Raw genomic sequence first — 64059 nt, forward strand, 5'->3', positions numbered from 1 at the left:
GTTGACCCAGAGACCTTCTCCATCTCGTTTCCATAGCAACTGCCGTCTTTGTCCGCATGTCACGTCAAACCTTCAGAGATATCAGAGATATCTTCAAGAAATATTGGACAGTCGTATTCTTCCCACGATAACGTGGTCAATAGAATGAAAGTCTGGTTAACGCTGGACAGAGGTGCAATAAAACGAGATGGCGTCCTTTCCGGCTGATCATGTCACCGTATAGAGGTCAACATTCAAATGGCCGACAATGATTTCCTTTGCTATTCACCCTGTCCATCTCGTATTAGGTCATATTGCTTGGGTTGTACTGCATATTCTATACGATCATTGTATAATTTTACCGAAATTGCATAATAAAAATTTATCACAGTCCTGCTGGGTTCGTTTTGTTGTTTGGGGGTTTTTTTCGGGGGGGGGGGGGGTTATCAGAGGGAAAGAACACTCGACAGTATTAACAGTTTTTGACCAGCGTACAGAACTTCAACGTATAACGTCTGATTATTTTATTGCTCTACGTAGCGTAGCGGTATGTCACGTTCCATAAAATCCTGGACCATGGAAAAACTCTAAGACTTGTAAAAACAAAGAAAAGGACTAGCAAAATAAGCTCATTTCAATGCAAGACAGTAAGGATAAGGCCGTTGAATATATCCCTGTGGTTAGAAAGGGCGATTCGCAGTGAAGTCGATGTTATCTAGGCCGTGCCCTGAATACGGGGACATTGACTGAATTATATCAACGCCTGCGCACTTGGATTTCCAAAGACTAAAACCCTTTTGTACTACAGCTGTCCTCTGACAACTCCCCCCATGTGTTTCTTGGTACATAAACATATGAAAGCTAACTATACCCCAAAAAATAAATACAAAAACAAAACAAAACTTATCACTTTGAAAAGTCATGATATACGATTAAAGCCATCCCTGTTGAAAAATACCGTAATCATTCGCCCATACTGTTATACGTAATTTACTGATATCAGTAAATTGGCGCATGCGTTGCCTTTCATGGCTGTACGAACTATCATCCGCAAAGATGACCTACATGTGGTTGCATGCAACTTCTTTACACCATACCAAGGCCATGTGCCTAGATACAGGGCAACGAGATATTGGGATAGCGCGACATAAAGTCAAATATGTTTTACGGCATGTTTTCCGCATGCTACGTCTTTTTTACGAGGTATTTGTCTTACAGTAACGTGAGTCATAAATCTCCCATTAACTTCTTCCGTTGTTTGTTTCGTCTGATGAGTACCCTCGAAAGAGGTCAAAGGTCACTTTACCACAAAGTGAAATATCTACACATGTTATTTATGGTCAGTATCGACGTTGGATACCGTCAGCGACTGAAATTATTGGTTGATTACGAACAGAAGACAGCCGATCAGCAGGAGGACACGCCCTGTAAAGAAGCAGAGGAAACACAGTAATTCCCCCGGTATAGCGCCCTCTATAATTTGAACAGTTGTAAGGTGCCCATTCTATGGTCAGCAAGTTGGTTCAAAGCATCGTCCCATACAATCCATAAATGAAGCTCCGACTATGACACTTTTTATGGTCACTCAGTCAATCTTTTATCATCCAAATTTCGGCAATGAGCATTGCGGCAGTGACAAACATGTCACACATCGATTGCAAAATATGACTCGGACAATTTAAAAGCCCACGGACTTAAATGCTGGCAGCACACAGTAAAACTTAATAGCAAAAGTTCGTAGGGATAAAATCACAGAAATGCAAAATAATAGACGCTAGTTAATTCTGTTCGATTGTCCGATAGATCTGTTGATAAACCAGCCTTAAAATCGGTGCTCTCAAACGGTAACCAGATGGCAGCAAGTCAAATTCATGATGTAATAATGAATGCTAAAACTGAATTCAAAGACGTCTGCCAGTTACTACACTACACCAATACTGAGGCTAATTTGAGGCCGAATTCTCGGCATCCTTTGAATCTTTGAATTGGAGGATGATGTTGCAGAATGGTATGTTTTAAATTTTGCTTGTATTTTTGGAGGGGAGTCAGACTAATACTGAGATAGTTGGGTCAAATGAGATTGCCGGGTGGAGCAAATCTTATGTTTTTACATTAATTGCTTGCCATGTCGACTTTACCATTCATGTATCTTCATCAAGTGTCCAGCAGGTACATCTATCACATACCTGTCATCGTATTTCTTGACGGGGTTCCGTTCCGCAAATAGGAATGTTGAGCATCGTGGGCGATTTCAGCCGGGATGAATTCGTGTTGGGTTTGAGAGAGCAGAACTTTGATCGAAGAAACGACGGGCATACCTATGTGGGGCTTCATTTTACCTTCAATGGGAAAAAATATGTATAACAATATAAACAAAAGCAAATTCATTTTCAAACTTCTAACGTCTCGTCGCTGTGATGACTCTTGTTGCTAAGGGAGCGTTCAGTTATTATGGCCGGGGTGGGCCGGCAAAATCCGGGGGGGGGGGTCACCTCAAATTTGAAAACTGCAAAAGGGGGGGGGGGTCATGTATTTTTCAAACAACTCAGAAGGGGGGGGGGTCATTTAATTTTCATAAGTATCCGTCCCGTCAAAAAGCAGTTTCAGTGTTCAGAAATATTCTGGGAGATAAAAATGATTTAGTGCATGATTTCATTCTCTGAAGTTATTCACCTGTAAATCTGAACAAAAGTATAATTATCTGTCACATGAACATCTTGACTTGACAACTCTGAGGCTTGTCTTATTGTAAATCAAGCTCACTGCACTGAGGGCGATGAACAATTCCTATTACTTACATATTAGAGATATAGCAAGTTTTGTCAGGGAAATTATTTAACAGTTACCTGTACTGAGGACCAATGAAAAGTTAAATAATACTTTTAGGTGAAATCCCAATATCATAATTGTTGTCCACATCTGAACTTTTAAATACCCTATTTGAATCAAGTACATTTGTATCAATTATCAAACACCTATAAAAGCACAAATTAATTTAGTTTCAGCATTGTAAAAAAATTATTCATAGTTTTCTCATAGACTCCAATGTATAGTGAATCAACATTTCGGTGAAATTCCAAAATCCAATTTCTTGCACACATATCAACCTTTAACCATCCTAGGCTAACTAAGTACTTTAAAATGAATTATCAAATGTCTATAAATACACAGATTTTGATAGTTTTGTACTGGAAAAAAATTATTCATTTTCCTCATAGACTCCCATGTACAGTGAATCTACTGCATTTTGGTATAATTCCAAAATCCAATTTCTGGCGAACACATCCATTTGTTACCACCCTAATCTAATCAAGTACATTGATATCAATAATCGAGAGTACATAAATACATGGGTTTACCTATTTTTGTATTGGAAAAAAATTATTCATACTTTCCTCAAAAACTCCCATGTATAGTGGATGAACATTTTCAGTGAAGTTCCATAATCAGATTTCTTTTACACATAATATGCACCTTTAACCATCATTTTCTAATCAAGTAAAATTATGTTAATTATTGAACATCTGTATATGCACAAGTATACCAAGTTTTTCATTGAAAAAAATTAATCACAATTTTATCATTGACTCCCATGTATAGTGGATGAACATTTTTGGTGAAATTCTAAGGTCAAACTCTTTGTCCACATGCCAGTTGTAACAACCCAATTTCATTTAAGTACATTTATGTAAATTATCAAATATCTATACATGCACAGATATAGTTTTGCATTGAAAAAGTATTACATACATTTCTCATACATGTATGAGAAAATATTGTATACCATGTATAGTGAATCAACATTATCAACAGCTGATTTTTAATTAAATCCAAATATCAAAATTTGTACACACACGCTTGCGCAAAAATATTGCGATCCACCAGTAATTTCTGTCCAACCCCTTTGAGGGGTAATTTCAAATTATAGCAAGTCAGAAGGGAAATCTGAGCATTAACACCTTTTGAGTTTGTAAGGAAGGTCATTTGAAAAAATCTAAGCTCTTTTTTGGGGAGATTTTATTGCTCCATACCCCCAGGTGTTTGTGTGTGCAGCTTTACTCAAGCAATGTGGGGGGTCATGAAATTTTTGTCATCTTGAAAGGGGGGGTCATCAATTTTTTGGTACAATGGGTAGGGGGGTTCACTTATTTTGACTGATGCGCAGGAAGAATTCGCCGGCCCACCCCGACCATAATAACTGAACGCTCCCTAAGAGCATAAGAGTGTTTTGCATCCCAGAGCGAGCTCAGCTGGCTTGTAGTCCCCGTTGCCAACCATGAAAATACCAACGAATGCAATTTTCAGATTTCAGCTTTGTTCTGTTGATATCATATAGGGTGACACGATGCTATGTTGTTATTATTCAATAGCTGTCATCACAGTCTATTCATGAGGCCATGTAAATCTGTATAGGCACCACGAGTACTGGTTAGTCTCCATCTGGTCTTACGCTAGTCATCAGCCTATAGTCATTAGTATATATGGTGGGAATGATTTCACACAATACCTCAAATGGACTGAGGTATCAGTTATCGTACTGTAGACCTTCAGAAATGTAGTCCAATTAAGGCAGGATAGACGCATCTTTTTTGTAATATTTCTATCACATTGAAACAAACACGATAAAACAAATACATTTTTGCTGTTTCCAATCTTTAAGTACATTAGAATACGAAGAATTCCCCTCCTCAATACAGTGAATATGCCATGTGCAATGTTATTCTTGACAAATGAATTGTTTCAAACAAATTGTTTCTCAGCAATGGCTTTGGACATTACATACTCACAGGCTGTATTCATGAGTTGAACATCAACAATTAACTTCGACATGACATTTGTAGATGAATAAGGTATCGTGTTTCACAAACGGAACACAAATGTACTGGAAAATACAGTTCATCAAAAGATACGGCTGATTTAATTATAAGATGAAAGTAAAGACATTTTAATTACTGCACACGATGTTGGGAGGCGCTACTTTGAGTAGGAAGAAAAAGGTGTACATTCAATATTAAGCTAGAGTCACGTACGTGTTTGTTTCTCTCTCTGTCTCTCTCTCTGTCTCTCTCTCTGTCTGTCTGTCTGTCTCTGTCTCTCTGTCTCTCTCTCTCTCTCTCTCTCTCTCTCTCTCTCTCTCTCTCTCTCTCTCTCGCTCTCTCTCTCTCTCTCTCTCTCTTCTCTCTCTCTCTCTCTCTCTCTCTCTCTCTCTCTCTCTCTCTCTCTCTCTCTCTCTCTCTCTGAAACGCAGGGACAACGAGAAAGCATAAGCGGCCTTCCTCACAACGAGTTTTGCAACACACTCTGACCTGTTTGGATGTCGACGGGCCCGGAAGGCAACAGGAGATACCAGGCTTGAAAGAAGCCAAACATATTTACATCGAGTTGTTGCACGTCTTTGGTCCTTGTGAATCGACATGAAATGAAACCGTCAGCATAGAAGCCCTCTTCATGAGAGACACCATACTGAGAACGAAGAAAAGAAAATTAAGAAAATAAATAAGGTGTCTAAAAAGTACCCACAGCTTTGATTCGATTACCAGTCATAATCAAGCATTCGTCATCATGCTGTTTAGTGTGACTCCGTCAGTTCAATGGTACTGACCAAAAGATGCATCATGTGTGTAGCTGAAAATTTTACTGCACTACATCCACACAGGCGCCACCAACGACATCTTGTAGTGTCCTTTTGGCATTTCAGCTAAAGCGTGACAGGACAATTGACCCGCTTAGTTTAGTTCTGACGGATTACAATGAACAGTGCTTGGGGAAAATTCATGTGACCATAAAATGTTGAAATATCTTTGTAGTCTGGCATGATTAGAGGAAATATACTATACAGAATGACCGAAAACTAAATACTGCAGGGCTTCTTCTAGAAAAGCCAAAAAAAAAAAAAAAACACTGAAAAACTGAATAAGACCATCAGGTCGAGATATTGCAATCACAAAAACTGAACCGTGAGTAACCTCATTCTGTCTTTGCAAAGTTAAAAAGCGACATCATTTGGACCACATTCACAAGAACACGTTAGGGACTACTTTTTAATAATTGCATGAGGACGAAAAAGCGAAAGAAATCCTCTCCTTCCTGGTTTTGTGGCACAAACTTGATAATTTGGTGTCAAATAACAATGTTCGCTCGACGCATGATTATTCCGAAACGGTTTTAATTGTGTACGCTACTCATGAGAGAGTTCCTTCGGAGAGGGCCCAATCTTACCAGGTCTTGGTTGTAATTCCGGTGTTGTTGATTGTAGGATCTGCGGAGGTGAACTGTTCCGTTCACGTTAACACAAGAATACACGTCATCATGGCCCTGCAAAGAATTGTTTACAGAAAACAAGAGTTGGTCAGTCTCAACTATCCTTGATAAATTATCGATTTGTATTAATGGCGCTCATTTATAGCGTATGATAAAACAAGCAGTCGACGTAGAGTGCTCTTCGTTTATTCCGCACAGCTTTGCTTGGTCAGCATGAGGCAGTCTCCCCAACCAACAATTATGAATGGGTCCCTGCTCGCATAGGAGCATAGCTTGGCTATAGCAACGTTAGCCATGATGTTAGGATTATATGACGAGGCAAAATAAAACATCGATTGATTCCCATGAGGGCTGATCTTCATTTCTTTACAAAGTTACTGATCTAATTTAATTTAATTTACAGTAACTATATTACAATACAAGTGGCCAAAATCACGTTAAAGGTTACGGGCTACCGGCCGTGAGCGGTGCGTTGCAGTCACATTTCACTGACTTGAATTGAATTAAACGCAATAAAATAAACTGTGAATTTTAAATAAACTCAAGACTGGCGCCACGCCATTAATCGAAACGAGGCTGTATTTCTACTTCTGAAAAAAATGAATCGATAGTGTTTCTCTGTCATGTTAATGACCCCATCATTCTTCTTTTAAATATTTACCTTCTTGTCTTTTGATGTGTTTGAAATAAGTTCACGAACGGTCACGGTTGGGGTTAAAATTTAATTTTGGTTAGAGTGGTGTCGTTGCATTTTAAACGGATACCAGTATACCGTAACGAGCGTGACATTTTGTTCCGTAGAGGGCGGTCATACCGCACTGTTTACAAGGGCGCTTACGTCAGAAAGACTATCGGCGTGCAATGTTCAGATGTTGGGTATTCAATATATGACCTTTAAGTCAATACTTGCGCTTTTATTTAGGTCTAATGAAACTGCCTCGTTGATTTATTAAGTCGGTTTAATCGAGAGAGACATTTATGATCAAATATTTGCATGCGTGCTAGCGAGCGAGCGAGGGAGATATACAGTGAGAGAGATGTAAATACGAGTGATCCTCCGCGCCATGTGACAACATTTGCTTAGCGCCGGAAAATATCTCACGATAGGGCGTTTTCGTGCAGAAAGTAACGTTAAAATGGAGAACACTATCATGTAAATTTGAAAGCAAAACAACTGACTCTATCGTTAAACCTATAAGCATTTTAAGATTGAGTTAAAGCATACAGTGGTCATACGATTCTGATCTCCTTAAGTTTGTCAGGATAAAACTTTGAGGACAAAAGTAAAAACACAACTCAGAAGCGACACAATTTACTGGTTCTGTCTCGAGATAGGTAGCACGCACTAGGCCCACTCAAAGTCGCCTACTGAGTGATCATTTAGTGATATATTGCGATCATGATTTATGCAGAATGGAAGAACAGGCGATGTGTGTCATGAATTGAGTCGTGGCGGAGCACGCTTTTACGTTAGATTGTAATTTTTGTTCCTCCGGTTTACTCGCAATCTGTTTAATCGGCAATCGATATGTACAATCAACCTCGGTGAGGTTGTTCGCAGTTTATTTTGAATTCATGTCGATGAAGACGTCATTAGTCGTCTTGGGTCCGTTCCCCTCTCTGAGTAATTTAGACTTCGGCAGACAGTCTCGGTATTGGCAAGTGCACGATAGCTCACCAGTACAATGGTCTTGACAAATTCATATCAGTTGTTTTTAAGAACGTGCAGTTTTCAAACTCCCGGACAATCGTCTTCGTTCTGCACTGCAAAACTTGTTATGAAAATAATGCTTAAGAACAATTAGTTTCAAAAACACTTGTTCAACTGCATAGCTACGATGGAACTAATAAAAATCGCCGTATAGCGAATAATGGTCTTCCATTTTTTCCATAAAAAATGTTCCACTGTCGGATTGGAAATCACCCGAACTAAGGGATATTATAGGCGTAAGCTTACAGCTCAGATTTTCACCGCTCTGCATCTCGCTTGGGCTCACCTGATGTTCATTTGTTTTATAAAATTCTGTCTGTTGAGTTGAATCGACCCTGCCCCAATTCATCAGTACCACTTTAAACGTCATTTTACGGCGTGAGTATCGTGCTAAGCTGAACGCTCACGATTTGATTAATCATTTCTCTGCCATGCAGATACGGCAGTAAATTTAAGGTGAGTTTTTTATTGGGAAATACGACCAAAGATCGACAACGTTTGTGGCTTGAATTTGCGACTATGTACCCGAGGGCAGGTGACCATTTACCCGACATAAGGAGAGCAAATTGCCTCCTGCCTTGAGTGTATAGTCCCTTGTTAGGGCTATAACGTTTTTCATTACATGTCTCTCTTACATAGTTTTCACTCCAAATTTTTGGGTTTACAAACAAATGACAATCATACTTTCATCATCAAACGGCGCATCGGTATATTTAAATCACTGTCGTATTATCAAATATTTCGTGCATAATTTTGTTTTTAAAAAAAGCAAAACAGTATTTGCTATGAAAAACATGTAATTTGCTTATTTTTGAATCTTGAGGTTGGTTGTCAAGTTTGAAAATAAGCTCCGGTTGACTTTCAGTCAAATGATGAGTATGCGGCCCGCTATGCTATCAACGAGTTACCATTGAATCCTATGGAGCGCGCGACGTTTGATATATAACTGTATGCGCACTTTGCTGGAAAGTGAAATCTCTAGCTGCCGTACGCGTTTTGACATGAACAGAAAAAAAAGGAAACAGAATGTTGCGGATAGAACTGTACTAGAAAGAAAATTTATCACAAGTTGCGGCTAAGCGACATTGAATGAGAGACATGACAGAATTATATGCAACATTGCGGCGTTACCTCTGGAGTTTCAAGGAGCGATGGTTTAAAGGTTCCAGACAAAAATGTCAGTTATTTCAAACCATAATTGAATAACTGAATTCCGAAAGGCCAGTTGCTTTAAGGGTCAATAGCTGTAAGTTTTTGATAATATTTCAATTGTTTGTGCGCCATAAAATGCACACATTTATCTTATTCTTCTTCCTAAGGTATGCTTCTACACACAAAGTAATAGCCGTGTCAACACGATGCATTGCATAGGAAACATTGGTTACAATGACTTTTTTGCCCCTCCGGTCTAGCAATTATGTTAGTAGTCAACAATAACATTTGACATTACATATACACGGGTCATACAGACAAGATGTGACTATATGATTTCAGGAGCAGAACAAAAAAGTGTTTTCCTGACAGAATTAAAACACATGAAAATATACTGAAAGTAAGACGTGCTAAAAGTTACAGCTAATGGAGCGAAGAGAATTCGAATTCACCGCTCCAGATAACATGAGAAAGCGACTGCCTTCATAACCTACGTATCATGAATTAAAGACAGGTGTTGTCAGCGATACTCTGTTGATTGAAAGACGCAAATATATGAGACGGAGGTCGTTGCAGTGGTGTGGCCATATCTACAATCCTTGAAAACAACCGCGGCCGTTAAGCCCGACAATTTAGGGCTTCAAGTTGCCAGGCGTTCCAATAATTTTCGAAAGAGTTACGTTGTGAAATTTCCAAACGCTTGCAAGTATGATTTGCAACTGAGAGCATAGCGGAGCTTCAGATGTCACAATATGTCACCAAGAGTGACAGAAGTAGCCGATGTTGACAGAAGCATGCGACTGAAAAAAAATAAATCTTCGAGACAGATTGGACAAATAGTCACATATGTTATAGTGTGTAAATTTACTTTCGACAAGCCGTCTGGCTTCATTTCAGCGTAGCCGGAGCCGAACCAGTTTCAAAGACTCGCCTTTCCTAATAACATTCATGGAACTTACCATGTGCATGTCGTAGGAAAACCCCACCGCCACCCATCCGGTCGACTTAGCTTGCAATTCAAAATGGACAACGTCCTTGGTAATGGCCTCTTCAAATGTAAATAGGATCTCGCAGCCCAGCTCCCGGCAGTTGGCAGGCCACAGCACACAGCCTTTCTTCACACCGCATCCCTGGGCCGAAATCCAGATCCCTCCTGAACTGACCCACTCCGGGAGAAGTGTCAGCGCAAATATGAGCAGTCCCCTAGGAAGCGACATTTTTTTACGATAGATATTCGTCGGCGTCCTTCCCCAGAGAAATTAGCCTTTTTCAACTTGGAATGAGATTATAAAGGCTCTGACGAAATTATCGCCGTCGAACACAAAACAGGTGATCACATCGGAAAGGAGCGAATATCGACGCCGCCCATTGACTGCCTCGCGAAACGTGTGCTTACTCGGCGGTTCGATAGTGGCTGATAACTCCGACGAAGACGTCCAGGTCAACAGCGCTTAAAACCGAAGGCAGTTCTCAAATATGAATACGACACAAGCTCCCTCAAACCAACATATCATCCGAAACCACGTTGAAGTATTTCTCCCCCACCTTTCCGCCTTCCTTACCATGAATCGTCATCCCCGGTCCCGAGAGCGTAATCAAGGCTTGCCTTCAGCCCAGCGTAGAATTGCACGCACTGTGAGTCCAGCTTTTTACTGCCGAAGAGGGAGACAGTAGTCTCACTGGATATAATCAGCATGCACGATGCAAATAGAGAGTAAACGGCTGCAACGCCAGAATGGTAAAGTAAATTAAATTTCTACAAATGGTGGCTGCCAGTTGTGTATTATCTGGCATCGCCGATGGAGACGTTCAATTATACAGAGAGCAAAAAAAATACGAGCTGTTTGCAGGAATATCAGCCAACGCTTGACGGGAACCGTCAAGAGCATACCGACGGGTCAAAGGTCGTGCCATGGTAATATTCGATGCAGGTACACATGATTCGTCATTGCTGACGGTTTGTTTTCCATTTAGTTAATTTCTTTGTGGTATTGTGGAGTGTTTTAAGCCTGCTAATCCAATCATAAGTGCTACTGAAGATTATTAATCTCGATTGAAAATGAATAACCCGAAACTTTGTTCAAGACATCAAGACTGTGAATGGTTAACTTCGGACTGGCACTGAAGAATAACCATCGGTAATTTCTACCGATCGAAATCAATTTATTTGAGATCAGGGCGTCATTTTTGTTTATTTCCCAACGTCCCTAACGAACACTTTGAATCACGCATTTTATCACCTCTGTTTGACTGTCCTTCTGAACATCATTAGCGCAGCTCGCAGCTCACAAACGTGGCAAGCAGTAATTCTACGAGATGCAATTCAATACCAAATGCGCTGTGGTTTTGAGACAATAAAAGTAATCACTCCGATGGGCACGATACCGTCACATCAGAACAGACGTAATTAAATCAAATCGAAACGGCAGCTCCTAAGCCATCGTATAATTGTCAGTAAAGTAAAATCGTCGATGAGCGTTGACAACATCCCCGTGAAGTAATGAACGACACCACCGATAGAGGCATAACGAAGCAGGCACCAAGTTTGTTGAACAACATGTACGTACACAGGCGTGTGCATATATATATATATATATATATATATATATATATATATATATATATATATAATATATCAAAGTGGGGTATTACATTGCTTGATATATTCAAATATATATATGTATGTATGTAAATTATATTACCTACATATGTATACACACACACACACAATATATATATATATATATATATATATATATATATATATATATATATATATATATATATATTATGTCCTTAAAGTTACGAAATTGTAATGTTGTACTGTTGATTTTGACGGTTCTTTTATCGAATAGAGGTAAGAATTATTTCGGTCGGGGAGATCTGCTGCAATTTTTCATTTTCATTTCAAGTTTAAAATTGCGACGTTTTTCCAGCATGTCAAACGAAAATAATTAAAAGACAGAGACGCCGGCTGTAACCGTCCCTCAATCAATTCCCCAATTCCTGTATAATGATGTAACACATGCAGATTCATGATCCTAGGAATTTGCGCTGATTGCATTTCCACGAGTCGATCAGTTGATGAAATTAAAAAAAGTGCGAGAAAGAGCCTAAGGAGCCTTCACTTCATTTATTTAATGAGATTTGATTTATTGTGGTGAAGCAATCGATTCAGGGGTTGGGGCGTTGCATCCGTTGGGCATTTGTGTGAAGTTAAGGGTCGGCGAAGTATTTTCTTCCTTTGCTATGGTCGCCATCGATTTGAAACCTACGGACGCTTACCTGTGGTAAGATGTACGAGGTGAAATTCAATGTAACCCTGTATTGGGGAGTGGGGGGGCATATCGTCAACAAAGTGCACTTTGAGACTGGCTCGCCGAGGCAGCAATGGTAACGAGAAGTTTGACTTTCAAATTTTCATGGGATTAAATGGTTACGAAGATTTGGTGCATGTTTGGCAAAATGCTTTTCCATACGTGCCTCCTTGACTTGCACTTGATATGTAGGTGAGCCAACTTATCATGATAATGTTTGACGACCACAATTTTTCCTTTCTCTATCATTGGATGGGCGTGATCGACGATTGATCGTGCATTCGAAGTCTCTAAGTCGTATCTCTACGCTAGAAACATTGATTTCGCACACGCGCAAGTCGCCCTTCGAATTTCCAGACGGTGCTGAGTGCACAGAAACTGTTTGCTTTGAATATGGTTCGAAATATAGGGACCCTTATAACGGATACCCAACTTGAAAACCCAGATCTTTGAACTTTCGTTGGTAGGAATCCACCTCTTTGATAGCACATTCTGAAAAACGACAATCATTATCACTGAATTCACAACTGAATCGTCAAAGTACAGCAACCAATTGTAAAACTCTACATATATTTTCTCAAAGCAAAACATTCGATTTTGAATATCCAAAAAAGCTGAGTGTAAAGTCAATAAAGGTGATAATAAAAATTGCCTATATTTCACTGATCGACAGCTGATCTATGTGGAGTAGTTTACACCCCACAAATGGGGGAAATGTCAGTCTGATCCGGACGGATCGTTGACGCGACGTTAGGTCGAAACGTAAACGGAAACATCCCTTGAAGGATATTTATTTTCAAGAAAAAGACAATTATGGAGGCACTAGAAATGATGTGTTCCATAGCACGATAAGAATAGTCAAGGCGGTCCCTAGATGTCTGACAGAACAAAATCCTTTAAAATGGAATTATTGTTAATTTATTAAAAAAGCCTCAATTGATAATGTTAAATTATTACGGTAACCTCAGTTAGTCGGTACTGCTTTCTCCCTGCGTTCTCTCAATGTGACACAAAGCCTGGAAATTTACAGAGCGGCCTTTTCTTTCTGACTTTCCCATTTCATTTTGATATATATTTAAAGTCTGATCGCGGATCTCTTTAACGTAAATCTCACAAAACCGTCTGTTGTTTTCTTTGATTGCCCTTCGTGATAAGCTTACATACATCCCTGAAGCCTGACAAGACCTGCCGTATCGGGGTTACAAATTTTAATAGTCTTAAGTGTATTTTTACTAAATTGAAAATCTTATTAGCACGCGGAACGCAGAACTTGTGTTACGAGGTGATGGAATTGAAATAGATCTCTCCACTAAACGGCCTGTAGGCTTTCAGGTAACAAGTAGAATGAATGAGGGCCTATGCATTTTCATGAACACTCCGCTTGAACTCTTCACTCAGGTTATCTTGCCATGATTGGCAATTTGCTGTGATTGTTCAAACTCTCGTCTGTTTGACGGCAACGACAGAAGACTCAATTACAACTTGCATGGCTCGCCTACTGACTGGCTAATCAGTGCTCGCCGGGGAGAGACTAAATTTAGCATCGACTGGGCCCCCTCGTCTCTGAAACATCAAAGTTAATGACGGATATCTTATCTTTTAAAAGAGGTCAACCAATTCAAGACGAGACTCGACATTCAGATTATCTCATTGGCAAAAGGAAAGCTGTGTTGAGTGAACGGCGTTACCGTTGCCGGAGATGATACAACAGACATTTTGAAAGAATCGTTGTTGTGACACGCTCCTGACAAGGTCTATCTACCAAGAGTGGTATGAATCAACACCAAGTTTTTGTAATGATCGATGGTGAAAAAATAAAATTTAATCGTGCATTCATCAATTTATTAATTGATTAAAACCTTCATTTATTAATTTGCTGATTTAATTGCTCGTTTGTCATTGATTGATTGATTTTTAGCAATGGAATGAAAGCAAATTTATTTATGCATTCCTTCATACTGCCCTTCATTTATTCAACATTCATTATTTCACTTATTTATTTATTTATTTGTTACGTGTCATTCATATATTCTATTTGCTACTCCTAAATTCCTCGTTTGTTGATACCAAATGTGACTCGCCCGATCAATGATGACGGGCCACGGCTTCCCCGTTTTGAACACATTAGATGTACAAGGTTGCATATATCCATCGAAAGTCAAACTTTCTTGCTAATGTCGAAATCTTATACGTTGACAATATCGCCAACACGCCATTCTCAAGCGTTCTGTGTAGTAATTCGTTCGGAGTTGAAACTGCGATTAGAAGCTGTGTACTTGGAGAACAACTACGCATGCGCATGACAGTCGTACATGAAATAGACAGACGACGTTGCCGTTTATATTAGTCCGTGGGCTGGAGGGGCCCACCGTGCACCCCCCCCCCCATAAACCTACTACATGGGTATTTTTTTGTTCTTTGGGATCTGCTGAACTAGAAAAAAGATGTTAACATTGGATATTTTGGGATGCACTACCTGTCTGCACTGGTTTTTGATTTGTATGTACCGCAAAAAATGGCGAAAAATGGGTAGGGGTAAGGGGTACTATATCCTCCCCTAAATTGAGTAAACAAGCATGAAATAGCACAAACCTTACATTTTTGGAAAGCTCAGATACTGCTCTTTCTAAGGAATACCAACTTTAGCAAAATTAATTTGTGTACATAGAATAGGACGACTTTAAAATGAATTTTTTTGACAATTTTGAAATTTTTTACCCAAAATACCATGTAACAATTGTGATCTACTTTTTATTAAGCAAAATTTTCACAACTTTTTGTGTTTAAATTATTCATTCCGACATATTAAACAAGAAAAAAAGTGTTAACATCAGATATTTAACTATACACTACTTCTCTGGCGTCAATTTTGAATTGCGTGTATCTGTATGGGGTGTGCAAAAGCTAGGGGTAGGGGTACAACATTCTTTCCTTGATGAAGTAAACTGGCATGAAATGGCATATACCTTATAGTTTTAGAAAGCTTAGATACTGGCCTTTCTAAAATGCATAAGTTTTTAGTAAAAAATATGACGTCATAGAATTGGATAACTTTAAATCGATTTTTTCTGGTAATTCAGCAATTTTAACCGGAAGAAAATACGATAACTATTGTTTCCTCCCAATGAAGCAAATCAAACAGATTTATGGATGTTATTTACTAATTGCAATGTGCTGAAGAAGAAAATAAATGTCAAAATTGGGTATTTACAATCCATTATTGTCCCTGCTCACTCAAATTGCAAGTTTTGCTACATTGGTATATCGTGAATGGGCATTTTATTGTTATGCAATGAACTAATGCACAGCCTTAAAAAGATTTTAAAACGCACACACATAGTCATATTGCCATTTTCTCCTTAAAGTAAATAGATTGTTGATGACTGTCTATTTTTATAATTTACTTTTTAAATATTTTCTATGAAATAATTTTGATAAGACGTATTTGGAAAATTGTGTATGCCTCCTTGTCTTACTTATACAGCAAGCATTACTAACAATCTATTAGGCCGTGGGCTAGAGGGGGCGTCTACGTGCACCTCCCCCCCCCAACCGCACAGGATAACAAACCTGTATTTTTCAGAAGCCTTGGGATCCCTAGAATAAGAAATAGGATTTTAACAGACAAAATATAGGGACTCAATAGCTGTTACGGTCATGTTTTGAAGGGTGCCGCAAAATCACGATTTTGTGACCCACATGGATTTTTGTCAAACCTGTCTTCATGTACGTCATCTGCTGAGCTTACTGTTTAACATGACCTGGCTTATGGGGTATCATTAGAAAGGTGATGTATTCTTCTTGATAATGTTATATAGCAATATGCAATATCTTCTATAGTTTTTATGAAATAGGGCCATGATTTACCCCATACCCCAAAGTTTATGTCGCAAATTACTGTCAAAACTAATCTAAATTCTACCAATTATTTACCTAGACATAATACAAAGGGTAATGCTGTGTATTAACTTTGTGTTATTTGCTACAGGTACATGTTAGAAACCTGAAATAAACTTTTGACAGAAAAATATTGGGATCCTGTAGCTGTAACAGTCATATTTTGAAGGGTTCCGCAAAATCACAGTATTACTGAATCACATTCGTTTTTGTTAAACCTGTCTTCTTGTAAGTCTTCTGCTGAGCTTATTTTGAACATAAAGAGGCATATGCGATATCATTTGAAAGTTAATTTACTTTTCTTCAAAATGATATATTGCAATATGCAATATCTTCTATAGTTTTCATGAAATGAGACCAAAACTTACCCCATACCCCAAAGTTTATGTCACAAGTTACAGTCAAAACTAATGTCAAATTCTACCAATTATTTTCCTAGACACTTTACAAAAGGCAATGCTTTGTGTAAAATATATTTTATTTGGTACAAGGACATGTCAAAAATATGAGTTAGACTTTTAACAGACAAAATATTGGGGTTGAATGACTGTTACTTGCATGTTTTGAAGGGTACCGTGAAGGCAGAGTATTACCGATTCGCATATGTTTTTGTTAAATGTGTCGTCTTGTAAGTCATCTGCCGAGCTTACTTCTTACCGTAACCTAACTTATGGGCTGCAATTAGAAAGACAATTTATTTGGCTTTAAAATGACATATTGCAATATACGATATCTTCTATAGTTTTCATGAAATGAGACCAAAACTTACCCCATACTTCAAAGTTTTATGTCGTAAATTACTGTCAAAACTAATCTTAAATTCTACCAATTATTTACCTAGACATTATACAAAAGGCAATGCTTTGTATCAAATTGTTTTATTTGATACAGGTACATGTTAGAAACTTGAAATAAACTTTTAACACAAAAATATCCGGATGCTGTAGCTGTAACAGTTATATTTTGAATGGTACTGCAAAATCACAGTATTGCCAACTCGCATACATTTTCGTTAAACCTGTCTTCTTTAAGTCGTCTACTGAGCTTATTTTTATTATAACGTGGCAAGTTGGGCATCATTAGAAAGTTAATTTACTCTTCTTTAAAATGATATATTGCAATATGCAATATCTTTTACAGTTTTCATGAAATAGGACCACAACTTACCCCACACCCCAAAGTTTTATGTTCCAAATTACAGTCAAAACTCATCTCAAATTCTGCCAACTTTTTACCGGGACATAATACAAAGGGCAATAATTTGTATTAAATTTAGTTTATTTGGTACAGGTTCATGTTAGAAACTTGAAACGAACTTTTAACAGAAAAAATATTGTGATGCTGTAGCTGTAACAGTAATATTTTGAAGGGTACCACAAAATCATGGTATTGCCAACTCGCATACATTTTTGTTTAACCTGTCTTATTGTAAGTCATCTGCTGAGCTTTTTTTTAAACATAAGTTGGCTTTTGGGGTATCATTAAAAAGGTTTTTTTCCTTTGATATAACATATTGTTATATACAATATCTTCTTTAGTGTTCAGGAAATAAGACCAAAACTTACCTCATACCCCTAAGTTTATATTGCAAATTACTGTCACTACTGATTTCAAATTCTACCAAGCTTTTACCTAGACATATTACAAAAGACAGTGATTTGTATGAAATTTGTTTTATTTGCTACATAGACATGTCACAAATATGAGATAGACTTTAACAGACAAAATACTGGGATTGAATGGTTGCTGCTGTCATGTTTTGAAGGGTACCGTAAAGTCACAGTCTTGCCCACTCGTATGTGTTTTTGTTAAATGTGTTATCTTGTAAGTCATCTGATGAGCTTACTTTTTACTCTAACCTATCTTATGGGCTATCATTGGAAAGACAATTTTTGCCAGAAAGCAACCGACATATTGTAATATGCAATATCTTCAATAGTTTTCATGAAATAGGACCAACACTTACCCCATATCCAAGATTGGCAAACTGCAAAGTTTTAGAACAGATGTAGTTTGCAAATCAAACTAAGGGCTGGGGTGATGAGATGTTTGCTATTTCATTACAACTTAAGATGATATTACAATATTACAATGCATATTACAATATGTCAGTCGCTTTCTGGCAAAAAATTATATCAAAGGAAAAAAAACTTTTTAATGATACCCGAATAGCCAACTTATGTTAAAAAATAAGCTCAGCAGATGACTTACAATAAGACAGGCTAAACAAAAATGTATGCGAGTTGGCAATACCATGATTTGTGGTACCCTTCAAAATTTACTGTTACAGCTACAGTATCACAATATTTTTTCTGTTAAAAGTTCGTTTCAAGTTTCTAACATGAACCTGTACCAAATAAACTAAATTTAATACAAATTATTGCCCTTTGTATTATGTCCCGGTAAATAGTTGGCAGAATTTGAGATGAGTTTTGACTGTAATTTGGAACATAAAACTTTGGGGTGTGGGGTAAGTTGTGGTCCTATTTCATGAAAACTGTAAAAGATATTGCATATTGCAATATATCATTTTAAAGAAGAGTAAATTAACTTTCTAATGATGCCCAACTTGCCACGTTATAATAAAAAATAAGCTCAGTAGACGACTTAAAGAAGACAGGTTTAACGAAAATGTATGCGAGTTGACAATACTGTGATTATGCAGTACCATTCAAAATATGACTGTTACAGCTACAGCATCCCGATATTTTTTGTGTTAAAAGTTTATTTCAAGTTTCTAACATGTACCTGTATCAAATAACAACAATTTGATACAAAGCATTGCCTTTTGTATAATGTCTAGGTAAATAATTGGTAGAATTTAAGATTAGTTTCGACAGTAATTTACGACATAAACTTTGGGGTATGGGGTAAGTTTTGGTCTCATTTCATGAAAACTATAGAAGATATTGCATATTGCAATATATCATTTTGAAGAAAAGTAAATTAACTTTCAAATGATATCGCATATGCCTCTTTATGTTCAAAATAAGCTCAGCAGAAGACTTACAAGAAGACAGGTTTAACAAAAACGAATGTGATTCAGTAATACTGTAATTTTGCGGAACCCTTCAAAATATGACTGTTACAGCTACAGGATCCCAATATTTTTTCTGTCAAAAGTTTATTTCAGGTTTCTAACATTACTTGTAGCAAATAACACAAAGTTAATACACAGCATTACCCTTTGTATTATGTCTAGGTAAATAATTGGTAGAATTTAGATTAGTTTTGACAGTAATTTGCGACATAAACTTTGGGGTATAGGGTAAATTATGGCCCTATTTCATAAAAACTATAGAAGATATTGCATATTGCTATATAACATTATCAAGAAGAATACATCACCTTTCTAATGATACCCCATAAGCCAGGTCATGTTAAACAGTAAGCTCAGCAGATGACGTACATGAAGACAGGTTTGACAAAAATCCATGTGGGTCACAAAATCGTGATTTTGCGGCACCCTTCAAAACATGACCGTAACAGCTATTGAGTCCCTATATTTTGTCTGTTAAAATCCTAGGGATCCAAAGGTTTCTGAAAAATACAGGTTTGTTATCCTGTGCGGTTGGGGGGGGGGGAGGTGCACGTAGACGCCCCCTCTAGCCCACGGCCTAATAGATTGTTAGTAATGATTACTGGATAAGTAAGACAAGGAGGCATACACAATTTTCCAAATACGTCTTATCAAAATTATTTCATAGAAAATATTTAAAAAGTAAATTATAAAAATAGACAGTCATCAACAATCTATTTACTTTAAGGAGAAAATGGCAATATGACTATGTGTGTGCGTTTTAAAATCTTCTTTTTAAGGCTGTGCATTAGTTCATTGCATAACAATAAAATGCCCATTCACGATATACCAATGTAGCAAAACTTGCAATTTGAGTGAGCAGGGACAATAATGGATTGTAAATACCCAATTTTGACATTTATTTTCTTCTTCAGCACATTGCAATTAGTAAATAACATCCATAAATCTGTTTGATTTGCTTCATTGGGAGGAAACAATAGTTATCGTATTTTCTTCCGGTTAAAATTGCTGAATTACCAGAAAAAATCGATTTAAAGTTATCCAATTCTATGACGTCATATTTTTTTTACTAAAAACTTATGCATTTTAGAAAGGCCAGTATCTAAGCTTTCTAAAACTATAAGGTATATGCCATTTCATGCCAGTTTACTTCATCAAGGAAAGAATGTTGTACCCCTACCCCTAGCTTTTGCACACCCCATACAGATACACGCAATTCAAAATTGACGCCAGAGAAGTAGTGTATAGTTAAATATCTGATGTTAACACTTTTTTTCTTGTTTAATATGTCGGAATGAATAATTTAAACACAAAAAGTTGTGAAAATTTTGCTTAATAAAAAGTAGATCACAATTGTTACATGGTATTTTGGGTAAAAAATTTCAAAATTGTCAAAAAAATTCATTTTAAAGTCGCCTATTCTATGTACACAAATTAATTTTGCTAAAGTTGGTATTCCTTAGAAAGAGCAGTATCTGAGCTTTCCAAAAATGTAGGTTTGTGCTATTTCATGCTTGTTTACTCAATTTAGGGGAGGATATAGTACCCCCTACCCCTACCCATTTTTCGCCATTTTTTGCGGTACATACAAATCAAAAACCAGTGCAGACAGGTAGTGCATCCCAAAATATCCAATGTTAACATCTTTTTTCTAGTTCAGCAGATCCCAAAGAACAAAAAAATACCCATGTAGTAGGTTTATGGGGGGGTGCACGGTGGGCCCCTCCAGCCCACGGACTATATGCTCCGGGACTTGAATACGCATCATCGAACATATTTGAGTCTGTACAGCAGAGCAGCTACCGAGCACGTTCAAGGTCACACATGATATTGCAGAGTGCCTACTTCTTTCTCAGCCGAAAATGTCAACATGAATTATTTGCTGTTGAACACCAATTGCTCAAGGACTTTAAGCATAATGGCCAACTAGAATAATAAAAGAAAAATTATCAGAGGTTTGTCGTCCCAATCTCAACGTTTATGTGACCAACTTGACCAACCTGGCCTAGCTGTTCGTTTCGATGACGTCATAGTAATGTACTGTTTTATGTAAAGGTGGCAATTAAAAAATTACGGGATACAACAAGCTATGCGAAACTAAATTAGGGCGTTTGAAATCGTTTTGAAGAATTCTAACCGACTTATTAATTTGTATTCGGGAGAGACGTCGGGTATAGGTCCACCCTTGGTAATTGAGACAAATTGATGGAATCAAAGATTAAATCGATTTGGGCTATTACGCCGCCATGTGTAAATGAAGAAGAAATACAGAGTGGCAAATTCTTGAGACCTTCCTGGGAAGCTTAGCAACCGGGGGCTTTTTAATTTGTCGGGCGGTATGTCGACGTTACAAGTGGGCATCAACAGCCGACAAGTATGGTACTGACTAGCGATAAAAAAACTAGTATATCGCTCATACTTCGGTCCACATATGCAAAAATAGACGGCTGTAAGTGCAGAATCCGATATGCTGAAACACGCCAACCGCCATATACTATGTGATATACACGTCAAATCTCCAGGTGCGGGACCGACAGTTGATGTTGCCATGGGGAATTGCCGCGTAGATGACCGCCGGCAACTTGAAACCCAGTACGGATCAATGTTTCGGCGTTCGCCATGTCCCGTGTCGGTCGTATATATACAGCTGCGCGTTCTCAGTGTTTAACCCTGCCGAATGTTGATGCTCGGAATAATTGAAAATCGCTCAAACGAAATGACGTTTTGACAGACTCGCTTTACGCCCGGCCCACGCGCGTTTACACGAAGCGAAAATTTCATCCACACATAATCACATATAGAAAACATGCACATCGCCTATAGAATAGATTCCTATAGCCTCTGCCGATTAGAAGATGTGGTGTTTAGGCACGCTAGTGTACATTTATTCGGCTCGTGGCTTTCCAGATGCACACGGAGCCTCGTCGACCGCGCAAGCTCCGGAAAGTTTGGTCAAAATTTGTGTTTCACCTATTATGAATTGTCATCTGCCGCCATAACATCATGGCATTTTAAGTTAAACATGCTGGCGATTCTGTCTTACAAAAAGATCAGCAGAGGCCATAACAAAACCCTTGGTAAACAGTTAATGCAAAAAATGTCTGCATTTTAAAATCAAGACTTGCGGATATGTGTAGACATTAATTTTTTGAGGTCAACAACCACGTTGCTGTATAATGTGCAGCACCAAATCTGCACCCAAATGTATCTGAAATACGTATATGATCTGTTTACATTAAGCTTCAAGTTCAATTTTGCAGCATTAACTGCTGATTGTATTTCCCAGTCTTATCACAGAACACCTATCGCACCATAGAGCCCTGGCGCTCCCAACAGACCATAGCATATGACATACAGAATGCAGAACACGTACCACATCGACTTAACTCAAAACGCTGCAACTTAATTACTAAATTGACTTCTTATCTATTTCTCCTGTAATATGTCTACTCTGCATGCGGATTACATGCCGCCAAGGCAGGACACCGTCTACCATCAGCTGGATTTAGCTGCCCCATTCGTCACATGGAGATGGACGGTTCTTTTTGCAGCAAAGAAACCAGGTACAAGAGCAGGGCAAAAATGAAGAGAGTGTTTCAACAGAGAGAGAGAGAGAGAGAGAGAGAGAGAGAGAGAGAGAGAGAGAGAGAGAGAGAGAGAGAGAGAGAGAGAGAGAGAGAGAGAGAGAGAGAGAGAGAGAGACAGACAGACAGACAGACAGACAGACAGACAGACAGACAGACAGACAGGCGCACACACACAAAGGCACACAGAGCTGAGAGACACATAGACAGACAGACGTGCATACCTCATATATTATAGGCTAATGCGTTATTTTACACATGTGATATAGCGGTGTATATATATATATATATATATATATATATATATATATATTATATATATACATGTGTTTGTAATATATAAAATATAGGCCTACATATACATATATAAACTTTGTATGTATTCTTGATGTATGTATGTATGTATGTATGTATGTATGTATGTATGTATGTATGTATGTATGTATGTATGTATGTATGTATGTATGTATCATGTATGTATGTGTCACAACCGTCATATGTACACTGCAAAGCATCTTGGTTACTGATCGTTGCATAGGTTCAAGTTCATTTCTTGCTCTATCAGATAGTCTTACTTTTAAGTCCTTAGGAAAAATAATTTGATTATGTTTCATTGAAACATTTAACGCGCCCCTAAATTGCTTGCATCACTCTCGGCAGCAGTCTATCACTGCCATACAAGCATTTGAGATTCACTGATGAATATTTCAAAGTCATTCCGTTAATAGAAAACACTTTGACTCAATTTCAAATGTATCGCTATGAATTATGCATGGCGAATAATAAATAATGCAAATGCCAAGGCGGCTCGCGAAAAAGTTGAATGTTTGATAGACCTTGTAAATTGCACGGTTCTTTCTGTACAACTCACATATAGAGGCCATATTTATTTTGTATAATGAGCTTGTCTTCTTCTTCGTCTCACTGTGAAATACATGCCATTAAACCTGTCAGCTTCAGCAGATGAAGTATATGCTGCGATGCCCTTTGTCGCGTTCCCTTGATTGCTCTTTCGCGCCTTTGCACTCTTGAACCAACTGACGATGCATACAGCTGCTCGTCTGACACGCGATTCGGATTGCCAGCCAGAGCGCACGTTCACGTTGACAGCAAGCTCGCATTGATTCTGTCAACTCTCGTGCGCTCTTCACGTAATCTGGGAATGTCATCCAAATGACGCGAGAGTCATCTTTGAGCGTAGAAATTGAACCGACATTCGATGGCGAACGGTTCTCAGTGATCACCCAGTATCAGAAAAGTCTACATATGGTTTCTCATCAGAGCTTACGAAGATCATTTACGCATCCCGGTGAGCTTCAGTGACAGTATAGTAGGTTTTAGTACAAAGAATGGACGTATATCCTTGAATGTAGGATGTAAATTTTTCGGTCACTATCTCTCTATATGTGTGTGTGTGTGTGTGTGTGTGTGTGTGTGTGTGAGTGTGTGTGTGTATAGTTTGTGAGATATATATAAGATATATACATTATATATATATGTATATATATAAATAACACAAATGAGATATAATTATATATAAATAATAACAAATTACTTCAATTACAAAGTAATAATATCTGTTAATTAAGTTTCATGCATCTCGCAATCTTCAGACCAATTTTTCCTTGAGTTTTCACTCTCATTTATATGATTGGGACTTACCATTATACTGACAGTGGAATTTGTATTACTTTTAATAAAAAGTAACCTTGAGAAATACAGGGAATACTCGTTGCACATAAAGAATATTTGTCTTTTATATTTGCCTTGTATACGATCAATTGGATGTTACCGGGAAACAAGAAAACCGGTATTAGATCAAAGAATAAATATTGGTATTTCATTATCGTGGTAGCTAACATTTCTTTGTACATCTGTCAGTACTTTCACACGCTAGTGCTCCCAAGGGAGTTATATTAAACTTTATCGTGAATGCGAATTATAGATGTCGGCTGCAAATTATTAAATACGATTTTCACGCATGCACTGGCACAATTCATACGTGTACTGCGGGGGCACATTTAGTCAAGTCATTCAAATGTCAGAAAACGTCCTAGACTGAAAGATCCGTCGCTCGAGGGCGCTCTGGGGAGGGGGCGTAGAGACCGCCCTCGAGCGACGGCTCTTTCAGTCTAAAAACCTTGTGGGAAAAAGAACGGTAAGGAGGGATTCAGTTGACGCAGGTAGAAAAGGGCACGCCCTTTTAAAGATAAAGCCAACCCTTTTGTTATGTTCACTCCACAGGGACCTATACGAAAATCAAGAAAATGCAAATAACTGTTTGATGATATCTGGGATACTTCCAATAAAGATCTCTAACACGCGCCTCCAGTTAGAAAGTTTTTAACTTTTGCTCAAACTTTCTCATAGGAATTTTTAAATCATTCTCCTTTGAAATCAAGAATTAAAAAAATAAGGGGTCACCATGCAAATTTTGGAATAAGGAAAACATTTCCTAAAAATTTACCGATATTTTACTCTTGTTGGCCTTAGGTCTGCGTTAACTCTTATGGGAAAATAAAATCGTATATTTTCAGAAAACAAGCGGGCGAAAATTCTATCCACTCCAGTGCATAAAATGAGTCAACATAAGCAAAATACCAGTAAAGCGTTGTTTAAAAAAAATTGGTGTCTTTAAAAATGTTCCGAGGCGCATTCTTAAAGGTATTCAGTCACCCGTATTCTAAATATGCCATATGTGGTAAAAGGGGCGTTCCTTGGTATTCAAAATGCCCGTGTGAGGGCGCTGTTTTTAAAAAGCGGCCACCCACTTAAAATCTGTGATTGGTTAATTTTCTCTTTCCATGGTAACTGTGGCAAAAATTGGAACAGTTGACAGTATAAGGCAGAATGTGCCTCGACATTAGCGTCTAAAACTCTTGCCGTTCGTTGTTTTGATATATAGGGGCCTATCTTGCGACTGCAGTGAAAAATCTAAGAGACAATTAAGTAGCTCTCATCTCGTCTTAACCATTACTATCGTGTTATTAAGAAATTCTGGTAATCAAAAATATGCTATTGACTTATCACAGAGAGATCTGACCATTTTCAAATACAGGTAAGTTTGGAGTATTGATTTTGAAAGGGATTGTTGGGACGTCTTCTTGGGCGAAGCATGAGCAAGCGTTTAAAACTTTCGTTTTCGAATTGTGTATCTATGTGGCGTTAAACGTGACAGTTGTTACTTGAACGGTTTTGTAAAAATACACATTGGTTTTCTATGTAGCAAATTAACAACGGGGACTTGAAAATGCTTGTTGCGGAACCTTCCTCGTTGACTCTAGGTGGCGTACTTTGGGATAGCCGGACCCATTGTGAAGCTTGTGGATGGACCCCAACAAAATTTGGTGATGTCTGCATCGTCCGGTTTCTCTGGAGGGGGACTTTGCCATCTACTTTTGAACAAAAGACTCCCTCTTTGTTCTCTTCATTTCCATATCTGATCAAGAGTTGGATATTGACTCAAGAATCATCTGTTTTTTAAGAATTCAGATAAGGTTTTGTTTCGCATACACCCCGAAATCGTAGTATTGACAACGTGGATCAATGTAGACTCGAACAATGACCACATTCTATGCTCTTCTGTCAGTGCAAACATTTCTTCCTTTCCATCAACAGAATTGCAAATATAACTGATTTAATATAACACCCTGTACATCACGTGTTTTTCTACTTCTCTTTAATGACGGGCCTACAAAAACAAATTGAGTTGATTCGAAAGATAGGTCACTTTGTGTCGTTCGAGGATAGAGGATACCAGCTTGCCTACACAGCACAGCACTGCATCGAGACATGACATGGTGACGCGTTGAACTATGCATGACCCTGTACTGCAGGTAAATCAGACCTTTGCGCCCAGATGTGTTGTTGATTCCCGACGTTACTCAGTGGTGTTACAAACGTGGCGTGGCAGCAAAAACAGGTAGAGTCTGTGCACGGCTGAAAAAAGGTAAAAATTTGCTCCAATTACGTGTAGTACTTCATTGATGTCGCCCTAAAAAGGGGAACTGTCGGTAACATGGCAAACAAACGGCGGCTGTGACGCATCTTCCATGGAGAAAACTACAAAATAGTGAACGTGTAAGCGGGAGTTTATGTTGTTCATGATGTGACATGAAACCCCTTGTGTTTTCAGTGCTTCTCATAAACTGAGCCGGCAATGTTCCTGACCTATACAGGGATGTATAAAATTGACCGCAATTTATTCACCTTTTGTTAGGGCGACCTTCCATCGACCTCCGTTAAAGTGGCACCGGGTATCGATCCCACCCAGCGACAATCAATAACCCCAGGGAAACGTGGTCCATGCCAGGAAGTAAAAGTATAAATAAGCTGTATTGAAGTGTGTCATTCAGAAACTACTTCCGCACTTGGTCTCCATTGCCATGCACATTATTTCGTATATTGCATGTTAGAATGACGTCACACACCGACAAAAAATCCAGCCATAACTGTCAAAAGCGGTATCAGTTAAATGACACTAGAGAGAGTGACGAATGGGCGTCGGGTCAAATTGCGGTGACATTCTTGTTTACATAGATTTAATCGGCAGGTGCTAAAATCGTAAACATGTGTATGGCTGCTGTGCAAATGTATTTGCATTTTAACAGACACCTTTTATGTACCAAGTCTCTTGTCTGTCTCATGTATCATTGGTTACTTCAACAAGAAAGGTAATTTCACCACTTCAGAAATGGCACAGTGGTGGATATCGAATAAAACAATACCGCATAATTCAAACGAATGATGATATTCTTTATTTTACATGTTTCAGTGGAGGACAACAGGAGACACCAGTTGTGGGGACAAAAGGGGTCAATAACCATCTGCTGAAGTACTAGAGACATATTGTCATCGAGGGAGTCAAAAATTGAACAAAATGGCACACTTTGTAAAAGGCTTTGAACCGTGTGTTCCTGATGTCAGGTACTATTCCAAAGTGGTCATTAACTTCGGAGCAGATGGCAGAGAAGAAATTCAGGATTTACGGCACGCTGAAAGAGTCACGAAGAGTCTGCGAGTTTTGAGATGTAAGGAAATATTAACTGATACTTTGCTGCGCGTCAACGGCAAAGAATACCCGTGCCACAGATCGCTGTTATTCGAAGGGAAGAGTTTACCCGCGCAAAATTCATCAAATGGCAGGTGTCGCCGCGATACTACGTGGTGCATCGATATGAACAGCGCCATCAAAGCGGAAGAAGGAAATTCCAGCCGACTGTTCGAAATCGCCGGTCTGTTCGAAAGTGTTTACGGTGAGAGCTTTAGCGATGAGCAGGGTCCGTCAAAACAGGTAGATTTTGACAATGGCGGATTCACGGGTTCGAGTGACTCAGAGGACGGTGGTGGAGACTGTGTCGTGTCACAAGCGCACACAACAGCTACTCCCTGTGTTCAAAACTTCCGGAAACTGAAGGACAACAGGGTGGCATCCACCGATGTCTGCCTTGTTTGTAAAGATGAGGAGATACGCTGCCACCGCGTAGTGCTGGCGACGTGCAGTGAATTTTTCCGAGAAATGTTTACACAATCCAATATGCGGGAAATGACTCTTGGAAAAGTCGTGCTGGAAGACGCCGACCCTGATTGCATACGCCTCCTTGTACACTACTGCTACACAGGAGTTCTGAGACTTAACATGCAAATCATATTCAGATTGCTGGCAGTTGCGGTGCGGTACCAATTTGGTGACATAGAGGAGCACTGTTGCGCTTTCCTCCAGCGTTACCTTGGTGATTTCGGGGACTACGTGGACGTATATCAATATTCGATGCAAATAGGCTGCTCTCAGCTGGCGGCGATTGCCAAAACAGTCATCTGTAATAATTTTGCGTATGTTACTAGAAGTAAAAGATTTCTTGAGCTCCACGTAGAAACGTTGTCTGACCTTATAGCGCTCGATTCCTTAACAATAAATAGCGAAGAAACAATTTACACAGCAGTGATGCAGTGGACCCGTCATGACGTGCAAAAACGCAGGGAGTCCTTACCACGTTTACTCAACCTCGTTCGTTCTCCGTATGTCTCAGCGAAAGTACAGAAACCTCTTGTAGGAAATGACGTTTTCGAATTTCCGGAGTGCAGCGCCCTCCTCGACAGATCGCATCGATACTTTTTCAGTAGCTACTCAGAAAAGTTTGAAGCGCGAGAAATGACACCACCTCGCCGTTACCATGACGTCATCTGCTTCTTGAATACAAGCTCTTTTACGTTAGGACACGTAGTTGAAAACAACGTTACTCACAGTAAAAGTCTGCCGCGCCCGGATTTAGCGACCGGTGAGTATGTTAAGAGCATCTTGCCGATGGCAACTTCGTGCCTGTTCTTCACATCACGTGGCAATGTATGGCTTTACGACTTCGAAGAGCAGCGGTTGATGGAGAAGGCGCCATTCGTTAAATTCGGCACGCCAGTAAACGACATCGACTGTGCCGGTGTGTGCCTTGGCCCCGATGTTTACCTCATCTGCTCGGCAGATAACCATCATTACGACCAAAAATGTACACTTTTCCGAAAATATAATATCGACTCAGATGAATATGAGGAACTTTCGCCTCCGACCATTGATATAAAGGGAGTTGACGTCAGCATGACGTCACCGTCAGATGATTATATATGCGCTATATCATCTAGGGCAGAACAACAAGAACTTGAACAAGATGACCTTATTGCTTTCTCCGTCCACAAATATAACATCGTCGCTGAAGAGTGGCGAGTTGATTCCACTGTACATCTACCACAGGCAGAGAAACGCTGTCTTTGGCTATTCTCGAAGGAGAAAACGTTATATTTGGCCACGTGGTCGTCTTCGGTTTCGTCCGGCTGCGCAGACGACGGCAGTTTCTGCGTTGAAGTCTACCAGTTTCATGAAGATTCGACAGCGGGCTGGAAACTGGCCGGCCGTGCGAACCCGCCGAGCTGGATCCTACCGCGGGATAATGAAGCGCCCTCTGTGGTTATTCGCCATAACGAGTTACACTTTCTCCTTTGCGATTATGCATACCCTGATAGCGGTGAACCAGAAGCGAATAACACCGCTCCAAACGTTACTGAAATCGTTGTCGATCTCGATACCGGCAGAAACCACATAAGGCAGGGCTACCTAGCGCTCGAGTGTTTGCGTGGAAACAAGCCTCACTTATTCGTTCAACACAAATACCTTGTTTGTGAATAGCAGATCCTCTGTCTACCGTTTGCAGTAATCAGGTTTTTTTTGAAGAGGTTCACCTGAGTCAAGGTAGGATGGCACGGAGGAACCAAACCATAAGTCCTGTTGTAAGAACAAAATTAAAAGAACAAAATTAAATGCGGTCAATAAAATCAGATATAAAAGTTGAAAAGTTCAGCGTATTCGTATGATTTATAGTTTGTACGTGAGTAGTATGATAGGAACGAAATCCCCTGCACGTTTTCCTTTCATGGGTGTATTTCATGGCTTCTCTCAAATATGACAATAGTTCTCTACGGATAGGTTTTTTGTTTGTTTGAAATCAAATCCTTAAATTTATTTCATATATTCACTTCTTAAATTCACTTCTTGCGGCAAGCATCTTCGATATGTTCATTTTTATTGCTGACGCCCTCTATAGGAGATAGAATGGATAAGCATGGCTATTCCTACTTCTGTATCTCAGCTAGGAAGTGTCAGACTTGTGTGGGTGCTCCGCGCGCTCGACGTTGGTTAGGGTCAGAGGTCAAGGACCCCGGAGCACCAGGTCTACTGTAAAACTGAGAAAAGGGATTGCGTCCCCTTAAAGCCCCAATAGCTGCGAATTTTATGCATTATTTTCATGATTTTATTTTTAAACCAAAGTTGGTTCATGAAAATGTGCTGAATGGAGGACGTGTATAGAAGTACATGTATCACTGCTCGCGCATTTGGACCACGCCTACACGTTGTAACAGGCTGTATAATTAACGGGTGCCGCACTCATTAAATGGCGCCCTCCTGAATAAGTTCAAAAACAGTACAACCATTTTCAGTATTAGATAGCGAAGCCACTGCAGTGAACTGCAATAAAACTGCTCACATTAATTAGTTTCAGCTGCAGCCAGCTGGCAAAGTCGACAACATTGTGTGTCCCATGCAGACAGTTTGTCTGGGGAAGTTGAAATAAACAAGATTTGTACACGGACCAGTGCATTGTAATGTTACATTGTATCTTAATCTTGAACACAGGGTGCCAATCATAAACTCTCATTTACAACCCGAGCCTTAGACAGAGCTAGTTTTGCCTTTGTACAAACAGACTTTTTGTCTGTATCAAGTAGCCTTGTTCAACACCAAAGTAGCCACTGCTACAGCTGAAACTAATTAGTGTGAGCAGTTTTATTGCAGTTCACTGCGGTAGCTTCGCTATCTAATACTGAAAATGGTTGTATTTCCTGCACATACACATCGTGATCATACCACAAACAAGCTTGATGTGCCAGTTACTTGAATACACAACACACGATGGCCAATATTTTGTTGTAATTTTTATTTTCTCTGTCATATTAGTTTTTGAAAATGGCGGGAAATTTAAAATAATGTTTAAACGTCTTTAAATGCCACTTTCGACACTTATGACAGTGTTACACACTTTTAAAGTCTCTAATGGGTCTTATTCAGAGACAACTCGTGGAAAACAGGATATTTTGAGATCTGTGTATTAAACATTCGCAGCTATTGGGGATTTAAAACCGTTAAAGGAAACCCCTTCCCTCTGCATAAAGCAAAACGTGTCTAAACCAAGGGCAGCAACAATGCCAGCATTCATGCGTAAGTTTGGCCATATCAGAATGTTATTAGTATGATCTGCCTACTTTAGCATGTAACAACTGTCGGCCATCTAAAGGTTTGCACGCATGAATATCTTTCAAATTGATAATACACTTTTTCTATTCGATTTTTGTAGCGAAAATTCAATAAAGTTACCTAAGTAAAGTGTGTTTTTCTGCTCCTCGCGACATTTTGTCCAACATGCATAAATATGACAAATGTCGATCAATACACATACCAGGTGCCGTTAGCATGACAGCTGAGTTGCTCACAGATTGGTATCGCTCATTGTCGTTCGGGTCGTGGTCATCCGGGTCATGGCTCTTCACTGCCTCAATCAGCTCGTTTTCAAACCGAAGGTATGCCTTGAACTTTGAAACCAGCGGCAGCGGAGCGTGTTTCAGTAAGGTGCCTTTCATTTTAACCAACCGACAAGCAAACAAAAAAAATTTCAGAGTATTGCTATTAGATTGTCAGACATCTACATGCGGACATCTACATCTACGCTGCTTCTTGGTCTGAAAGAAGTTAGATATGTTCGCTGACGACCAGACTTTGTGTGTTTCAGGTAATAGCGTCGATGAAATTACTTCTCGTATGAACGATAATGTTGTCCCAATCTCATCGTGGGTTTCTAATAATGCTATGGTTGTCAACACGGAGAAAACTAAAAGTATGGTTATTGCTTCTTGCCCTAAGGCCTCTATTTGTGTCACAATACAAGAAACAATTATCTCCAATGTCTCTTCTCACATCCTTTTAGGCGTTTCAATTGATTCAACTTTAAGTTGGGATGTTCATGATCACGTTAAAACCTGTGTAAGAAACTTTCTACCAGAATTGGTATCCTTCGCAAACTACGTCCATTTGCCACTACGAGTACTCTTTTGGTTGTGTACAATGCACTTTTCCTTTCTTTAATTGATTATTGTTGCACTGTTTGGGGCAATACTTCGAAGTCAAATCTTCACCGTATTTACAAACTCCAGAAGAGGGCTGGAAGAGTAATTTTAGGGGTTGACATTAGTGTTCCCTCACGAACTATCTTTTTAACTTTGCACTGGTTGCCGATTGACCTTCGTATTATCTATTTCACCGCATTATTGACATTCAAATCATTGAATGGCCTTGCACCCTCTTATTTGAGTGACTTTTTCATCGAATTTCATCAAACATCGGTAATGCCAGTCATGGAAATTTGTGTGTTCCAAAATTTAAGACTACCACAGGTCAAAAGTCTTTCTCTTTTCGTGCTGCAAGTACTTGGAATACAATTCCCCCTGCGATTAGAAATACCTCAACTTTAGCCACTTTCAAAGTAAAGTTGCGAGATTATCTTATGACGAAGTTTACAAATGAGGGTTCAGATTTAGATTAATTTATTTCTTTTTGTTGCAATGAAGATGTTATTCATCCTTTTTTGAACACTTGCTGTATTTACATGTACATTGTATTTGCTATTTATACGCATGTACTTTTTTTTCGAGCTCACAGAGGGCTCTGATGTAAATTACAATTTGGTTTGTAACTCAGATTACCCTCTTTAAATAAAGTCTAGTAATAATAATAATAATAATAATAATAATAATAGTAATAATAATAATAATAATAATAATAATAATAATAATAATAAAGATATCGTTAGGTGCTTTGGAGAGAAAGTAAAACGTCCCGCTAAAATTCCAAAGACACAAAATTCTTCTGTACTGTTGATCAATAATATGTAGCTGCATGTGATTACGTGAGCAAGTTGAATGACTAAGAATTAATCTAAAAGTGGAATAACCTCGATCTGAAAAACTAGTGTACGCTTTTTTGTACCCCTGTACTGTGAGAAATTCGACCTACTAGAACACCTGCAATACCCGAACATGATATTCTTGATGTGATATTTGCTTTTTTAAGAGGATCACTGATAAGTCGCGTGGACGACGTCGCGTCCTCAACAACACCCGCCCCACCTCCCACCTTTCGACAAAGTGTCGACCATTCAATGCCAAGAACGGATCTTTTAAGTTTTGAAATCAAAGAAGCAAGGGCGGTGTCCTTACCGTTTGGCGCCACTTCTCCAGTAGGGAGAAGAAAATAATATTCGCGGGAAAGGTCGTGCACCTTTTTCGACCTTCTGTCTGGCACAGTCTTGAGCCGGGTAAAGCGACAGGATAAATAGCCATCCGAATAGCCCCCTTCAATGTGAGTCACTCCATGCTAAACGAGAAAAATGAAAAGAAGGGACACTGGAGCTTGATATATCACCACATTTCACAAATGCACTCCGCTCAATGTTATTCTAGTAGCTTTTCAATTTATCGGAAAGGGTGCATATTGCGTTAGTTTGGCGAGTATCGATTAAACTGGGCGCTGGGAGCTTATAAATTATTCATTAACATCGCACAGTTGACTTTCCACGATATAAAGACCTTCTTTTGTTTTGTTTTCACATATTGTTTGATATAAGGTGCCTATACTACACTTAGTCAGCCGGGGAATTAGCTCAGATGGTAGAGCGCTCGCTTAGCATGCGAGAGGTACCGGGATCGATGCCCGGATTCTCCAGGAAGGGGTTTCATTTTTGCCCTTTTTGGTGAAAAACAGATATTGCCTTTCAAAACAAGGAAACTGGCATAAATTAGGTCAATATTTTCACTTTTTTGGCAAATTTCTTTTTCTTATATTTGCCCATAACTGCAGGTTTTATGTGATTGTCGATCCTGAAATGATTGTAATAGCGTAAGACTTTCAATTCATCTTGATTATACAACCATTTTCAGTAATAGAGCGCGAAGCCACTACAGTGAACTGCAATAAAACTGCTTACACTAATTAGTTTCAGCTGTAGCCGTGGCCACTTTGGTGTTGAACAAGGCCACTTGATACAGACAAAAAGTCTGCTTGTACAAAGGCAAAACTAGCTCTGTCTGAGGCTCGGGTTGTAAATGAGAGTTCGATTGGCACCCTGTGTTCAAGATTAAGATACAATGTAACATTACCATGTACTGGTCCAGGTACAAATCTTTTTTATTTCAACTTCCCCAGACAAACTGTCTCCATGGGACATACAATGTTGTCGACTTTGCCAGCTGGCTACAGCTGAAACTATTTAGTGTGAGCAGTTTTATTGCAGTTCACTGCAGTGGCTTCGCGCTCTATTACTGAAAATGGTTGTAAATTCCCTCGCAGGGCTTTGATAGTAATCTACTACGTCCATATCTAGGTCTTAACAAATATACAGGCATATCATCGCTTTTACTAATATCGGTCTCGAAAACTACCATCGTGACCACAGATGGTCAAATTAGCGTCACTTCATGACACCCCAAGTGACAAGTCATTACAAACCATGCAAACTTACCATTGGGAACTGAAAACTGCGGCGTCCAAAGTTATAGTAGTGGCGAAGTTCAATCTGCCCAGATGGACTGAGTACACATGTATATACGTCATCTTGACTCTGAGAGAGAGAGAGAGAGAGAGAGAGAGAGAGAGAGAGAGAGAGAGAGAGAGAGAGAGAGAGAGAGAGAGAGAGAGAGAGAGAGCATGAATAATGGGGTTCTAAAAATCTTTAGGATAGAATGCGCCCCGGGGACACATATTCTGACTCTCAACCGTGTATAATACTTTATTTGGTCTACTACTCATTTTGAACCACGTGGAGTAATAAATAAAGTTTCACGATTTGACGTGAAAATCGAAGATTGCATTATTCCCTGGGGAATTAATACAGGGGTGGCGGCCATTTTGGTGTTCAAGTGTTGGTAAACATTGGATAACTTTTTCCCTAGTACCTGATTTTTTCCTCGATGACCCCCACATGTATTCTTTATTTCTAAAGGAATCATGGTGTAAAGTCTTTAAATTTCAAGATACGAACTATCTTACGCTGCTGATAACTAGACAGTTTCCAGCAGTATTTGTCGCTTAGTATCAGGTACATGTTCCTCTGGATAGCAAAGGAATTACTGGAACAAGGGTTCTCTGAAGATTTGCTTTGTAACCTTGATCTGAAGGGACTTACAAACCTTTTAATCTCAAAAGTTGTGTGCTCATGAACATCAAAAACATATGTAGGAAATTAATGGCGGGCAATTTGCTGTCACATACCAGGGAACGTTTGCAAAGTTGAACAGAGCAGATTTTAAAAATATACATGCACCTGTAATCTAAATATGCTCATATATGGTCAAAGGGACGTTCCTTGGTATTCAAAATGCCCATGTGAGGGCGCTGTTTTTAAAAAAGCGGCCACCTGCTTAAAATCTGTGATTGGTTAGATTTTCTCTTTCCATGGTAACTGTAGCAAACTTGGAACAGGTGACAGTATACCTTTAACAGAACTTATAACATCTATGATTGCTCAAAAAAACATGTCGGAGTTAGAGGTAGTGATAAAAGACTTGGAGAATCCGGGCATCGATCCCGGTACCTCTCGCATGCAAAGCGAGCGCTCTACCATCTGAGCTAATTCCCCTGTTGACAACACAGGTAAGAAAATAAATAATATTGTTAAAGCATAATACAAAAGAAGGCATAGTCGCGGAGGAATGCAAAACTCTATACTTATTGCTTTGGATGGTTTTCTTATGGCTGGTCACTGGAATACAGTAAGAGTGACAGGAGAAAAATATGGATCACAATCCAAGCAATGTGCCGTAACAGACAAGGGAAGGTTGCTTTGTAAACTTGAAGAAATAAGACAGGATGGAAAAGGATGGAAAAGGATGGAAGAGTGACAGGATGGTCATATGGATCGCACTCCAGCCAATGTTCTGTGACATACAAATGAAGGTTAGTGGCAAGATTTTGCTTTGTGAACTTGAACGGAACAGAACTTATATAACCCTTGCAATTGCGTGCTCATGAACAGCAAAAAACAAACGTACGGGCAAAAATCTGGAGAATCCGGGCATCGATCCCGGTACCTCTCGCATGCTAAGCGAGCGCTCTACCATCTGAGCTAATTCCCCTGTTGATGTGTTTGTGAGGTAAATATGTAAATGAAATTTTAAAAATATAATACAAAAGAAGGAGGTATTGTTGCCGAGAAATTGCATCGTTTACTCATAGTGGACCACTGAAATAGGAGTGACAGGAGGGAAATATGGATCGCACTCAGGCAATAGCTGAGGTATGTAAGGGTAGCTCAAAGCCCCAACTGGGACTGCTAACTGGGGCTCCCAGTTGGCTCAAAATGCACTCTGGGACCGGTCCCATCCCAGTTAGTCTCCAGGACCGGTCCCAGTTGGCTTCCAGGACCAGTCCCAGTTGGCTTCAAAGTGTACTCTGGGACCGGTCCCATGGTTAGCATCCAGGACCGGTCCCAGTCTGCTTCAACTCTTTGACAGGCCGCATGGGTGGTGTAAGTTATCTGAAACCATAATATCATGGAGGTAGTAGAGGATATCTATGATAATATATAATGACAAAGAGGTTTCCCACCCCACTGTACGCCTTTTGTAGCAATAGTATGCACATGTTTTGTTCATGTTCCCTGTGCTGTTGTGGAAATTGTGTATATTGTTTGTGTGGGAAAGCTAGCATCACCCAGTTTCACTCTAGGACAGTGGTCTCATTTCAATTCCGCGACTCGTAGTTCCAAATAGATACGACAGAATATAGACTGAAATAGAAAACACGGAGACAGCATACGCTACATAGCTACTAGCTGTCAATGAAGTTTTGAAGCAGTGTATGTTGTTGACTTGTTAATTTATATATTCAAAACCCTTTGTCTTAAAATGTTATCACCTCATTGATGTTGATTTCCTCGCATAACAATGAAATGGTTCTGCTGTACATGCATTTCTATTGTTGTAGACCTAACCATTGATTGTTGCCTATCTCTTATTTATGTCTATCTGTTCAGAAATAAAACTAGGTCCAAATTAAAGATCCATTAGCTGTAATTTTGAACTTTTTTAAATTTTGTTTGTTCTGTGTATCATCTGCCGTTTCTGGTTTTTGAATCCCTGAGCCATTGAGAAAATCCTAATACTTAGCTCATATATATGAGTATAATCTGCATTGTTATTGTTTAAATTTTGTATTCAGGTCCGGACTAGAATACATTTACCAACAATACAATGGTCATTTCACATACACAGGCTCTGTTGGCAAGCAGGACACCGGGCATTGGTCATGATGATCGGATTATAGTAAAATTCTGTAGTTGATACATTGAAACAGAGTAGTGAAAAATTAGTCAAAAGTTACAGCTAAAGTCCCTTTAAGACATCACTCATACTTCAAATGAACTGCAATTCCATCAAACACAGCGAGTTTTCGTTTAATGTTTGTTTGTCATTTTAATATGAGTTTGTATGCCTTGATGAGTTGCTAGTCTTGCACAGTAATTTTCATCTCCTTTTTTCATCAGTACAGTCTCTCTATCAATATGATTTCCCCCACACACCACAGGACGTACTATTGCTATGATTGTGTAGATCACAGTTAGACCAAAGTAATAAATTCTTTGTTTTGCGCCCACTCAAATGTTTCAAAACATGAGCGGGAAGGCAGTACTAAAACGCATACAAGAAAATTAAAACACACAAGTTATATTTTCTTGATTATTTCCATGCAACAACATAGGTGTCTATACAAAAATCATCAGAAACTTCCTTTCATCGTGATCATCGTAAGTTATACTACAACATGTGAAATTTTGTGCACAAAAGCTACTCAGTAAAATCCTATTCAAACCGTAGACAGGAGAAAAAACCTCGTATGTGCACACAGATGTAAAACAAAGAATGAAATTACTTTTGCCTTATTCAGTTAGGATCTATTAAATGTGGCGTATACCTATAACTATGGCAGATTATGGCAGGGTTTTTCATAGTGGTCCCAGTTCACAAATTGGACGTGTCCTTGAAGTGAACTGGGACTGATCCTGGAGGACAACTGGGACCAGTCCCAGAGTGCATTTTGAAGCCAACTGGGACCAGTCCTGGATACCAGCTGGGACCAGTCCTGGAAGCCAACTGGGACTGGTCCCAGAGTGCATTTTCAGCCAACTCGGAGTCCCCTTTAGTGGTCCCAGTTGGGGGTTTGAGCTACCCTTACATACCTGGATAGCTAGTAACATACGATGAACGATGCTTGTGATGGTGAATTTAATAGAATCTCACACCCCTGAGGCCTGGGATCACATTTGTAACAGGAGTTGGGGATATTTTGTCTCAGTGAGATAAAATATCCAAAACGAGTGTGAGAGAGCTGATCCGAGGCCCTTGATGTGTGACATTCTTTTTCTCACATGACCACAAAATGCCTTAAATTCACATCAGAAACGTTGAATGATTATTTTAAGTGTATCAGTGACTATCCTACTTGGTGGCCATGTTCTGCGTCACTGCCGATATTTCAACTTCTGCTAAGGACAAGCTGTCAATCAGGAAAAATTGACGATATGTTCCACGTGGCCTATGTTCACTTGTTATTTAGAAACTTCGGCCGTATTTTGTGAGTCTGTCACCAACGACGTCGAATAGCGGGAAGGCTCCATTAACTTTGATGGTACCTGAAACCCGAGTTGCTGCCTGTCAACTCGGGTGACAAACAGAAGACTTTTAATCCCCAAAGGTGTTAATGTTCCATTGTTGCGTTTATCTTATCCAGCTGATGCTATGATAGGAACGTCAGGGCTGTAACGACTCACTCAATACTACGGGCACACACATATGCTTGCACATGGAACTATGTTGACAGGAAAAAGTGAACTACCCACTTTTCAATGCAAGTAATCTAGTTTCTTCTTAATTTAGGCTCTAAACTAAGTTTTAGAAATATGGTGAAACAAAATATCGTTCTTCGTTCATTTTCATTCAAGTTTCCTATTTTCGGACGCTTCACTTCAGTAACGCGCATTGATCATATATGCAAATGTGATCAGAACAGCATGGAACGTTCTTTCCACGTGTCCAGCTTTTTCATGCACATGCAAACAACGTAACGTGTCCTTACTCCAAGAGCTGCGCGTATCCTGTGACATCTCCGATAAAAAGAACGAAATCAATGAATTGCTAGCCAGAAACCGTTTGTAACAGTATGGCCACTCTTACATATAAGAAAGGAGAAATGGTAGAGGCAGTTGACGAGGCCGGCCGGTGGACGGTAGCACGAGTAATTGACTGTTACACAATGCCAGAAGACAATGGAAATATTTCAGTGTCTTTCCCAGGATGGTGTAGAAATTCAATATGACTGTTTCTCCCAAAGTCAAAAGACAAAGTCCTACTCTTACGCAGAAAATCAAAGTTTTCAAGCGTAGACTTTCCCTTCTGCTTAACCACGGCCCCTCCACAAAACGCGATGTCGATCGACTTGAATATTGACACTATGATCGACCATGGATGGATTGACGTGGCGATTTAGAAGTATGAAAAATGAGACTCAGTAACTTTTGGTCGCTTTACATTTGATCAAAACCTACCCAACCCATCAGACAAGGCCCTACTTTTACGCAGAAAACCAAAGCTCCCAAGCGTCGACTTTCTCTTCCGCGTTTGACTTTCTTCTCTTTCGCGTTTGAGAGAAACAAACGTCGGCTTTATTCGGAAATGGTCGGCTATTCGTGGGCATACAGTCAGTCCAATGGTAAGCTACACCCGATGTGAACGTCGGAATAATTCGGGCTGTCTGTCGGGAAAGCAGGTTGACCTCGAGAGCGATTCTCAGTACAGTACACGTTCGCAGATCGCGGTACTACAGGCTGATACTAGATAGCAACAAGTTCACCGCGTAAATTGCTAGACTACATATAGCCACATCGGCACTTCTGAAATGTTATCTCCGGCTTGCAAGACAACAAAAATATCAAAATATTATTATCAAAACCAGAATTTCGGGGCTAGAGAGCGAAACATTGCTGAAAAGTAGCCGGCCAAAATACGGAAGTAGCCGGTCAATTTGGCCGGCATCCGGCTAAAAATGAACAACGCTGCAAACAGAGAGGCTTGTTGCGATGGACAAGTAGCCTTTGGCTTTTTGACCAGAAAAATAAGTGAGTGTTCATTGATAATTCAAAGACTGGATCCGTTGACACCAAAGTTTGCTCGTGACTTTCATTGCATTGCATGCACCTTTCCACAATGCCACTCATTGAGTATGAACTGAAATTGAATAAGTACGTTTTATTAAAGTCCTGTTTGTTGTGCTGATTTTCGCTACCGCACTTTCTTTTATAGGGATATAAACATTCATACAAAGCAAAAAATCTTCAGTTTGTCTCCTTTCGATCGTACAGAGATATTGTGTGACAGGAAAACTTTAGTTCAAAGGGCAATGATCTTTGTGAACGTACGCTCAACCAGTTTAAATAGCTTTTCGTATGCAAAATCAGCGTACGTTAATTAACCGCTGGTATTGTTTAAACAGCATTATATTGAAAGGGATTCTATAATACCATTGTTTTTGTAAACTCTTCATGCAATTTTATGAACTGAATGATGACCTCAAAGTAACAGCAAGTGCTGGACGGCACTTTTAACGCTGGTCGGAAATCCTGAGTGCGAGCGGCGTGGGCCATGCTAAAAGTAGTTCCGGCAGTGCTAATGTTTTGTTTACACTAAAAGATAATCTGTTCGCATATGTTGACATAGAGATTAATCCTCTGATAACCAACTCGGGTTAGTCGGGTACTTTTAAGTTAATGAAGCGTTCCCCTAATGCGTACCAAATTTTCCAAAATCGTGACAATGCACTCGTCTGCACTGCACTGTGACCTGCTCACTTTGTAGTTCCGGTCGTGTGCTGCTCAACACTCAATAGCATAATATTTAGCACGCGGAACAAAAGGCCGTTTATTATCAAATAAGAGCTGGTGTAATAATTTATTATATGCCTTGATGTAAGTGCAAATCAGTGCATTGATTGGGATAGGAACATCCGGGGAGTTAGCGGGCCGTATGAGCGATGTACTGACCGGTTTCCATAGTCACCAGATCCGGTGAAGCCCTTTGACGTCAAAGTAGAATGATGCGTCATATGTGAAATATCCTTGCGCGCACTGCTATTTTGACTTTCGTTAAAATCTGTTTGATGCTGGTCGATAATGGTAAAATCGTTTGAGAATGCCCTGCATGTAACTAAATGTCATATAGCATTAACTGTGAAGAGGCGTGTAATAAAAATATTATTGCCTGAATACATGGATTTATGTGCCCTCGCAGCAAGAGACAATCCGCCCTCCTGGCGTCGGATAAATTGTCAACTGCTAGCTCTCAGGCACATAAACCCATGTATTTAGGCAATAATATATAATATTGCTTCGTAAATGCGCATTTATACACTGTGTGGGAAGACTTCTGAGAGTATGGGATCGATTTCCACACCGTCGGTCCCACACGCCCAGTGGTCAGGAATGTCAGAACAAATCGATCCTACCGGTGTTCTCATACTAAAACTAACATTTTCAAACAACTGAGACAGTGAAAATATTTCTCACTCAAAGAGCTTTAAACTGAACCACAACAAGTGGTAGGTCAGAATAGGATTGTAAAAACTTGATAGCCCGAATATCCACCCCGAGGCACAGTCTACTACTATTATAACAACACAGACAAAGAGAAATACTTCTTTTTGTCTCTGGTAATATGAGATTCTAAACCGAACTGAATTTTGAAATTTGAAGGATAAAGAGAGTTGTCTGCAGCTACCCTCTCTCTGCGATTTGAAAATTTGCCTCTCTACGCTATAATTCTTTCCTCTTCCGTCTGTCATCAAAACGCTCTCCGTTTTCCCCATGAAACACTTCCCACAACCCGCTTAACACTACGAATACTCCCTATCACCCTCTCTGCACCCGGTGACGTTTACCCTCCGCATCGGCAAACTCTAGAAAACAACCTGGCCATCATCCCCGCCCAAGCATTTTTTTCAAGTTCGCCTCTCAGCAAAAACTGGGATTTCTCCGTCTCCTTGCCATGAAACATTTTCCACGCGCCAGTTCCCTGTCCTACCATACGAGAAGAAAATTTGCCCGCTTGGCACAAAACCACACCGTTTTTTAACTAATAGCATGTTAGCTGGCCCTTTCTACATTTAGAAAGACTTGATGTTTACGCCAGCACCAGCGTTAAATACTAACCATGTGTTGATCTAGAGAAAAGCCCAATGCAAACCAACCGTCGCTCTTTGCCAACATCTCGATGGAGACTGCGTCTTTCCTCTCGTCTACGCTGTCCTCTCTGAAGGTCACCAAGACTTGGCATCTTCTCCCCTTACACCTGTAAGGATGCATCACGCAGCCCACACTGCTACCACAGTTAGCCCCGTCTGGTTCAAAGTACGATGTGGCAGCGGCGAGTAGCGCCATCCCCAGCAAAATTCGGACGTTTTGATTTGCGCCTGCCAGTTTCATGGTGATCGAATACAACCTTGTAAGCAGGCAGCTTGTTCCCCTAAAGTATGAAACCAAAACCAAAAACTAATAATAATTACAGGGTAGTTTCGTTGTACTATGTTTCGTTTCCACTCGTACTTTTTTCAAACAATCTCACACTCACTGATGTCCTGTGTACGAGGTAAAGAAAGTACAAAACAAGAAGTTATGACCAGTTCATATATACAAGTTGGTGTCTTGTAGATTTTACTCGATTGAAGTACAGTATGTTATTACATCGTCACATGTTCTCTATTCTATGATATTTAAACTTATGAGCATGGACATAGGAAGTGGCACATGCGTATTGTGTCGATTTTTTGGCCTCAAGACATACAAAAGTTTCATGTTATGCCTGTACTAGCTGCGTCTATCTTCGTTTTATTTGATGGTTTAAGGTAGAGACTCAGTTTCATTGTCACTTATTTTCAATCCTCATTTTCACAAAGAAGACGTGGTCACACACCCGACATGTGGTACTTTTTTATCTGCTCGGTCACCGAAGAGTTCAGAAAATTTGTTAGTTTTTCAAAAACAGTGCGCATACGGCTGTTTTGCTCAAAAACACGTGTTTTTTAGTTTTTTACTCAAAAAAGTGTAAGTACAAATCTCCAATCGGCCTTGGTGATCTGTTTACGGCAATCGACGGCTGGGTATACTGGGCAAAAAACCGTGTCCCAGATTTTTGAAATTCGCTTTTGTTTTCGCACAATGCACCTTCAAAGTGTCAACTTGACGTTTTTTGCATAAATTATCGGCCTTTGCTCACGTTTGTCAGGATATCTTCACTTCCATGCCCTTTATCGGAAATCTGAGACACGTTCTTTCAGATATATTCATTCACTGTCCACTCCGTTGTCGTCTGCGTCCTCGACCAAATCTGACTCTTCACTGCATTCTTGATCGTTATTGCAGGGAGTATGAGCCAAAGTCGGACTGTTTTACATTTAAATCGACCTTTGCGCACGTTGCCGTCTTTTTCAGGTCCGCTTTTGTGGACCTCGCTTGCTTTTTCGACGGTACGGAGCGCGAGCGCCGGCTTTGGTCTGCTCGACGTGTTTGCCGTACCGATACATGCGGAGTTCAAAACGCTGAGCATAACGTTGAAGCTAGCGCATGCGCACTATACCGCAAAGCCTATACATAATCTCTGCGTGTTTATCAAAGATATCGTGGTCGGTAATCCGCGACCGTTAAGACAAAAGGGAAATAATGGCACGTGGTGTAGCTGATAGTTTGCCATTTTAGTAATATTTAAGGAATTTCCCGGTACGATGTGACCCAACACCTTTCCCCAAAAGAAAGACCACGTGTCAGTGGTTCGAAATTTTAAGTAAAAAAAAAATTGCTAAAATTGACCTTTGAACCTGAGTCGCATCGTTAAGAGGAGACTCGAGCGTGATTAAATATTTTATCAAAAATTATAGATTTGTCTATCTTTGGGAAGTTTTAACTGCTTTCCTTTTTCGCGCCTTTGAATTTTATTTTGTATCCGTTGTCTTTTGGTTTTTTGGTCTTTGCGCACACCAGAACTTTGAAAATGAAAATGCAGTCTGAAACGAGTATTTCATATTGACATGCAGAAGTAAGTATCAGGATTGACATTGGTGGAAAAAGTGTGTGCGTCATTAAAACGTAGCGCCCCATCCCCAATCAAAACATCATTTCTTGTGTAACGAGTTACAACAGAATCCAACACAGTGCGTACATATGATCTACAAGTAATAACATTATTTTCCTGAACGATTTTCAAGCTAATGTAGAATGCAGCCATTTAGGCTGCTGGTGCGGATCGACGAGCTAAGAAATCAGAGACGAGTTAGTTTGTTGGTTTTTTCCGCAATAGGTTAAAATATCGAATGCAGCGACCAATTGCCTTGTGTAACTTCATGGCGTTGACCGCTGACCATTTGACACTGCTAAGAATCGATTTTATCCCTCTTTTGAGGTCGTTTGTTATTTTTTCCGTAAGATTTCCTTTGTAAACTTGAACAGAACGGATTTTAATGGAACTTATAATCTCTGCAATTGTGTGCTCATTGAACAGTAAAACAAACGTACAGACAAAAGTACTGGAGAATCCGGGCATCGATCCCGGTACCTCTCGCATGCAAAGCGAGCGCTCTACCATCTGAGCTAATTCCCCTGTTAACGACAATTACAGGTAAGTATATTAATGAAATTGTAAAAGCATGATACAAAAGAAGGCATTGTCCCCGAGGAGAGCAAAACTTTATACTTATTGTTTTCATCGTTTTATCGTAGTGGCCACTGAATGGATCGCGCTCCAGGCAATTACATGGGAACGCTTGTCGCAAGATATCCTTTGAAAACTCGACGGAACGGATTTTAACGAAACCTCTGCAATTGCAAGCTAGAGAACAGCAAAAACAAACGCACACACATAAAAGATTTGGAGAATCCTGGCATCGATCCCGGTACCTCTCGCATGCTAAGCGAGCGCTCTACCATCTGAGCTAATTCCCCAGTTGACATTATAATGGGTAAATATGTTAATCAAATTTTTAAAACAAAACAAAATACAAAAAATAAATACAAAAGAAGGCATTGTTGTCCAGGAATGTGTTACTTCTCAGCTGGACTAGACAAAGTCCTCTTTCTTCCTGTACCACGTTATTATATGGATTATTGTAACATCATAACGTTAACCCTTTGATGCGAAACACGCACTGTTAAGGGACTGGTCAGTTTCTTCGGCCTGGGGGGGGGGGCGGCGGTGGATAATTTTTTGCTGATGTCAAAAAGTGGCTGACCCCCCTATTCCAAATTTTGAAAACAGGGTGACCCCGGCCCCCTATTCCAAATTTCGAAAACAGGGTGACCCCCCCCCCGCACGCGACAACTGTAAAACAAAAGGTGGACATAGATTATATAATATATATATATATATATATATATATATATATATATATATATATATATATATATATATATATATATAATATTTTATATTCTACATACATTTATATTTTAACAGTCATTCTGTGTTTTATTAAATTGTTGACATGTCAGTTGTAAGATAGGAATTTCAAAGTGTCAATCTTAAAGTTTGAATACAGTACATTTTGAATGAGCTGTGAATGTATTTCACACTTTCTTTGCTTAACCAGATGTCCTGAACAGACATGGATGTCAATCATTAATATCAAAGAGGAAAAAGCAGTAAATCAAAAATTTTGATGAGTGTTAAGACTTGCCAGCCATCCAATTAAATATTCTGAGCAGCCATAGTGAGGCATTTTAGCCAAATCTGGTGTGTGCAGTGTCTGAGATGACGTTTTCTTGTAACATTGAAACCATAAAAGCACAGCTAATACTGACAAAACTGCCTTTTTTTAACTGTTATTTTGGTCATAAAAAGCATCATTCTACTGAAAACCTGAGACACAAAGGAAAACACTTCCATCAATGAGAACGAAATATATCTTGTCATTTTTCTATCTCTAAAATAAGTCACTGTATCAAATATATATTGTGAAATATTTGTGCATGTTGCTTTCTCGTACTGAATTCTCATAGAGAGAACAGAAAAGTATCAGGAATTTGTCATACTTGAAATGCAGATTTCATAATGGTACACTTTCACTTAGCAAACATCAAGATGTCTCTGGCATATATCTCTGATTTATTAAAGTATTGCGTCCGAAGGGCGTGGAGAAAAATATAAAACATCCTGATATCTCTGATATATATGTCTTGTATATTAAAGTCATGTACAGGAAGGGCGTGCTGAAAAATGTCTGATATATTAAAGTAATGCGCTCGAAGAGCACGCTGAAAAATATTGAACATACAGATATCTCTGATATATGTATGCCTGATATGTTATAGTTGGGCGTGCTGAAAAATATGTCTTATTATTAAAGTAACGCGCCCGAAGGGCGCGCCCAAAAATGCAACTGAATGATGAAATTTGTGGCTGACACGATGCATTTTTAGGCAATGATGAGCCTGTGTCGAAATTCAAAAACACACTGACCCCCCTATTGGGCATTTCAAAAACATGGTGACCCCCTATCACCAAAGTCAAAAACAGGGTGACCCCCCCATTGAATCCACCGCCCCCCCCCCCGGCCGAAGAAACTGATCAGTACCCAAGAAGCGATTTTAGTTATCGTTTTGACTGGCGTAAACTGGTCACATCTTTTGTGTACACCCATGATTGAAGACGTGAAACGCTGACACTCGTTGCCATGGTTTGTCTCCCACAATCTACATACAGTGTCTCCTGCGCATCAAGTGCTTTGTCTGTTAGGCGAACACTGCGTTTAATTACGGCAACTCATCTTCAATTAGTACAAAACAGTTACAACGTCGCGTCTTTGTTGGTATACTTCAATTCTATCTATCTTATCTGTCCCTCAATTCAATTCATTTCTTGTTAACAGGCATCGATCCATCCTCGTCCATCATTCATCTGTCTGTGTGTCTGCCTCTCTCTTTTTCTCTCTCTCTCTCTCTCTCTCTCTCTCTCTCTCTCTCTCTCTCTCTCTCTCTCTCTCTCTCTCTCTCTCTCTCTCTCTCTCTCTCTCTCTCTCTCTCTCTCTCTCTCTCTCTCGCTGCTCGCCATGTAAGTCTACACCTTGGCGTTTGTTGTACCTTTCTATGCTAAATCTCAAATAACTCATGTGTAAAACGTACAAATTGTATTCTTGGTTCAGAAATATCTATATAGATGCATCGCGAGGACATTCGATATAGCACGTCGTTAATGTCGATGGTCTCACTTGATACTCTAAGCCTGGTTACAGTTTCCGCGGGGCATAAAGGGTGCATTCTTGTGATTTCTCGAATGCATCTCGCATACTTGTATGACTCTATATACTACCGAACATGGTTTATTCTCTATGGTAGCAAAGTGAAAACTTGACTCGGAACACAAATGTCTTTGGAGTTTCACAAATGTAGAAACGTTTCGACAGTAGAAGACTATTTTAAAGAGGAATGTTTTAGTCAAGGCGTTTAGAAGATTTTGAAGTAAAAGTGCAGCTTGCATGTGGTGTACATGTGGCGGACAATGTACAGAAATCTCAACCATGGCAACCAATTGCAAGCTCTCTAAACAGTCTGGAAGCTTCTATAAAACCAAGGATCAAAGAAGAGATTTTAGCTTCAAGAGTAGACGAACATAACTCACCTTCACCGTGACGTCTAACTATGGAGGAAGAGATAGTACAGTAAGACTCTATCCTGTAAAATGGAGTCAGTCGAGAGGTCGATACAGGCTGGTAGCTCATGAAACTATGAGACGAGTAAATCTATACAGTTTCCACATGACAAGCTATGGTACCACTCGCTGCTTACATTAACGTGCCAAGACTGTGACGTAAATAAGAGATGAATATATTACACGTGAGTCATGCCTTAGGATCGTATGGGATTTTCATGAAATGGGATAACAAATAAATGTTATCCCAACATGCAATGTGTAAACTAAGGATTGATCAGTTTATTCGGCTGGGGAGGGGTGGATTATTTTTCGCGGACATCAAAATATGGCTGAACTCCTCCCAATGGAAAAAAATACCAAAAAACGGTGACCCTATGCCAACTTATATATATATATATATATATATATATATATAATATATATATATATATATATATATATATATATATATATATATATATATACAAAATATGGCAGAACCCCTCCCCATGGGACAAAACCACCAGAAGCACGGTGACCCCGGCCATTATAAATTTATTCATTTATTTATTTCAGTCGAACACAGCCACCCGATGAGTGTAGGCGGCTCTGCTGTCTATACGAAACAAATTTGTAGTTGATATATAATTTACATTAGACTGGTCAACTTAGTTGTGTGTATATATATATATATATATATATATATATATATATATATATATATATATATATATATATATATATATATATATATATATATATATATATATATATATATAGTATGATGTGACCCTCAACAAGGCTGTTTGCAAAATGTGCCCCCGAAGGGCAGGCTAAACTTTGTAAAAAACAACTCTCCCTAAATTTGCCCGGCCCATCCCTCCTCTAATTTCTGAAGGCTTCCTTACACAGAGGAATTTATGGCATTGGGTGCCTGCCAAAGTGTGCTTATACTATAATGCAGTGCGATTCTTTTTGTGAGCATAGAGCTGCCAGTGGTAAAATTAGGTAGGGAACTGGAGGAATGCTTCATAAATACTGCAGCTTATCAGGCTTATGGAGGGGTCATGGGTCATGGACCGTCACCACATCTCAGGGACGCAGTCCAGCTAATGAGCACCTGTGGGTCGCGGTCTGAAAAAATGTTACTAACTCATCTCGGTTACTGAACCACGCTTTTTTAAAGGGTGGAGATTTAGCCGATCGCTTCTGTCAGCTATGACTTCGGCAAGTGACTAGGTGCCGTACATTGCGAGTTCGAATCCGATCGAGACTTTCTATTCATGACTAACATAAAGGCATCGCTCAGCCTGTTGCAGCATTCATAAAAGACCAATGACCTATGACTAGTGAGAGGGCAGTAGCTGAACAGAGGACACTGGCCTCGTTTTCTTTCAAAGGAGGAGAAACAAAAAGCGAAGGTCGACAAGAATTCTCCGCTTTGCTGACCGAGCGCATCGTTTTGGTTTGCTGTGCTTTATTGAGGGAGCATAAATTAGCATGCATTCGCGTATGGTGGAACTTTTATCCCGAGGGTTGTCTTCAGCAAATTTTTATCAGTCGGGTAAAGCAGAAAAGTTAGGCGACCATGTCAATCGTGACACCTTTTTATCACACTTTGCACGGGAAAATAAGTGCTCTCTGCAGGGTCTAAATAGCGCCGTAGCAGTTGTGTACTTTTATTTTGTGGTGCGTTGTGTTATATAGTCTCTTCAGTGAGTGATATCGTCTATTTATTATGTTGTATATGGAAGAGTCATAACAGTATTAATTGTTTTATATTATGTCATATCATCTTGCATTTGCATGTAGAATATTGTCATGTCGATTTGTCATCGTGTTCTGATGTGTCATTACTTTCTGTAGTTTCTGATATGACATTGTTAAGCCATGTGGTTTATGTTGCATGGCTTTGTCATGATGTTTTCTTGTTTTTGAATTGTGTAAAAATGTTTCATTGTGCGCCATGGGTTTTTCACACGTTGCAACAAATTAAACATTACCTTAATGTTGCACAGTTATTATCTGGTACATTTAAACAAATAATCACACCCAACGACTGTATACCACGAGATTTCGACAAGTTCGCGACGTATGTGCACGAGCAATAGCGAGTCAAAGTCGAGTGGTATATCCGTTGCTGAGGTGGTTTATTACTATTATTTCATAATTTGAAGTTGAAATTCTGGCGTGAAACATCAAATTTAAGGGGAATTTTTCTCCAGTTGGAAACTCGCGTCCGTTGCAACCGTGCCATATTGTAAATATGCAAGTGAATTTTAACGTCTTGCCCAATCAGATCGCAGTATTTGCGCCATCAGTGTACTGGTACGATATAACATGTGTTACAGTAGTGTCAGTATAGGATGTACACTTTTTTAATTAAAGTATTCTCTTTTCGCTTTCTAGTTCTGACATAACCAGAAATAACTGGAGGTACGTAAAGCAGGTAACCACAATATAATTAGAATATTACCGCGCAAAGTTTGTGATGTGATGTGATGTGATGTGATGTGATGTGATGCCAAAACTTGAAGACAAAACATATCGTCACTGTTGAAGGTAAAATACATCAGAGAGAGAGAGAGAGAGAGAGAGAGAGAGAGAGAGAGAGAGAGAGAGAGAGAGAGAGAGAGAGAGAGAGAGAGAGAGAAGTATGCAGGGCAAATCCTCAGTGGATTGTGCAACGGATCAATAAATGACAAAAGGTTGAAAAGAAGCAAGCTGACACTTTCGTTACTTAGTCTAATCTTAGATGTATTTCTTGCGTACGACTTTCCGCTCTATAAATCGAGCTTCTTCGGGTACATCCAAAGAGAGTGATGAAATGTACAGAACTCAATATACTGTGCTCAGAAACTTTCAAAAGCTGTGTTAATCAATTGATTGTCCAGTATCCACATTAGAATTGGAGAAGTACATTGAAATACATTATCTCAAATTTACCAATACTCGAAACAACAGTTAGTGAATGTTACGGTTACAATTAACATTTTCTTTTTCATAACCAATTTGAAAGTGGTTGGAAGCGTAACTATCCCTCGTGGTTATAAATCACGCAAGTCACGGATGTGCTGCGTTTTAAACAGTTTTCCACAGTATCATCCAAAGTTTTCTTTCTAACAAATTCAGATGATTAAATGCCTAGGTATATTCTTTATATGAGGCAATTGTATGAGTAAAATGACAAGTGATTTTATATATGTTCCACTTAGTGTATTGGTTGGCTCACTGTTTTATGGCAGCAAGAAAAGACATGCCACTCAAATCTCCCAAATGTGTGTCTAAGCTGTGAAATTCTGCTGACACGATATGACAACCCGCCTCGACGACGGCTGTTTTCACGAACGTTTCCTCGACCTTTAGACAGTAGAAGCGTTTTTCTCCTACGACGTAGAACGACTCGTTGAGTACAGTGAATATGAAGAGGACGCCACCAGGCTTTAGAAGGTTGACGATGTTCTTTATGGCTTCTTTGAATGAATCCTTGTCTGGACAGGCAGCTTCCACACAATATGACGTCACGATGGCATCAAATGGCTCGTACACTTTTGGTTCCAGTGGATTTGACTTAAGGAGATCGCAGTGTATTATCTCTCTGATGGATTGGCGTACCATGGCCTGTCTTTCCTCCCATTTATTTCTGCTGGTCAATAACGTCATAGGTTGGATTATCTGCTGCCTCAGGGGAGAGAACATTTGGTTTCAGGGGGAGGGTGAATGAACTATTTTGAAATTATATGCAACCTGTTAACATTCACCAATTTTCGCCAAACCATCGAATTCTAAACATTCATTCTATTATAATCACAGGTAAATTATGCTGTAATGTTTTTTTTTTATAAAACTTGTCAACTGAGGTACTCATGTTTTGATTTGTGCACCACTCGAGCTAAAGATGAATTCTATTTGTCGGATATTGTAATCTCATGATAATCTTGTAGGTAGCATGCTGAGACATGTCCAGGGTAAAGATTCAAATCTGTACAAATAAGCAAACCTACGTCAGTTTTAACGAGCGTATTCATAACATGTGATAAATCTCTGAGTACTTGAAAAAAAAAGACCTTGCATAGGTAATATCTATAACTAGGGTTTTGTACGGAAAGTGCCCCTCGATAATTGTCCCTCTTGTCAGGCTAGCTTCATACATTGTAAAATGAACTAACAAGAGAACTTCCAATGATGACGCAAAGTTATGCGAAGCTTAGGTATTTTGTCCGAACGTTTTGCCGAGGCCTTCGTAAATGCACTTATTATGATTCGGGTTTTTTTTGTCACCACTGATGCTATGATTGATAGAATAATATCCTGTATCAGGGATCAGATCCAAAACTGTTGCAAGAAACGGTGAAAAAAATGTCCCAACTCTGGTCTGTGGGAGCCAATGTACTACACCTGATACCCAAACAAACCCATCATCGTGTTCATGGTTTTAATTGGCCCAGTGATCCATTCCCATTTCCATGCAATTTTATGAAATTTTATTGATATAATTAATAAGAAACTACGGATACGACACCCTAATCCCCATAGATTATATATATATATATATATATATATATATATATATATATATATATATATACATATATAAACATCGAGCATTATATATGTATGATATTATATATACAGATATATAAGTGTGTGTGTACTATTTTTTAGGTATTTACTATTCTATTTTTCTTCTCAATGTGACTGTATTTCAGTTATGATAATGTTTATCTTTTAAGGAATGATATAAAGAAAATTATTTCTACAGAACCAACCGCTCGGCTGCATTGACTTGATGCTGAAGCGCTCGGCCCCTTTGCTGGTTACAGCAAGCCGTGCACAAGGGAATAGATCCGTTTCATTTAAAGTTCTGTCCTTACTTTGTTCTGTCTGGATTTTGTTATATTGTCTCCTTTAAGATATTTCACTTTGTTGAGCTTCGACATTGTGTAATGATAGCGTACAGACCGAAACAGGTGTAGCCATTTGTAAATAGGCAGTTTGTGCATGAGCAGATTAAATAGAACAAGTGGGTACAATGCATGTTCGATTGATCGAAGGTCGCAATGTGGCGTGGATGTTAACAGAAGGGGGTGTAATTGACAGCAAGTATCATAAATCTACATTTGTAAGGGACCTAATTTTGCCGAGCGGGTCTGTGTGTTGCCTCTCTGCGAGGCGACTGGTTGCCGTACGTTGTGGGTTTGAACCCGACTGAAAACTAGCCGTATATTGTACACCATAATCCAAGTACTAAAAACCCCTAAGTGCCATGAATTTCGTTTGTTACATGCCAGATTCAACACCAATGGTGTTTAAGGAACATCGTAGTGTTTTAAACACGCAAAACTCGAATTGATATACCTTTTCTATCCATAGCATTGCTAGCGATTGGTTAATTCTTCGGAAACTTACTCGTTGCCTTCCTTATCACACACGGACTTAATGAACTGACTCCAGTCAACTGCGTCTGGGGTATTTTTGACCCATTTCTCAACGGCTTGTCTGCACTTTTCAGAATAATCGGAGAAAATGATTTCAGGAAATCTTGTGCAGGCGTGTATTGCGTTGGCGATGTTGGGACCTCCACCAATTTCTAACAAACGAGGTCCTGTGAAGTCACCTGTGAAATAAACAAATGAGATCAGGTAAACTGGAACGGAGTCAATAGCAAAATGCCCTTAAAAAGAGGAATAAAGAGAGATACACATGAAAAGACAGAAAGACAGCTTAATAAATGGACATGAAGAGATAGTTAGACTGGCAGATAGCTATGTATCTGCCTCCTTACCTACCAACCTACTAAATAGCATGTGTATACATACTTGCTTGCGTTACTTTACATCTACCTACCGACCGACTGATCGACCGACGGACATACATACATACATACATACATACATACATACATACATACATACATACATACAGACAGACAGACAGACAGACAGACAGACAGACAGACAGACAGACAGACAGACAGACAGAAGACAGACAGACAGATAGACAGATAGACAGACACAGATCAACCGACCGACCGGCCTAACTATACTTTCCTACCTGCCTACCTACCTATACCTACCTACCAACCTACCGACAGACTGACAGGCAGACAGACAGATAGGCCTACCTACCTGCCTGCCTGCCTACCTACTTACCTACTAAAATTCATTTAAAAGCTATATTTGCATTTAAAACACTGAAAACAGTCTTCATTGAAATTTCTGGAAATAGGTCGGATAGCTACCCCTGAAACAGGTGTCAACGGTCAGCCAGTCTGAAATGATTATCGCCAGTCCCTGACGTGCTAGTATATGGTAATAGTCTCTATCACGTATGTTTTAGTTATCTGGTCAAGGCCGTGCCACATTTCAATTTTAAGCCATTGAACTCAAACAACGATTAACAAGAACATATAACAATGACCAGCGATAAAAATTATTGACAGTCAGGAAACTACATGTCTTTCAATAACATAGACCGAACATTAATTAGGTCATGTAAGTGTATACTTACATTTGCTGAATGTCTTTTCAAACATGTCGGAACGAAATGCGTTGGCTTTCTGTACGGCCTCAAGGTCGGAGAATACACAGGTTTTGAGGTACGTCGTGCTTTCAAAGTCTGTGTTATAAGCATCTCCTCTGTATACCGTCGCCATACCCTTGGGTCAATGTTGTACCGCCACGCAGGGTAGTTTGCCTGGTCAATTCGTTAGGTCATGGGACGTGCACAGGTCAGCTGGCGCCTTGGCAAACTCCAAAGCCCCAAGGCCCAGTCGAGCATAGCCGAGCATAGCCGAACCGTTTAAGGACAGTCCCTCTACAGAGGGACTGTGGTTTAAGTTAGCAATAACAAAACATACTCATTTCCGCTCCCAAGCATTGTTCCTTCCATAAAAAACTCTGATCCCTATCACAATGGGCAACAACGGGCGCATATACTAGATTTAATAGTTGCACTCTGATTGCCACTGGCCTGCTGTTTGACTCCACTGCTCCAATAGAAGAATTAGTATTCAGGTTAAAGGTTTCCGAGATCTAATTATTCTACCTTAGAAATTGTCAGAATATCGCGTTTTGCTTCGCTGCTTCAATCCCTGGCTGTAACATTCATGAATGGGTTCATTCAGGTTGTGTTTGTGTCTTGGACTTTTGAACTGGCGTATTACCAAACAAAAATTAAAGCACTATAGCTTGTACGGACGTTTTCGATCGCTAACTAGGGGGTTAGGCTAGGCCAGGTTCGACCAGGCTCGAGTGGGCCTGGGGTTTGGAGTTTGCCGTGGCGCCTTTGACCTCAAGGTGGCGTCAATGGGAGGTTGTAAACGTTGTAACTCGACATAACGACCAGTAATAACGAGCAATAACGAGCTAGAACTAGATAGAACGAACCAATAACGAGCAGGAAATACAAACAACCAAATTGCTCCATATCACACAGTAGCAAAGCACAACATATATAAAAATATTCATATAGGTGTGACGTTGTATACTGTGTGTTAATCTCAAGTGGTAGAACAGTTATATTTTTCAGTTTCTTTTGCGTCTTGGTGTAAACAATATCAAACAAATTGAAAATAAGTGACAGTGTTGCGATGCGTCTTTTTTCATCCATAACGGACCAAGGTCAAGTAAATTACTAATAGTTTATCTTTAGCTCTATAATTTAAATTTACACTGAATAACTTTTATTACTGTCATATGGGTACACGCTTATGCAGATCTTTCTAGAATTGTTAAGTAGGTTTTTTAATGGTTATGTCAATTAGAAATTTCTGGAAAGGGTGTTTTGGCTATAAATACAACACAGCAAAGCAAGTCAATTTGAACTGAAAATTTTGACCAAATCAGGATTGAAGGAGTTCATTATCTCAAATCTACCAATACCCGAAACAACAGTCTCTTAATTTTACAGTTAAAATTAAAATGTTTGTTTTTAAAAACAATTTGAAAGCGACTGAAAACATAATTTCCCCTCATTGTTACAGCAGCACACAAGTTACGGATGTACTCCATTATAAACAGTTTTCCACTGTATTATCATTTTTTTTGTTTCCGGCTAATTCAATTATTAAATGCCCAAGTATTCTTTACAAAAGGCAATTATATGTCTAGAATGACAAGTGATTTTTACATGTTCCACTTAGTTGTATGAGTTGTTCACTTTTTTTTTATGGCAGACAGAAATGATATGTCACTACCATCTGCCAACGCTGCGTCTACGCTTAGAACTTCTGCTGACACGATATGAAAACCGGCCTCGACGACGGCTTGTTTTCAAGAACGTTTGGTCGACCTTCAGACAGTAGAACTGTCTTTCCCATACGTGGTTGAACGTCTGGTTGAGCGCAGTGGTCATAATGAGGACGCTACCAGGCTTTAGAAGGTTGACGATATTCTTTATGGCTTCTTTGAATGAATCTTTGTCGGGACAGGCAGATTCCACACAATATGAGGCCACGACGACATCAAATGGCTCATACACTTGTGGTTCCAATGGATTTGATTTATGGATGTCGATGTGTATGATCTCTCTGATGGATTGGCGTACCATGGCCTGTCTGTCTTCCCATTTATTTCTGTAGGTCACATGCTTCCATACACGAGAATACCTTTTTAGGTATCCATCGTCATATACATACAAGCGTAACACTAGCTGTCCCAACAATCATGTACGGATTAGGCAATACACAGCTCGATGCACAGAAAACACAAACATCAATTTCTGCAGATCAAAACCCAATAACGCTAATCTAAAACACAAGATTCTGAAATTACAAAAATACACTGATCAGAATACACAAACAACAGCCAATTACAGTATTTCATAGAGACACCAACGGTAACCCCAGTTTCCCTCCCACAACGAATAGAACATCTGACCACACGAAGACGAACAGTAAAAGACCTGCACTTGAGATGGAAGACGTCCTGAATATAGGTGAGTGCACGGTCACCTGTGGTCTGTTCCGCTCTGCCATATGGACGTGTGTACATGTGCCTGAGAAAAGAGGGAGACGGACATATGGGCACACGTCTATGGGGCGCATAGATGCGGAGCGGAGTAGACCTCATGTGACTGTGGTGAGTGAAAATCAGCAAGACAAGATCCTAGCCGAATGACACATAAAATTACAAAATAAATACAGAAGGTAACATCATAAGCCGGCACAGAAACAGAGAACAAAATATGCATACAACGTCAACAAATATGTCGCATTACACGAGCACAAACCAAAATGAACATCGATACACATAGCAGCCTCGAATTCATCTGAATTTCCCCTTCCAAAACACAGAATAGAATGCATCTCATGTCGAAGGCATGTCATGAAGAACACTATCAGAAAACGGTGAGATACCAATCACACCGTTAGATAAAGGAAGCAGACTTGTTTATGGCAATTCTTTAATGCCCAAGTATTCTTTACACAAGGCAATTATATGACTAGAATGACATGTGATTTTTACATGTTCCACTGAGTTGTGTGAGTTGTTCACTGTTTTATGGTAGACACAAATGATATGTCATTACCATCTGCCGATAACGCTACGTCTGCGCTTAGAATTTCTGCTGACACGATATGACAACCGCCTCGACGATGGCTGTTTTCACGAACGTTTTTTAGGGATCCCAAGGCTTCTGAAAATACAGGTTTGTTATCCTGTGGGGGGGGGGGTGCACGTAGACCCCCTCTAGCCCACGGACTATATAGCTAGTACCACAACAGCTATTGTTTAAGGCGTGAAACGGTTACGTAAGCAATCCATGTTTGCCTCGCCTCACGAAGCTCTTGGCTCTCTTTTCCGAAGAGTGCCGACCATGCACCCTTCGGTAATTTCGGATTTTCGGATCTACGTGCACACCCCCCCCCCCCACAGGATAACAAACCTGTATTTTTCAGAAGCCTTGGGATCACTAAAAAACGTTCGTGAAAACAGCCATCGTCGAGGCCGGTTGTCATATCGTGTCGTATAATTTTCGGATTGTTAAGCGAAAGTATGTTCGACAAAGTTTGTGTTGTTGTTGTCGTGTGGTGCTGATCGGAATTGATGTGCTGGCAAAAACGGGAGTGTTTTGAGCTTCAGGAAAGTGGGTTTTACCGTTTTAAAAATTCCTCTCATATTTTTATGAATATATAATGAGTGTGTTTTAACCAAATTTGAAAGTCTTTTATCGATACTGTCTGGTTTTACTTAATGGTTTACGGTCAGTCATACCGTCTTTTACACGTGCGTCAAGAAAGGACATGTTTATGAAACTGCTGGCGTGTTATGTTTTGATTGGCGTGAAGCAGTGTTTCTGGCCTGAGAGCTCACAAAGTAACTATGGTTGCTACGCGACTGGCAGTACGATGCCATCTCGTCGTATGTTTCGCATAATCTCGTGTAATTATCAACCACAAACAAAGCCTCCAAAAAGTTTAACACCTTTGAAGCTCATTTTAATATGAAAAGCCAATAGTCTACCGAGACGACCATGGAACAAAAGGCATGCAAGTGTTGCCACTCTGTCCATGTTACTCTGTGCTAGTACGGACGTTTTCGATCGCTAACACAAGGGCTTAGCTTAGGCTAGGTTCGGCCAGGCTCGACTGGGCCTGGGTTTTGGGGTTTGCCCTGGCGCCTTCGACCTGAAGGTGGCGTAAATGGGAGATTGTAAATGCAGTAACTCGTCATAAAGATCAGTAATAACGAGCAATAACGAGCAAAACGAGCAATAACGAACTACAACAAAGATATAACGAGCCAATTACGAGTAGGAAATTACAAACAACAAATTGGTCCAGATCACATAGTTTCAAAGCACAACATACATAACAATATTCATAAAGGTGTAACCTTGTATAGTGTATGTTAATCTCAACTACAAGAAATAGTTTTAATTTTATTTTGCGCCTTGGTGTAAACATTATCAAAAAAACCCTGAAAATTAATGACAGTTGGGCGATGCGTTCCAATGATGTTCCAGTGGATTTGATTTATGGATGTCGCAGTGTATGATCTCTCTCATGGATTGGCGTACCATGGCCTGTCTGTCCTCCCATTTATTTCTGCTGGTCAATAACGAAATAGGTTGGATTATCTACTGCCTCAGGGTAGCGAACACATGGTTTAAGGATGGGGTGAATGAATTATTTTGAAATTATACGCAACCTGTTAACATTAACTACGATACTTTTTAGCCAAGCCATCGAGGCTAAACATCCATGCTGTTATAATCAACGGTAAATTATGGTGTTAATTATTTTATGAAAATTGCCATATTAATCTATTGATTTGTGCATCAATCGAGCCAACGATTAAGATTTGTGCAACAAGAACTAACAAACCTCTAAGCGCCAAGCGCTAAGATTCAATACCCATCATGCAAAAGGAACACCATGTTTTTTTTAAGCACGGTAAACTCGAAGTGATACACTTTTTCTACTCATTGCTAGCGATTGGTTGTTTCTTTGGAAACCTACCCGTTGCCTTCCCTATGACACACGGACTTAATGAAATGACTCCAGTCAATTGCGTCTTGGGTACTTTTGATCCATTTCTCAACGGCTTGTCTGCAGCTTTCGGAAAAATCGGAAAATATAATTTCTGGAAATCTTGTGCAAGTACGTATAACGTGGACGATGCTGGGACCTCCACCAATTTCTAACAAACGCGGTCCCGTGAAGTCGCCTGTGAAATAAATAGCAAGTAAAATCAGGTAAACTGGAACGAAAGGCAATAGGAGAGTATTACATACTTTTTATATAGAAAAAAATCAAACGAAACAGCAAAAATGCCCTTGAAACGAGGAATTATGAGATCTATGCACATTGCAAAGACAGAAAGACACCTTGATAAATGGACAGGTAGAGAGAGGTAGACGGGCAGATAGCCATGTGTCTGCCTTCCTACCTACCTACCAACCTGAATAAATAGCATGTGCATACATACTTGCCTATATTACATATACACCCGTGGCCACTAAACTGTTATGTCTACTTGATGAGGCAGAAATGCTGTTTGTATAAAGACAAAACAGATACTGCCAAGGGTTGTATATTAGATATAATGATTGGCACTCAGTGTTCATGATTGAGACACAAGATACCACTTCCATTCATAAAAGCATCTACTCGATAATTAGTTTATGAGAGCGCTGCTATTAGTGTCCCACAAACTTCTGTGTTCTATGTAGACAGTGTGTGTGTGGGGGGGGGGGGCGGATTGAAATAAGCTATATTGGGATTCATAAACCTAGTGAGACTCTGTGGTATGGAGGAGCATATGTACCAGAAAATTAATATGTGATCTGCAGAGAATAGTCTGTAAGTTACAATGACACCAGTTTTTTCCTTTTGTAATGGTGAGACAGGACAATAATTGGAGTTTTCTCACTGTATGTTTTTTCTAACATTGTATCATGTTTAGTCTTTCCGGAGTCAACGGAGTGTTGACGTATGAACCGATAGCAAACTGTTTAGATACCATCAACATGATAAATAAATAAGTCAGTTCTTATTTATCAACAATGTTATCTACCAATTTTGTGTGCAACGTACAAAAAGTTAAACGTAATACGCGATTGCCCAGCCTGTGTGACTGTAGCTGTAATAACTTCTTCTTATCCTGTAATTTATTGAGGCAACACACTTTTACGGGATCACTGGTATAGAATTACGCACACTTGTGTGTCCCATGCAAGCAGAGTGTCTTGGCAAATTGAAATCAACTGCACTGATTTTCATTGACTGCCGACAGTCCCTTGTGCTTTTTCTGTCTCTAATTGATGTAGCCTCTTGTACATACGACGGTAGGGGGGAGGTCGCAAGCGAAGCGCCGAATAGTAGTGCAGCAGGGCAAATCAATTGTGCAATTTTTGATAAAAGCGCGCACCAAATTTGGCTCAGATGTGTCTTAAAATGTGATAAACAAATTCAGATAGCGGGCCACTGGAAATCTGCTAAAGTGTTGCCATGGCAGCCATTACTTCAAAATGGCCGCCAGACAAGGCATTTCTCACCTAGTAAATGTCGACTGCACAATACGTTGGGTAACTTCGGGCGGGATATTTTCAATTAGAAACTATAAGAAGAGTAATTTGCATATTCTTTCAAATTTTCATCATCACCTGACATGTTAAACGGGTACATATAGACAAAAACACAATTCCTATGCATAAAATGCACGGTATTAGATCCTATCAAAAGAAGGACACTATATCAGCAGTCAAGAATTATTAGGCCGTGGGCTAGAGGGAGTTACAAAATCTATCAAAGAAAAATGTTTGCAATGGATGCAGTTTGGGAGATATTTTCGTTCGCCAGAAACGTTTTTCTAATCACCCTAGCACGTTTTAATTCCAAGCTATTTTGAAATTCACTGTAAGTACAAAACCGCACAAAATCGGCTGCCGATGTGTTATGAAGGGTCCTATTCTGTCATTAGCACGGAATCATTTGTTCATCTGGTTTATAAATCCCAAGTGTCACGTATCAGCGGCGGCGACCCCCAGAGCAGTAAACTTTGGCTTGTCATTAGTTGTAAGACCGTCCCAAAAATTTGGCACAATATGCTGTTATACCAGTGTTAGGTCGATGAAGAGGGCTTCCGGCATTTTAACCCAAAAGACAAAGAAGTGGAATATTATTGTTGAACAAGCAAAATCCACGCCTCGGCTATCAAACGCTTCCGCCACATGGGCTTAAAGAAGATAACTTGGATTGCTAATAAATCTGATCTGATGATCTAAGCAGCTGTCTTTACATCATATGGCAACTTTTTCATTTCCATTGAATAAATCAGTAGGCAAATCTTTGTTCACCTCTTTTGAAGTGATGGTATAAAACAATAGGACACAACATTTTACCTTAAATTTTCTCTGTGTTTGTCTATTGTAGTTACTTGTTTAATCTTTTAGCAAACTGACAATGTATGGAAAAGGCACTATTGGAAATTATAGGGTGACAATATTTATACCTGCAGTTTTGCCATCATATTTACCTAAGTAGAAAGTGACATTATAAGATCATTGCTTTTGTTTTATCTGCAAGATTGCAGCCTGTTTTGGCAGAATTATAAATCACGACCAAATAGAATACCTTAAAAAGTGCTTTGTAGGACAATACGTGAGATTAATCTGTGACATTATCGATTATGCTAACTACGTGCACATACAGAGTGCGGTTTTGTTTCTTGATTTTCGAAAGGCCTTTGACACTGGAGAGACGAACTTTATGTTTTACGTTCTCAAAAAATTCAATTTTGGGGTCAACTTCATAAGTTATGTCAAAACTCTTAATAATGATTGCCAACTAGCGTTGGGACCAGGGATGACTACTTTGCCATTTAGTTAAGCATCAATACATTGTACAAAGGGTGCAGTATTTAGAAACTAAAGCGTAATATACGGAATGATGTAAAATGTTATTACTTTGCCAACAAAATAAGTTTAATTTTTCTTTGACGAAAAGGAATCTTGGTGTCAAGTCTTCTACAGAGGTTTTGAGCAAATTTTTACGGTCTTTACATTCGAGGAACGGGATTACCTTACGCGTCAAAGGACCTGCTGGTTTCCAGTATTCGTTGCTTAGAATCAGGTATACATGTCCCTCTAGATAGCAAATTACTGGAACAGGGGTTGTCGCAAGATTGCTTTGTAAACTTGATCTGAAGGCCGGGGATTTAACAGACCTTATAACCTCTAAAATTGTGTGCTCATGAACATAAAAAAATGGTAAGAATTTAACATAATGAAAAAGATCTGGAGAATCCAAATTCTGGAGAAATAAATTACGATTACGAATTACGATTACGATCTCGGTGCCTCCTGCATGACCGAGCCCATGATTTTTGTTTGTTGCCAGAAATCACGGCATCCATTTGTCTAGCATAAATTAACATGGCTTTGCGCATGGTGGAATATTTATCCCGGGGTTGTTTGCAGCAAGTTTTGAATACAATCTTCGGATAAAACAACGAGAGGTAGGCGGCCAGGTCAATCGTTAAATCTTTCTCGTGCAGCACAGGCGCAGATAAGTGCTGTCTGCGAGGTCTGTAGAGCTCCGCAGCTGTTGTGCGCTTTTATTACGTAGTAAGTGTGCGCGTTTGTGTTATGTAGTATTTCAGTGTGTGATATCGTCGGTTAATTGTGTTGTATAGAGAAGTCATAATCGTACGCAATTTTGATATTAAGTCATATCATCTTGCACTCATATGTAGAACATTGTCATTTCAGTCGATAAAGTTTTGTCATTAGGTTCAATCTTCTGTAGTTATGACGTTGCTAAGTTATGTGATTATATTTCGTGAGTTTTTGTTGTGCCACAGTGTTTGAATTGAGTAATATAATCATTTCATTGTGCGCCATGGTTTTGGCACTTTTGTCATAAAACGATGCCCGATGTTGCACAGTTAATATTTGGTATCTAATGTGTCCTAGTACTGTCAGTACGATTTGTAATTTTTAAAAAAAGTATCTCTTGTTGTTTTCTAGTTCTGAAATAACCAAAATAAACTACTCAAAGAAAATAACACAAACCGAACAAAGTTTTCTTTTTAATTTATAATAATCTGTGATGTGATGAAACAACATGAAAACATTTTGTCGCTCAGTGTTGAAGGCGAACAAAGCTGTGTCAGAACAGGGAAATACATAAGATTAATTATAGAAATAGATATTTCTCCTGTCGAGTGTTCTCTTTGCTGTATTTTATTCAAAGCAGTATAGCGAGGGTTAAGGATTCAAACATTACTGACATTTCTAGCTATATTAAGTAATAAAAATACCGTCAAGGACAGTGTGCTCATATTTGGTTTGAATTGGCCC

General features: G+C 39.4%; 4 protein-coding genes and 4 non-coding genes across 10 annotated transcripts; 2 read left to right on the forward strand and 6 right to left on the reverse strand.

Annotated features, from left to right (window-relative positions):
• Positions 1–458: 458 nt before the first annotated feature.
• LOC139131231 (DOMON domain-containing protein FRRS1L-like) lies at positions 459–10993 on the reverse strand. Its single transcript, XM_070697205.1, has 5 exons — positions 10063–10993; positions 6199–6294; positions 5286–5442; positions 2166–2318; positions 459–1404 (listed from the first exon to the last, which is right to left on the reverse strand). Exons 1-5 carry the CDS (start codon positions 10318–10320, stop codon positions 1355–1357), a joined length of 714 nt encoding a protein of 237 aa, XP_070553306.1. The 5' UTR covers positions 10321–10993; the 3' UTR covers positions 459–1354.
• Positions 10994–26728: 15735 nt separating this feature from the next.
• LOC139131232 (uncharacterized) lies at positions 26729–30281 on the forward strand. Of its 2 annotated transcripts, none has more exons than XM_070697206.1 (2): positions 26729–26890; positions 27716–30281. In XM_070697206.1, exon 2 carries the CDS (start codon positions 27821–27823, stop codon positions 30113–30115), a length of 2295 nt encoding a protein of 764 aa, XP_070553307.1. In that variant the 5' UTR covers positions 26729–26890; positions 27716–27820; the 3' UTR covers positions 30116–30281. The 2 variants fall into 2 exon arrangements, with proteins under 2 accessions (XP_070553307.1, XP_070553308.1); XM_070697207.1 differs by lacking the exon at positions 26729–26890 and adding an exon at positions 27161–27262.
• Positions 28463–48426, reverse strand: LOC139131234 (DOMON domain-containing protein FRRS1L-like). The gene is made up of 6 exons (XM_070697208.1): positions 48241–48426; positions 42789–43101; positions 35055–35153; positions 33754–33910; positions 31941–32114; positions 28463–30211 (listed from the first exon to the last, which is right to left on the reverse strand). The coding sequence occupies exons 2-6, from the start codon at positions 43059–43061 to the stop codon at positions 30174–30176; spliced, it is 741 nt and encodes a 246-aa protein (XP_070553309.1). The 5' UTR covers positions 43062–43101; positions 48241–48426; the 3' UTR covers positions 28463–30173.
• Trnaa-agc (transfer RNA alanine (anticodon AGC)) lies at positions 34186–34258 on the forward strand. The gene has a single exon. It is a non-coding gene; the product is annotated as a tRNA-Ala (tRNA).
• Trnaa-ugc (transfer RNA alanine (anticodon UGC)) lies at positions 36098–36170 on the reverse strand. The gene has a single exon. It is a non-coding gene; the product is annotated as a tRNA-Ala (tRNA).
• On the reverse strand, positions 36594–36666 carry Trnaa-agc (transfer RNA alanine (anticodon AGC)). Its single transcript has one exon. It is a non-coding gene; the product is annotated as a tRNA-Ala (tRNA).
• On the reverse strand, positions 45156–45228 carry Trnaa-ugc (transfer RNA alanine (anticodon UGC)). The gene has a single exon. It is a non-coding gene; the product is annotated as a tRNA-Ala (tRNA).
• A 2566-nt stretch (positions 48427–50992) lies between the features above and the next one.
• Positions 50993–55163, reverse strand: LOC139131235 (indolethylamine N-methyltransferase-like). 2 transcript variants are annotated; one of them, XM_070697210.1, is made up of 3 exons: positions 54763–55163; positions 53662–53869; positions 50993–51895 (listed from the first exon to the last, which is right to left on the reverse strand). In XM_070697210.1, the coding sequence occupies exons 1-3, from the start codon at positions 54905–54907 to the stop codon at positions 51481–51483; spliced, it is 768 nt and encodes a 255-aa protein (XP_070553311.1). In that variant the 5' UTR covers positions 54908–55163; the 3' UTR covers positions 50993–51480. The 2 variants fall into 2 exon arrangements, with proteins under 2 accessions (XP_070553311.1, XP_070553310.1); XM_070697209.1 differs by having other exon boundaries at positions 50993–51898.
• Positions 55164–64059: the final 8896 nt, after the last annotated feature.

This window comes from Ptychodera flava, chromosome 4 (genome assembly GCF_041260155.1).
Source record: "Ptychodera flava strain L36383 chromosome 4, AS_Pfla_20210202, whole genome shotgun sequence".
Lineage (NCBI taxonomy): Eukaryota > Metazoa > Hemichordata > Enteropneusta > Ptychoderidae > Ptychodera > Ptychodera flava.

What these genes read in the sequence shown, in the direction of transcription:
- LOC139131235 (XM_070697209.1), bottom strand. Translation starts at nt 54,907, where the DNA reads ATGGCGACGGTATACAGAGGAGATGCTTATAACACAGACTTTGAAAGC. An exon ending in TGAAAAGACATTCAGCAAAT is followed by an intron (nt 53,870 to 54,762) that starts GTAAGTATACAC and finishes TTTATTTCACAG; the next exon opens with GTGACTTCACAGGACCTCGT. An exon ending in TGTGATAAGGAAGGCAACGA is followed by an intron (nt 51,899 to 53,661) that starts GTAAGTTTCCGA and finishes GTTATTGACCAG; the next exon opens with CAGAAATAAATGGGAGGAAA.
- LOC139131234 (XM_070697208.1), bottom strand. Translation starts at nt 43,061, where the DNA reads ATGAAACTGGCAGGCGCAAATCAAAACGTCCGAATTTTGCTGGGGATG. An exon ending in GCAGTTTTCAGTTCCCAATG is followed by an intron (nt 33,911 to 35,054) that starts GTAAGTTTGCAT and finishes TTTCTCGTTTAG; the next exon opens with CATGGAGTGACTCACATTGA. An exon ending in TGGAGAAGTGGCGCCAAACG is followed by an intron (nt 32,115 to 33,753) that starts GTAAGGACACCG and finishes TTAAAATGAAAG; the next exon opens with GCACCTTACTGAAACACGCT.
- LOC139131231 (XM_070697205.1), bottom strand. Translation starts at nt 10,320, where the DNA reads ATGTCGCTTCCTAGGGGACTGCTCATATTTGCGCTGACACTTCTCCCG. An exon ending in GGAATTACAACCAAGACCTG is followed by an intron (nt 5,443 to 6,198) that starts GTAAGATTGGGC and finishes CTTCGTTCTCAG; the next exon opens with TATGGTGTCTCTCATGAAGA. An exon ending in GTCAAGAAATACGATGACAG is followed by an intron (nt 1,405 to 2,165) that starts GTATGTGATAGA and finishes GCTTCTTTACAG; the next exon opens with GGCGTGTCCTCCTGCTGATC.
- LOC139131232 (XM_070697206.1), top strand. Translation starts at nt 27,821, where the DNA reads ATGGCACACTTTGTAAAAGGCTTTGAACCGTGTGTTCCTGATGTCAGG.